This window comes from Pteronotus mesoamericanus, unplaced genomic scaffold (genome assembly GCF_021234165.1).
Source record: "Pteronotus mesoamericanus isolate MK-2021 breed Mesoamerican mustached bat unplaced genomic scaffold, CSHL_Meso_final contig_74, whole genome shotgun sequence".
NCBI lineage: Eukaryota > Metazoa > Chordata > Mammalia > Chiroptera > Mormoopidae > Pteronotus > Pteronotus mesoamericanus.
The window spans coordinates 38,290,954-38,363,042 of record NW_026555247.1 but is presented as its reverse complement, the minus strand read 5'-3'; the positions used below and the strand labels follow the sequence as shown (position 1 = coordinate 38,363,042).

General features: G+C 35.5%; 1 protein-coding gene across 1 annotated transcript; it reads left to right on the top strand.

The window, feature by feature from the left end:
• Positions 1-31,804: 31,804 nt before the first annotated feature.
• CDH19 (cadherin 19) lies at positions 31,805-62,751 on the top strand. Its single transcript, XM_054583887.1, has 11 exons — positions 31,805-32,072; positions 34,634-34,928; positions 40,646-40,765; positions 44,163-44,327; positions 46,113-46,294; positions 46,987-47,240; positions 51,296-51,423; positions 56,754-56,875; positions 58,352-58,469; positions 59,515-59,766; positions 62,261-62,751. Exons 1-11 carry the CDS (start codon positions 31,878-31,880, stop codon positions 62,749-62,751), a joined length of 2,322 nt encoding a protein of 773 aa, XP_054439862.1. The 5' UTR covers positions 31,805-31,877.
• The last annotated feature ends 9,338 nt before the right edge of the window (positions 62,752-72,089 follow it).

Sequence of the window (72,089 nt, the reverse complement as noted above, 5' to 3'; positions counted from 1 at the left end):
TTTATGGCCTATTCTCATCATGCTTCAGCAGAAAAGGTGTAGTGCCCCCGCTGACACCCTGGAGCTTGCGGGAAGTGCCCAGTCCACAGTAGCAGAGAGCCACGGCAAGAGAGGTGGGACTCCCGCTCTCCTGGTGGAGCCTTCAGGTGAGGACATAAGACAGACCAGGATGAGAACGCAATCTGATTACTCTTACTTGGTCCATGCTGCTCATACAAGTCAAATGGTGGTCAAGTAAATGACTTGATGTCACCAATATCTACCAAGATTAATACTTTAGATTTAATATTTATGCCTCTATACATTTTTGATAAGGCAAAACATTTCAAGGAAAACCTTTCTGCACACTCCAGGAATGGTCCTTGTGGTGGCCATGAGGGTCCCGCATGTGATGGCGTAGGAGACTGACAGTTCCCACGTGTCCCCCTCTGGAATCCTGACCTCCCACCCGAGGCTGCTCCCAGCCAGTGACTGATGGTGGCAGAGACACAGGACAGGCCTGTTTTTCTAAGACCCCCTTTACAGGCTATTCTCAGTCAATGACCCACATGGGAGATGCCATAACTTTACCAGAATGGCGCTGCAGTCTTAAGTCTCTCCTAACCGATCCCTCTTCATCCCCACCTCCCTTCATAGGCATTGGACTTGCATTGTGGTCTGACAGTCCTCCCTGGCTACTTCTGATTTCTCACCATGCTCAACCCCATGCACCTCCCCCTCCAGTAAACTATTGCACATTGCAGATCTAATCCCACCTTGCATCTGCTTCTTGGATGATGGAGACTGACCCATCATGTATACCCTCAGTGAGCATCTGAAAGGTGACACTTTTTTTGACTTTTAATTGGCTATAGTTGATTCCAAATAACGCTACCATAGATCTAAATGACTGGTTTATTCACCATAGAATACTTCAGCATACATGGTATGACTTAAGTGCATGTTAGTCTCTCCAATCAATGCTCCAAATTTTTTTTAGTTAAATTTTGGAATAGCATTTAGAAATTGATACTTCAGACATGCTTAGTGAGTGTCTAAAGCATTCTTAAAAAGATCCACGCTCCAGAAGTGGCCACCAGCAATGCTTTAGACGTCGCTATCAGAACCTGCATGAGAGCATTCATTCACGAGCATGGCGAAGTTGAAGTAAATGAGTGGCATTCAAGAAATTTGTTTTGTTAGCACTATATAGGTATATTGATCTTTGCAGTCAGTGCTATCTTAGAAATACCTCATGCTTATAAAGCTGTTTAGTCCCATCCACCACTAGCCATAGACTTAATGGAGGAATCTCCTTATTTCAATGGGGTATTCCCTGCTTTCTTCGTCACAATATAATTGAGATTTCTTGCATGTGAACCTTTCAAGTTACTATGTGGCTTTTACAGAGAAAAAGGGCCCTCTATGCAGATGAAACAGCAAATTCGAATGCCCGGAAGCAGCAGAGTGCCAGCCTTTGGGATGAACGGCAAGGGGAGGGTAGAGCTGGGTGGGCGGGTGAGCAAACAGGAGGCAGAGGACGAAGGGAAATAGTGTGTCTAAATGAATCATATGTCCCTCTGCAGAGACAGATTGCTGGAATTAGGCACTGGGAAGTTGTCTGATGGGAAGATAAAATGTGAAGTTTGAGAATAAGATCCCAAAATAGATAACATATATTGGCAATGACAAAGTCTAGGGTTTGGAAAATGGTTGGCATGAAGTGGTGAAGGCTCTTGGAGGGGAAGATATTGAAGTACTAAGATCATCTATTGTTAAGATCTAACAATTAAGAAATTGTTAAGAATTATGATGAGTTTTCTTGGAGAGAACTGTAAAACCTCATTGGAGAGAGCAGCAGTATACTCAGTTGAAATCTTCAAAATAAGAGAAAGTGGTCCAGGTTCTGGGGAAGTCTGTGTCAAGAAGAGTTGTGCATGGGGTATCCGAGGCTGTGGTCTGTCTCTACAGGACTCTCACTTCCAGGAGTGTGAGAAGGGAAAACAAGCTTGAAGGTCTGCTTGGGAGGCAGTATGCTCAGGGAGAGCTAAGTTTGATTAAAGCAAGAAAGTGAATAAAATACTTACAAATAATGTTTGGAGGAATTTTGCTAATGATTGACTATTCCAGGGAGGACAATGGATCGGTGCAGCTCTAAGGCAATGAAAGTAGGGTGATAGGATGATCGAGGTCCTTATGCTATAAATAGGGTTAGATTAGGTCATCTCACCCGATGACCCCTGGCAGATGGTGGAGCTAAGGCTGTCAGGATGGTGGAAAGGAAATAGAGGCACTGAGGTCCTTCCAGGTCATGCAGGTATCTAGAGCCATCTTCCCTCCTGACACTGGTGATGTGGAGGCTGAAGGGAGGGATGTTTCCTGGAACACAAGGTGCTCCACACTCTCTCCTCTGTCCTATTATGGGAGACAGAGTCTAGGATGAGAGGGGTCGTATCCATGTATCTCCTCTTTCTTCTCTCACTAAAGAACATTTATGAAAAAATACTCTCACAAAGTTTTAAAGCTGGTTAGTTTGAATTAATTTGCAGCACCATCTAATCTTTTATAGTAAAAGCAAGCAAAATATTTGCTTTTAGCCGAGGGAAAAGTGACAATTTGTAAGCGTGAGTAGGGTGTCTATAACAACTTTATTTATATTATGTATTTGAATATGCATGACAACCCTTTCCATTTTACATGTAACAAAAACAATGAGTTGCCCTTAGTTACATATCTTAAATGTGGAAAAGCCACAGTTGAAATCTATTCCAATGCTTTTCCATGCCCACATCTCAGATATTGGTTAACCTGCCACTGGTCAATTCTTTAGCTGTAGTTCCATATACTGAGTTAGTCTTTAAACAGACAAAAAGCTGGTTTCATGAGCTCCATAGGCATAAAAACATTCTGGAGACCCTTTAATGACTTCAGCTACCTGATGAGAAACAGGCCAAGTGTGAAAACTATCACCCTCTTTCTTTACCAACATGGCAGTGATAAATGACTTATATTTTTTTTAAAGAAGAAAACATCCTAAATAGAACTATTAAAAGGAGAAAATGATAGGAGGTCATAATGAGGTTCTCTGAAACACTTTAATATGTTTCCAACTTCCACTGAATTACCAAAAATGATTTCCATGAAGGGTTTGTTGCAGGAGGCACTATTGTGTTAACTATTAATTGGTGCCCTGAGGACAGAAAGGTCCTTCGGAAAGTTACCTTGGATAGAGCTGCCTTTGAAAGGTTTTTACACATTACCATGGGAAGTCTTGAATTCTAACTTTTAGAACTAAACTTAAATTTTTAAATTAAAACAATCTTTGTTGTACTTTGCAACATTTTTCCTTTAGACTCTAAAGCCCGATCCCACTCTGTGCATTTTTTTTTCCCCTGACATTATTTTGAGAAGCACTATAGAAATCTGACAAGATGAACTACTTCTAAAGCACAACTGTCCCTCAAAATCTCTCTTGGCTGCTTTCAGTGGCTGGCCTTTCACACGGGCTCCTTCAGTTCCCACTGGTCCCTGCAAACCATGGCACTCCAGCTGGGCCACATGGTGAGAACCCCAAGGACAACGTGCCCCTGGAAGGGAAATAATTCCTATGGAAAATGTACCCTGAATAAGTATTTAAAATAAAAATAATATAGAGGGCCTCTGACATTTTTAAGGTTAACTAACGTTTTGAATAATCAAAAAACAGGGGTGATTTGAAATGAATTCAGGAGTGCATTTCTTTATAGGTTTCTCTTATATGCTTCAGTAGCAGTGTAGATAATGCATCTAGAAGTAGCATAAGTACAGTTCATTTTGTGCTTTAAATGTAATGTTTCTCATGGTCACTTGGTGAAGCAGGACACACCAGGTTCCTAGATGGCTTCTGTCTTAGTTATCGTTATTTTAGGATGCATTACGCCAAAAGTGTGTGGCTTAGAATAATACCCATCTATCGGCTCGCATTTCAGTGGGTCAGAAATCCAGATATGATTTGACTGGGCATCCTGCTTTACAATCTCCTAAGGAAGCACACAATTCTCAAAGACAATATTTATTAGTAAGAATGTCCTTGATAAGTTAGTAGGCCACTGGGCTTGAAGAGATGGCCATCAATATGCAAGTCAATGCCTAAACATGGATATTGACTGCTGGTACAAAACATGTTTCTGATCCACACATCCATGCTTTCCCTGTAGTGGGAGAAACCCGTGGCTTTCATATGAGGGGAAAACATGCCATGGGTATAAAACAGAGCCTGTAACAGCAATGTATTTGGATTTTACACTGACTGACTTATTGATTAACTGATACTAAAATCCATTTCATTACTGTTTCTCATGAGTATCTCAACTGTGTCCTAGTAAATTCTATAACATGTATAAGCAGGTCAGGATTGCTGAGAGGAGTTAGTTTGATTCTATGAAAAGTCATAAAAATAATCCTCTGGTGTCTTGGATAAAAGTTTCCATTATTATTCCAATGGGGCTGATGAATCTGTGGGGGCAGCCACCCTAGCAGACAAAATTCACCCCCACTGGAAAACAAAGTATCGTGAGATTAACATACATATCTGTAAGAGTTTTCTCTGTGTGTGCTTTACAGGAGAATTTTATTCATTTATTGTTTCTTTTGATATTATTATGTCATTTTTTTTTTTGGTCTGTGAATAATACAAGAACTTAAAAATATAGCTTGAGGTAAATACAGAGTTCCTCTACATGTCCTCCATCAATCATAAAAACAAATAAACAGTTGATTCTATAAATTGTTAAATGAACATATCAGTTCAGAGGAAGCATGTTTTGGGCAGAGAAAATCATTATATATATTAATCTTTGCTATTGCTATATTGAAAAGTCTTATGTTAACCTATGGTCTCTTCTTTTTACATTTTAATTCAAAATATAGTTATAATATCTTGTCTTTGCTGTTGTGTTTGGTTCTCATGACATTTCTAAGCAATTCGTTTTTTAGACAATTCGTTTTTGTCTCAATCACTAATACAGGGAACCTTCTCCAATTTTAGAAATATGCCAGTGGAGGAGGGTACGGGGGGAGAAATGGTGATGGATGGAGGCCTGACTTGGGCTGATGAACACACCATACAGTGTGCAGATGATGTGGTATAGAATCATGCACCTGAAACCTGTGTAATTCTGTTCACCGGTGTCATCTCAATAAATTCAATAGAATAAAAAACAAAACAAAACATGCCAGTGTCTCAAAATTAAAAAAAAAAAAAGTCCTTTAAAAGAGAAAGAAAAATTGTGTAGGAAAGGCTAAGCAAAGATTAACAAATATTTCTCAGTTAATATTTGCCTTGGTTGGAAGTTAGCCAACCAAGGGGCAATAACCTGTTGGGTGTGACAGGAAGCATACCTTGCGGTCAGCTGGCTTTCAGGAGCTGATATGGTTATCGCTTTAGGTTTGAGGGCAAGGAGAGTGAGACTCTGGGAGGAGCGAGTTTCTAGGAATGTTTGGTGTCAAGACAAAGCAGTGGGCGAGAAACGAGCGATTGTGAACACTTGGCCAATGCTGTTTTATTATTTTAATGCAATCATTGCTTTTGGGGAAGGAAAATGTAAATGTTGTGAGTCGGGCTATCATTACTCTGACAATGTCACACAAGACCCACCTTAGCCACCTGTGTCGGCCTTTTAATCTCAGGCCTCAGAAAGGAGGCCGTGATCTGGAGTCTCTTTGGAAAGACATACTATCATCTGTATGCACTAATTTAATCTTTCAAAGCAACCACACATGAAGTGTTTTTTACAGGAAAGTGTTAAAAATAAGGAGCCATATTTTTATATTTGGGACAAGGGCTGGCATTGGAATTTGACAGCACAGTTCTCTACAGGGCCACATGGTCCACAGCCCAGGGCCTCAATTCACAGGACGTTAGCAGGAAAGCACCTCCACAATCCTTAACAAACAACCGAAGCTCTAACAATAGACACATAGAGGGAGCCTGTGCTTAAAGTAACAGAGTAATTTCAGATCCAAGTAAATGGTGCTTCTGTGGTATATTGTTATCCTTATTGATGGGATTATTCCACAATTTATGTATGTTCATGATAACTATATCCTGATGTCTCTTCCATCTGATAATTTAGTAAGGAGGGTCATTTGAAAGCAAACCTCCCATGTCTGTTCCATATACTTTTTCCCTCTCATACACAATCTAACAACCCTTTAGTCATCCTCTGCAGAATTTTTAAAAGTGATAGATGAAGATTGCAGGTAGAATCCTGAAGCTTGGATTCCAATTCTATCATTTTCTCTCTGGGCAACTTTGAGGAACTTACTTGGCCTCTCTTAGCTGCAGTCTACTCAACCCAAATGTGGGGAAAATATCTACCTAATAGGGCTATTGTGAGGGTTAATTAAAATAATTATATGGAAGAAATATATATATATATAAAATTATATAAAAAGAATACATTAGGGTAGTTGAGGTAAAATAAATATTAGTTTAAATTTTCTTCATATATGGCTTATATCATTTAGTATACAGAGATAGGAAGTTTCAAGTATCAGGCTTCTAGTAATTTAATCCAAGGTTAAATATTTGGGGAAAATCTCCTACAAATAATAATTATAAACTCTAAAATTAGACTATATGTAGAATATAAAGCTATAACATGTGTATGTCTACTTTTGTTATTGTTAAGACATAAGCAACCTAAAGTACATGTGTGTGTGCATGCATTGATTTAAAGCCTTAAAGCTCATTAATAAATTTAGCACAACATATTAGAAAATATTTTTTAAAACGATAATGAAAAAGATGCCCAAATATGTCAGAGTGGCTAAAGCAGAGTTTATAGGAAAATTTATACAGCTTAAATATTCAAACTAAAAAACAATGAAGGTATAAAATTAATCATGTAAGTAGCCCATTTAAGAAGCCCCCTCCAAAAATGGCAAAACAAACACAAAACAAGGAGCGAATGGTAAATATTAAGGATGAGAATGAAAATCAATTAAATAGAAACATTAGAGAAAAACAATGAAAACAAAAGCTGCTTTTTAAGATCAGTGAAGTTGCTAAACCTCTATAGTAAAAGAAAGTGAGAAAAAAGAGAGAGGGCAAACAATTCTTATTAATGTTGGGGAAGAAAAAGGATGTCTATAGAGATTCCATAGATAATAAGTAGGTAATAAGAGTCTATTATGAAAAACAGTATGCCAATAAAGTTGACAACTTAAACTTGATGGATTTTTCAGAGTACAAATATGGTTCAATCTGAATCAAAAAAGAGAAAATACAAATAATCTTATGTCTACTCACACAATTTAATTCTTAATTCAAAATTCACCCACAATAAAAACCCATTTTAACTATGTAGTCACCAAGCAACTGGTGACATTTATCAAATATTTAGAAATAAATACCACCATGCAAGACAAGCATTTTAAGACAACAGAGAAGAAATAACCAAATGTCAATGATTTACATGAGACCAGCATTACTCTGACAGCAAAACATGAAAAAAAAAGTCACAAGAAAATAAAACTACATGGCATTAATGTAGAAAAAAGTCTTAACAAAATATTACTAAGTCAAATCTCCCAGCATAAAAAATCTTAGTCTATAATGAGCAAGTAAGATTGTTCCATAGGCCTGCATGGGTAGTTTAACATTGGAAAGCCCATCACTATAAATCATCATATTAAAAGAATAAGGGAGGATAAACATTTGATAATTTCAATAAGTATAGGAAATGTAACTGATGAATTACACCATCCATTCATGGTGAAAACTCTCACTACACTATAAACTTAAACATTTTCAACATAATCATGAAAAGTGAATGTTTTCCCCTTAAACACTTAATATGATATGAATATCTGTTCTCAAAATGTGTATTCTACATTGTACTGAGTATCTGACCCAGTGCAATGAAGTATGAAAAGGAAAGAAAGTATTCAAAGATTTGAAAAGAGAAAGCAGAACTCTCTTAGAAATCAATCATTTACATAAGAAATTTTAAGAAATCTATGAAAAAGTAACTAATAAAAGCCTAATAAAAGAATTTAGCAAGGTTCCAAGTTACAATGTCAGAGCTATGTAACCATTATAAACAAATTTAACAAAGTGTAGTCAAGACCAAATTGCAAAACATTGCTGATGTAAATTATAAGGAAGTACAAGTAAATGGAGATGGTACCAAGTTCCCAGATTAGGAGATTCAATGGTGTTATATTTTTCAATTATTCCCATAATGATTATAAACTCAATGGCATCATTTCCCTAAAAACACCATTCCCTTTTCTCCCTGTCTCTTCTATTTCATTTTATTCTCTCTTCTTACCCAAACCATATTATCCCCAACTATTTCACTTCATTCCTTTTCCTTCTGTCACTCTTCTTACAACTGGCCAATCTAGAAACCTGTAGAAAAAACATTGTACTTCTCCCTTTTATGTTCCTGCAATTAGCACACCTTGAAGGGTCTAAATGGTATATATCTTGATGAGTCATTTTCATCTCTTTATCACTGTCTTAGCCCATGCCTTTAAGTTTCATCCATTTGTGTGAGAATTACTAAACTAGATTCATAATTGGATGTCCTGGCTTGCCTGTTAAATAGCAGTCCTTACTATTGCCGAAGTCACTTTCCTGAAATTCAGATTTAGTCAAATGATCTTTTCCCAAAGACATTAACGTATTCAGAACTAAATCAAATACCTCCATGTTCTCGTTCTGCTTATATTGTCATGCTTAATTCCTAACATTTTTCAACATCTGCCTTCAAATCCAATTATGCCAGTTTTCTAGGCATTCCATTATGATGTCATTCTGAGCAGTATTGCACATAGGCTACCTTTCTTGAGGTAAGTAGACCTGCTGGTTCATGGATCTCACCATGAGCACCATCAATCTTTGGGGACCCTCCCAACTGCCTCCACACTTCCATCTGCAAAGCATCAGGAGATTAAGCCGCCTGTGAAAGATCCTCCTGTGCTCCTGTTCTGCCCTGTGAAAAGTATGTCATAGCATTTATGAGGGTCTAAAAAATGCAGGGCTCTTTCACTAATAGATGCCTTGATTCTTGTAGAGAAAGAGCACAGTGGGATTTCTTTTATTTGTTTTTATCGACTTCTACCACAGTGCAGCACACAGAGTAATGCTCAACATTGCTTGAATAAATGAATGTTGTAAAGACGTTCACTGGCAGTCTAAATATAAGACAGCATGATAGACTGGAAACTGGATCATTTCTGGCATCAGATTGACAGAGACTTGAAATCTGGCTGCAAAACATCCTAACTGCATGACATTCACTGAGTTTCAGTTTCCTTATGCCTGGTATGGGAATGAAAATAATAGCAACCAACATATATCACAATGCCTGAAAACTCTGTATCACTCAGAAGGGCCACAGCATCCTTTCTTCTTGCTGCTGGAAGGGATGCCCAGGAGAATTAGCATTGTTTAGGTATGACTCCCTTTGCCATCAAAAACTGCACTAAAGACATGACTCCAAAAGATAAGTAGCCCCGACTGGGTAGCTCAGTTGGTTAGTGCATCACCCAAAAGTACCAACATTGCAGGGTGGATCCCGGGTCAATGAATTCATAAATGAGTGGAACAACAAATCAATGTTTCTCTCTTTCTCCCTTCCTCTCTCTTTCTAAAATTCAACAAAACAAAAGATAAGCAACTCTAGGACCATTGCTAATGCACACAGACTAATTTTAGCTATTTTACATTTTAACAGAAAAATATTGCCTCTTCTTCAATTTTATGGAAGAGTTTGAGAAACGTAGGTATTAAATCTTTGAATGTTTGGTAGAATTCACTAGTGAAGCTATCTGGCCCTGGATTTTTACTTTTGGGGAGGTTTTTCTTGGTTGTTTAAATTTTTCCTCTGTTGGTTGTAAGATTTTCCAGTTCTTCATGATTTAATTGAAGAAGGCTACATATGTTCAGGAACTTATTCATTTCTTCTAGGTTATTGAATTTGGTGGCATATAATTTTTCACAATATCCTTGTATGATTATTTGTATATCTGTGATGTCAGTGGTCACTTCTCTTTAATTTCTGATTTTGTTTGAGTCTTTTCACTTTTTCCCTTAGTGAGTCTAGCCAGAGGTTTGTTAATTTATTAACCTTTTCAAAGTACCAGCTCTTTGTTGCATTAGTTTTTTGTATAGTCTTTTTGCTCTTTATTTAATGCTGTGCTAATTTTTATTTCCTTTCTTCTGTTGACTTTGGGCCGCTTTTGTTCTTCTTCTAGTTCTTTAAGATGCCCAAAAATTCCTTGGGAAGGAGAGCAGAAGAGAACCGGTGAAGGAGGCAAGGACCTTAGTTGAACTGCTTGTACACTTGGCTTCTCTGCTGTAGAAGTGGTGGACACTGTAACACGACTAGCTTAAGTTACTTATCATAATTTTTATTTATTTCATTTTGTTTTGTTTTTAAAATATATTTTATTATATTATTACTCTTGTCCCAATGTTTCTCCCTTTGTCCCTTTCCACCCGGTATGGCCATTCCCTCCAGCAACCACGCTGAGGCACGTCACGATTAAAATGCCAAAGGTCAAAGATAAAGAGAGACTCTTAAAAGCAGCAAGAGAAAAGGAAATAGTTACCGACAAAGGAGTTCCCATAAGATTGTCAGATGATGTCTCAAAAGAAACTTTGCAGGCTAGACAGGGTTGGTAAGAAGTAGTCAAAGTCATGAAAAGCAAAGACCTGTAACCGAGGTTACTCTACCCAGCAGAGCTATCATTTAGAATGGAAGGGCCGATGAAGTGCTTCCCAGACAAGGTAAACCTAAAGGAGTTCCTCATCACCAAGGCTTTACTATATGAAATGTTAAAGGGAACTATATAAGAAAAAAAGAGGATCAAAACTATGAACATTAAAATGACAATAAATTCGCAAATATCGACAATCCAATCTAAAAAAAACAACAACGAACAAACTAAGAAAAAAGCAGAACAGGAACAGAATCATAGATATGGAGATCATTTGGAGGGTTACCAGTTGGGAGGGGGAAGGGGAAGGACGGGAAGGGGGGGGGAAGGTGAAGGGATTGAGAAGTACAAATTGGTAGGTACAAAGCAGACAGGGGATGTTAAGGACAGTATAGGGAATGAAGCAGCCAAAGAACTTGTATGCATGACCCTATTTTTTAAAGACGTTTCTTTTAGAAATTATGTTTTCTTCAGGAAAGAGGTAGTGTGGTATAGTGAATACAGCAGAGGCTTTGACATTTTTTAAAAAGCCTCTATTCAGGAATCACTCTGCTATTTGTCTTATGTTTACACAGATGTAAAGGGGGCCAGCAACGGCCTGAAAGAAATGTAAGGATTAAATACCATTATGCATGTATAACACATCGTAGGTCAGTCATGCCATACACACTATGAAATGGAGGAACCGAAGCTTTCCGTTTCTTCCACACACAGGCCCCTTTGCACCCGGCGCCGCGCTCTGGTTCATGAGCCCGCTTTGGCTCTTGACCATGCAATTACATGCCTCCAAAGGGCTGGCTATGTTTGCTTGCAAAATTATTGATGCCAGGCTTTCTTATTATTGAAAATAAGAATTTACACAATAGAACTAGTGATACGTGTCTGAAAGGACAAGCCATTTTTATTAAAATTAAGATGAATGTTTTAGAGATGCTTATTAAAATCAAGATGCTAAAATGCTGTTAAAGGGTGTGAATAAAAGCACTTTAGTTATAAAACATCATTAATGCCAAATAGTAAAAGTTTGCATCTGCACAAAAACCTGTACAGCTCTATTCGTAATTGTTAAAACTTGCAAGCGACCGAGATGTCCTTCGGGAGGAGAATACGTAAACTGCGTGCGTCCAGGCAATGGGATACTATTCAGGAATAAAAAGAAATGCACTGCCAAGCTATGAAAACACCTGGAGAAATCTGAAATCCATATTGCTAAGTGAAGAAAGCCACTGTGAAAGACTACTTCCTTATGATCACAACTATACAACATCCTAGAGAAGGCAAAGCTGTGGAGAGAGTAAGAAGATCAGTGGTTGCTGGGGATTAAGTGGGAGGGAGGGATGAACAGGGAGAGCACAGAGGAATTTTGGGGCCTCGCACCCATTCTGCATGGTTCTATAATGGTGGATACATGTCGTCTTGCATTTGTCCAAACCCAGAGAACGAGCAACACGGAGAGTGAAGCTAGTGTGAACTCTGAGCTTTGGGGGAGAGTGATTAATGAATCTTGTAGGTTCCTCGGTTATAATGAATATATATACCACTCTGGGGGGGGATTGGACGGTGGAGAGGCCGTGAGGTGTGGGGGCAGCGGCACAGGGGACCGAGTGGCACTTCATGCTCCATGTTGCTGTGACCTAAAAAGCAACTCTAAAACTGGGAATTGAAACTTATGCACTGATAGGCCTTTATGTTTCTTTAAATTTTCCATCACTCTTAAGACACAAATAGGAAAATCTAGACACATGATGAGTGCGTTTTATGAAAAAAATATTCAGAGATCCGTTCTGAGGACGATGTCTCTGAGAAGCTGCCTCGGCCCCTGCAATGTCACGTGTACAGGGGCCGGCAGGGGTGACGCCTGCCTCAGTGTGGTGGGGAGGGGGGTCAGATGGGTATAATAATTGATAGTTTTAACTTGAACATTTCACCTAAAATGTCGTACGTTGTGCTGGAGTGCGATATTTTTATGTTACAGAATTACGTGCTCATGATTTTGTAATAAAAAGGGGCTTTATTTGTACTGGACCCTGTATGTGAGTGTGTGTATATATATAGTACAATTACATATAATGTTATTAAATTAAACTACATGTATATATAAAATAAAATAAAATATTTAACCTATCTTTAAGAAGAACTAATGTTTTATTTGACCACATTAATTCATTGACCCACTGTCGGAAAATATAATGTAGAATAAAATAGTTTCTGCTGTGTGGGTTTTTGTATATTTATGTGTGCATTAATGCATATATTTATTGATCATATATAATTTAATTTTCAAGTAAACTATGCTATAAATATTAACTAAAAGTCACTATATTACATAAAACAAAACAGGGATTGGTCAACTTTTCCTGTAAATGACAAGATAGTAACTATTTTAGGTTTTTTAGGTCAAGAGTCTGTTGCAACAATTCAGCGTTGCCATAATAGTGTGAAAGCAGCCACAGACAATTTAGAGTATGCATAAACGAATGTGAATGGCTGAGTTCCAATACACCTTATTTCTATAAATAGAAGGCCAGGTGGATTTGGCACTTGGGCTTCTTAATTTTCAAGTCATTATGTAGAGAAAGATTGCCATTTAATTAATGTTCAAATATTACTAAATTTCAATGACTAGTTTTCATTAACTTAAATATATACATTTAAGTGGGATTTTTGTTTTTACAGGTACATGCAAAATTTTTAGAAAATACGGCAATGCTTTAGAGGTACGATTGTATTTCGGAACCCTTAGGCAATAGGCAGGACTTCAAGGTGTGTTGTTCGGCTCAGTCTGCAAACAGGCTGTTATGCCCGCCATTCTCCTGGGATCAGCTCCGATTCGATCACACGTGTTTCACATCTCATCACAAGTTCAGTGGAGGCTGACATTCCTCTTTTCCGAAATGATTCTATTGGATTTTCATTTTGTTTTCACTCCTTTGTGATGTTTAAAAATCATTTGTGCCTTTATTTTCAAGAGCCAGTTGGTCAGGGCCTTAGGTGTCTTTGTGTAACTCTAACCTCTGACACAATGTCTTGCGAACGGAAAGATGACAGATGTTAGATAGATGGACAGTCAGGGGTCAGGGGTGGTAATTCTGCTTTTCCTGAGTTGTACTTCTGAATTCTAGTATTTTTAAATTGTTTGTTTTTGTATTGCCAATTGCTAAAGTATGTCTTTGATAGAATGGACACTTTTGTTATGTATGTAGTTATTCATTGTCAGTTTCCTTTATCATGGGGATTGGGTTACATTTTAATCAAACAAAAGTCTTCCTAAAATGTAGAGCTCCAGAGAAGGTAGGCTCACAATAAGAAAACAAAACAGAAATAAAGGAGGAAATGGCTATAATTATGAGCAGATAAATTTTCATTATATCAAACCAATGCTGCTGCAACTAGAATTTAAAAGACAAATCTTCTAGGGCCATACAATATGTTGCCATATTCAATAGAATTTTTTTTTTTAAACTAGGGGCCACATTTTTCTGAGTCTGACAAAAAAGGACTTGCCATTGTTTGATGCATATGGATTAGCAAACATTTTGTTTATTGTTGTTCTTGTTCTCAGAATGCATTTTATTTTCTCCTATTTATCATTGTGATACATGATACTCTTAAAAACTAAAAAACAACAACAACTGTAAATTGGACTAATAGCAAAGAATGACATCTAATGATTATTCATAGAGAAAATTATTTTTATTTTCACTTTTTAGAAAACCAATTTTACACGTCTGTTGTGAATACTGTTGGTTAGCAACTAGAGTCAATAACCCCACCCTAATGTGGTGAAATCTACAGAAAACATATAACCCCAAACCATACATTCTTTAGAAAATGTAATCCTGTTTCACTGTAGTTTCTACAGTTCTGATTGTCCTTGTAGTGGAGTTGTAACAATCAGCATAGCACATGCTCATGCACACTTGCTCCCCTGTGCCCCTAAGATTAGCCATCAGGACATCACCTTGAACAGGAACTCTCAAGTTGGAAAAGGGTACTTGCCATCCAACGTGGGCCTGGATATTGTATCAAAGCAAGAAGCAACATCCCATAAAACATTACATTCTTCCATAAACACTAGAACATGGACGCCTCCTCAGGACATTATGTTAAGTGAAACAAACCAGTGACAAGGACAAATACTGAATGATTCTACTGCTATGAACAATGTAAAGTAGCTGAACTCATGGAAGCAGAGAGTAGAATGGGGGCTGACAGAGCTTGGGGGGCGGGGGAACAGGAGGTCATTCGATGGCTGTAAAGTTCTGCAAGATGGGTAAGTTCCAGAGATGCACCGTGCAGCATTGTGCCTATAGTTTACAATTCTGTATTTTGCATGTTAAAATTTTTGTTAAGAGGATAGATCTCATGCTGTATTCTTACCACAATTAAAAAAAAAAAAAGAAGCTTATAGGACAAAGCTTATTTCTATTTGGTATGCCATATGTTACAGTGGTAGCTAACATTTATTTAACAAATGGTAACTAGTAAAAATTTTGCATTCAAAAATGAAGCATGAATCAGAACATAATCTGTTCTATTTAGAACACAATCTATTTAGCGTTAGTTGTAATCCTTTCCCTACTGTCCTTCCCTTGTTACCATGAAAAAACAATTAGCATGCCTATAATCCCAATACTGCAGGACTCAAGTATATTTCTGAAATGTGATGCTGCCTCCTTTCACTAACTCCATATGTAAACCTTAACAATATTAAGTTATATGGACATTCATAGTTCTAGGCATTGTTCATATTTCTTAACCTCTCTCTGATTTCGATTGAATATTATTTTTAACTAAAAACAGCTTGAGAAAACAGCATAAGAATTAATATGTATTTTACAACAAATACTATGAATAACAGAATCAAATTATTAATTTCATACGATCAGTAGTATATCTAGGTAGTAAATAAACTCAGGAGGAGATGAGCATTACAATTTAAACATTGCCTTCCCTTCCTGGATTTTGCTTGATTCCTGAGCAGAAAGACTGAATTAAGAAGCAGCCAGGAGGCATAGACCCAGTGGAAAAGCTCGTCTCCTTTTAGTAACTTTTGTGCTTACTTTCAATTGATCATTTGTTTCATCAGCTAGTTCCCAAGCAGAGGGCATGTCCTTTCCACTTGCAGAATTCTCTTACATAAGTTGAATTCCCCCTTTATCACCTCAAGGCAAGAAGTACTTCATTTCTATTTTATTTTTGCTCATTGTTAGAAAAAGGAAAAAAAAATGATCAGTTCATCCTACTTGCTGGAGCTGCCTGCATTTTAAGCCCAGACTAGGGGCGGACACCAGAGCACCCTTACGGTATTTTGGACAAAGGGAGCAGTGTCCAAGGCTCTACTCAGAGAACCCAAAATAGCATCCAGTTAGCAGTGACAAAGCGAGTGTCGTGGTGCTTAAAGCTCAAGCCCAGAGCAATGTGACTCAGTCAGGTTTGATGAGAAGCCAGGGAAGCAAAAGAAGAACAATCTCTTCTACTATTCCTCGTGTGTTCAACACGAATTTTGAATTTCCATTTCTTCAGAACTTGTAGAACTTGAAGACACAGGTAAGAATGGGATCATCAGGCACGTATTGAACAATATAAATGTTTTTTTTTAATGAATATAGGGCCAAAAAGAATTTTGAAAAGCTCTTTGCTAGTATACACTTCACAGGAAAGAAAAAAAATGCTAAATATTTAAAACTCTGACATGCATATTGAACTTTTTCTAAGACAAATATGTGTTAGAGCAATTCGCAATCATTATCATTCAGACTGAGAAAATAAACATTGCTTATATCTAGAATATTTAAAACATTGTTTCTGGGAGGTATGTATCACTACTGTATCTTTTCCCTTCTCTAGAATTTTGGTTTTTAATTTATCATATATTTTCCTCTGTCTTATCAGATAATATTTACAGTAGAGTTGCCAACTTGGGAAATATGAGAACAAATATTTATTTATAGAGTAAATATTTCAATGTAATAAATTATTTATATTTAGGAAGTAATGTAAGTACGGAGCTTTCTCCGTATCTGGATAAAACTAAATGTTTCTCTGAAGAACAATCTACTATCACATTAGACATACAATCATTTAATTTTCTTCTCTTGCTATCATCAAACTTTCTATTTACGTTCAAAAATTCTAAAAACAAAAAGTTTAATTAAGAATGTTATATTAATAATACTAATAAAAGTAAACTACTGAGTGTATTATGAATATAAACATACATATTGAAACATGTATACCTATTAATTTGCAAATATTGTATTTATTACATATAATAAAAAGGGTAATTTATCAAATATGAAAGATAAAAAACTGTATATTAAGAAAGTGCAAAATTTGAAAGACATTTAACACTGTTTCTATTTTAACTTATTGAAAATGATTTTAATTCGGTTACTAATTTTAATAAAATATTTCAATGAAATTTTGCCAAAGAGATTTAGTAAATCTGTAACAAAGGGATTTAGTAAATCTAGAATATGAACAAGTAAACAATAAAAATGCCTAAATAGAATGGTAAATGTTTTCTTTAGAGAATATAAATTTATATTTTAGTCTATGAATTCATTTTTTGAATTTTTATATCTGTACAGGATATATTATTTATATAAAATACTTGCAAATTTAGTAATACATATATTTTGGGTATATTTGCAATATCAATTAATATAATAAAATAAGTTCATATAATATTATTTATTAAAATTCTAAATGTTTTATGACAAGGATGCAAATATACATGCTTATAATTTTTTGTTTGAAAAAGCTGAAGAAGATTAAGAATTATGAAATTTCAGTTATAAAATAAGTCACTGGGATGTATCGTAAAGTATATGGAATATAGTCAATAAAATCAGTGTAACTTACTAATGCAACATTGTACATCAACTATAGTTTAAACATATTTTTAAAATATTTAAATTTCAACGTGAATATCTCTGCTTACCACGCTTTTCAACCAATAAAAGTATTTTCAAAAAGGAATAAACATTACAAAATTAAGCCTATAATTATTCATTTTTAAGTAAATAACCAGGTTATGATATCTAGAAACCATCTGACATCTTATTCTTTATATGCCTTCTATACATTCCTAAGAATTGTTACTATTCTCTTGTAATAAGCCTATGTAATAATGTAGATTGGTACTGAATTTTTTGCCATTCATGCTCTTAAGCTGTATCCCAATATTATGTTACATTTCAGGTGTTATCGAGTATTTAACATGTTTTACAGTTTAAAGGGACACTCTGTTCTTGTCACATACCTTTGTTTAGGTTGGGTTTTATTGTCACCGACCTCATGTTTGAGAACCATGCTGATAAATATGAGGAAATGGAACATTTGCATTTTGTTGTCATGACACTTTCCTTTAATGTCGTGATCTTTGAAGACCTGTGTCTGCTGTGGAAGGTCAGATTGGGGACAAAACATAAAAATATGGGATTTAGTAACCCCATAACAATTTTCCTTTCTGGCAATGCTGCTGACAAGTCACAGATTTGAGAAATGAATTACTTTTACCAAAGTGACCAGAAAGAAATTTGATACTTAAAAAAAAAATCCACATTGTTGCAGAATTTGTCACCAAGTCACATCACCACTTATTTGAGAGAATCCAGCAAAATGTCCAAAACCTGCCTTTCCACAATTTACAACAAATCAATTTATTTTAGAAATGACGCATGCCCTCTGTAAGATTCTCATACGATTCCCTAAGAGAATTCCTACCTAACTTCAAGTACAGTTCTAGCTCTTGAACTGTAACACAGAAGTGTTGTCGTCAGAAATTTGTTGCATTCATTAGTCAATAAAAGACAATCACAATTCTTAAAGAATGTCATAATGTTAAGGCAAAACGTAATTTTCAGAGGCTGCGCTTTGGCATACCAAATCTGAGGAGAAAAAGCCCAGAGAAGCAAGCAACAGATGCATAGTTACCGGAGGGGAAGAGGGTGGCGGGGGGACTGAGTGGGAAAAGCGGGTCAGTTGTTGGTGACAGATGGGAACTAGGCCCCCAGGGGTGAGCGCACTGGAGCACACCTGCAACGTACAAAACGGTATAAACCAATGTGGCCTCCATAAAATAAAAATGTAAAATGTCACTAGGACAGTGGTTTGTCAACACACAGGTTTAGGACGTCCGCATTTTTATGTCCCTTCATTCTAGAACTCACATGATAAAGGATCAATGTAAATTTGCAGAATGGTATGTTAAAATGGAAATAATTTTGGCATATCAGTTCTGGCTTAAAATAATGTATGTAATTTTCTCTAAGCGTAAAATTTAGAAATGTCATTCCTATGAAAATGAGTAAGTTATACAAGTTATACATAAATCATAGGACAGAAGAATGCCACCAGTTTTCTGCTCCTAAGTTGAATTATAGCTGAATTGTTTTCAAGAGTTTGCCATCTATTTAAAAATCTCTAGTGGAGATTGTGACACCCTTTGATAAAAAGATAATACTACCAAAATTCAAAGCCAGACATGGACCCTAACGGGTACACTAAAAACAATAAAAAGAAAAGAATAGAGATGCATCTTTGGTTTGAATTTTAAAGGTATTATCACTGTTATTAAACAAATACTTCTTGATTGTGCTTGAAATTGCTCTTGATTCAGTAAAGCAAAATATAACCCTTTTCCCATAGTGACAGATGAAAAATAAAGGGGCTATAGTATCACTTTTCTGTTGGCTATGAACCCTCCTTTCAAATAAGGCATTGTTTTTTCTTTGCCTATTTATTTTCTCTCTTTTATCTAATGTCTGTAGAGTATGCCAGTCCTGTAAGCACATCAGGATTTGATTCCAAATGTCCTGTTTAGTAATAAATAAGCATATGCATTTACATACACACATACATGCAGGTACATATGTGTGTCTGTATATTTATCCAAGGACACATTTCAAATTTACATATTTACTCATTTGATAATTTACAACCACATGAAAATGCTATGTCATTTTATAAAATGTATATTTAATAAAGTCATATATAAGTGTAATGTATAAATATATAAATCTTAACTCTAAAACACAGAGCTCTTAACTCATATGTATAATTTGTATGAGATTGTGTGAAATTGTATCATAAAGATATCTTTGAGTTATTGCTTTGTAGAAAATAAAGAAACAAGGAATACATGTTCAAGCTATATATGTGTGAGTTAGTTATTATAATTCTTAGTAAGATATTAATTAGCAGACTTCTATATATAATGAAAAAAATGATGTTAGGGATGCCAGATTTAAAAAAAAAATTAGGTGAGAATTTATTTCATATAAAAATATCAGTCTACTACATGTTGATGTTTCTCTCCCCCTCTTTCTCTCGCCCTTGCCCTCTCTCTAAAATTAAATAAATTAAAAGTATTTAAAAATAATATTATTCCTTTCCACAGAATACATTAATTCTTCCTACCCACTGACAAATTTAAGTGGCTCATAGTCCATATAACCTAAAATTTTAAGATAAAAGAAAAATTTACTTACTCAATAATTCAGTCATTCATCAATATTATCCTGAAAGCTTCTACATTGAAGCCCTTAAAAAAAATAAAACAAAAACAAAAAACAAAAAACATGGCCCTGGCTGGTGTGGCTCAGTGGACTGAGCACCAGCCTGCGAACCAAAGCATCGCCGGTTCGATTTCCAGTCAGGGCACACACCTGGGTTGCAGGTCAGTTCCCAGTGCGGGTGGGGGGCAAGTGAGAGGCAACCACATATTGATGTTTCTCTCCCTCTCTTTCTCCCTCCCTTCCTGTCTCTAAAAATAAATACATAAAATCTTTAAAAAAAACCAACAACAAACAAACGTTTATTCTCTCTGGCATCAATTACAAAGGAATCAGAAAATTAAAAAAGATATTCTTACTTACTTTTTAAGTCCATTTTTATCTTATTAACTGTATTTATGATAGTTTTCCTTCCATAAATTTATATGTATTTTTAACACATCCTATTTCTTGGAGGTATATTTTTACTGTTTTCTAGATTTAAAAACATCTTTTATTTTCATGTACATTTTATTTGGAATTAAAGTGTTATACCCAAATTTTATCTTAGGACTATGTAGAGTAGGAATTTAATTACTATAAAAGCCTGCCATTCATGTTAAGGGGATTTAAATTTTTTCCTATGTCTTAAAATACTTTTTGAGACCATTAGACCCATACCTACTATCTTATGAGTGTGTGTCTGAGCTTCATCTATAGCTGCACATTTTTTATTTGCTTCCTTTTATCTTTATAATTACTCATAAAATAAAAATTGCATTTACTATAAAAAATTAGCATCTATTTTTCTTGTTTCCAACTATTAAATGCTGCTATTTTAGGTGCTAATTAACATCACACATGAGAAACAACTAACAAAATTATGTTCTGCTTGCCACCTCCTGTAAATGCCACCAAGGACAAATGTATGTTTCTCTCTCTATCTCTCTGTAACTCCAAAATAAAATGAAAATTGATACTTTAGCTAATTATCTAAGAAAGAAAAAAATATGCTATGCACCTTAAAGAAAAAAAAATTGAAATCAGTTACTTTCCAGAAGATTAAATGTTTATATCTAATTTTAACTTTAAGTGTTGTTCCTTATAACTCTGACTATAGAGAGTTCTTTTTAAGTTTTAATTTTTAATGGCATAATCAAAACTGATTTCAGTATTTCACCTATTGTGGGTGAGCCTGTGTGATATCCTGGTAATAAATGCGTAGGAAATGTAGGTGACTCTGAATGCACCAGAAAAATCATGAAATCACAGGAAAAATAAAACTCAGGATAAAAGACTTTAAGCATTTGCTTCAAAAACTGTGAAAGAAATGGCAGGAGAATTAAGTTAGTTCCTAATCTTGTGGAGATAATATCCTAGAAAAATCAGTACTGGGCTGAACTAGAGAAACCAAGACTTAACATAGACACAAGAAGGAATTAGCTGAATTCCACAGGCTGTGGAAATTTGTAGCCTTAATATCTTAACTTAGAAATAGTTTAACCTGATCTGCTGTTTGAAATAATGTTTTGAAATTAATATGCAAATGGACTTGTCCCTGTGCACATCCTATTTCTTCCCAATGCTGACCCTATTCAGCTTCTTATATTCTTTCAGGTTAGGCATTTTCATCTCCTCTGACAAGTCTTTATTCCAGCTGTTGCCTATAGCTGGCCTTGGGGACTTCCTTTCTCTCCTCAGTTTGTAGAAGCTCACTGTGATCTTTTTTCTTCTCTTCCTAAAAGGAGGTTAATAATGAGCATCTTATTGAATTACAAGGAAGACTAATAAGAGAACACAAGAAGTAGCTGTGAAGGTGCCAGGAAGATAGTTGGTGATTTTATTGGAGAGCTAGGCTAGGGAACCAAGTAACTGTCTAATGCCCAGCCAGCTCATACCACAAGTATTTAATGGGAGTCAGTGGGGGCACAGAACCCAGCCCACCACCATCACCCAGTGGCCCAAGCTTGACTGGGGCTCCCCCTTCTCTTAACTACAGCCCTTTGTTGCTGAAGAAGGGAGAGGTAAGACAAACACATTATTCACGGGCCTTTCCTAGCTTCAGTTCTGAACCGATAGACATCACATTTATGTATATTTCATGAGCAAAACGTGTCAGGTCATCCTGCCCAATTGAAAGAAGGATATTGGTAAGCAATACTATGGTGTGTCTTCCATAGGGACTACACATTTTAGTTCCTTTTTTATTTTTATTTCATATCCCAGTCACATCTATTTCTGCCTGCTAATTATCCAGAGTTTAGGGATCGTCTATGAAATCTTACTGCATTAAAGCTAAACCTAGAGCAATGGGTGGAAGAGAGGGCATGATGGTAAGAACCACAGCTCTCTGAGTCTGGAATCACCGCGCACCCACTTCGGAACTTTGCCTGTGATTTTTGCAGGTATCTTAACCTCAGCATTTCCAAGCCTGCCGTGGACACACCCTACCTGGGCCATCTTTCTTGAAATCCAGTTGCTCATCAAGTTTTGTGAATTCTGTTTCCAGTTATACATTTTTCTCCTACTCCCACTAGCCATTCTAGGGACCATGATTAGTCTGAGTGCTGAGAAGTATCAGCGTCTTCAGGATGGAAATAAACCATCCAGAGCAGTGGGGAGAGCCCAAAGGAGCAACCATTCCGATGTCCTGGAACCGCTGATGTGTTCAAGCACAGAGTAGAAGACTCAAATTCTTTCATTGATGGCTAATATTGTATTGGAACTAATGATTAAAATAAAAATAAACATAAATTAAATATACAGGTAGACATTGAGAAGGAAATGAGACAATAGGTAATATGGGCTCCTTAAGATATTTCAACTGAAACATCCAACGTTTCAATATGAAAGCAATAAACTATTTTCCATAAAACATCCCTATTTCTGTGCTTAAGTTGACAAGATTTTAAATTGGATCATGCCATACGGAATACTTTCTTTGAAATGAATATCAAGGTGGTGCCTGCAACTTATAAAAACAAGAAACAAAATACACTAGACTTCAAGGTATAGTCTACGCCCAGCCTCCCAACCATCCATGCAAGTCCTCTGTAAGGAATTTTAAAAATGCTTAAGTAGTAAATGGAGATTGTTAATAGGTGTTGTAAGGCCTTCATGTTTTCACTTTATTAATAACCCTTCAAATTAAAAGAAAGAAAGGAAAAGACTAACTACTGTCCCTGTAATAATTTTGCCACTTACGGCCCCATGAGCTACATTTTACTGTATATTTCTTACTGAGTTTCTTGCATATGACAACAATGTAAGAGGTTAGACATGCTTCTTTAAATTGAGGAAGGTAAAAGTTTTCTTTTTTTTAAGGGCCATTTTAGAAACCCTAATTTTAAGTTTTTTTTTTTCCTTAAATTTAAGCTTTGGAAGTTTCTGAACATGGCTAACTATGTCTTCTGAAATATTATTTTGGTCAGGCCTACTCAATGGTTTTCTAAAGATGGAGACATTATATTAATTGCCATCTACTTTTCTTTATGAGAAGCTGGTGTAGCTCAGCTTAGTTCAGCTTTCCACAAGACTTCTAGAATACATTATATTTTCATAAGTTTTCACAGATGGAATAATTATCTTTATGTAACCAAGAAGAGGTCATAGAAAAGACAATTTCTAATTAGATCCGGTTACAAATGGTATAAGTGCATAGATTATAATATTTTCATCCGTTAAGTCATAATTAGTCTTCTTTGAAAACATAATTGTTCTGAGTCACACTGGGATCATTTTCAGCCTATATATGCCCATGCAATATCACATATTGCTTCAAGCATGACAATTTTTATTTGTCATAGTCATTTAGCCCTGCTTGGGAAAAAAATATAATGATGTTCAAATCATTTGAAAATCCATGTAGAACACATGCATCAGGGATAATGTACCCTACCCTATTTTTGCAATAGTCATTTATAAAGTTTTACATGCATGTGCATTGTTTGCAGAAATAGCAGCAGCTGAATGTTTCAAAGTTTGGAAGAACAGAAGTGATCCGATTTTTACCACCCACGCATAGGAAGGTATTTTTCTAGTTAGTTTTAAACACAGAACACCTAGTAGGTGTCAGAGAGAATCCTGGAGGCATCTTCTCATTTAATCAAGATAACAAGCCTGTGGGGTAGGCACCGTTACTACCCTCACTTCTCCCAGGATGTCACTGAGGCATGCAGTGGGTGGGCCAATTGGCCACAGGAATGCAGCCAGAGGGTGGCAACAGTTCTAGCCCTTGTCACCGTACTGTGCAGATAATGCTCCTGAGCTCACATTTTCAGCTCAACATATTTGGGACAATAACCCCAGAGTCAATAAACAGTAATCCCTTGATCTTCACTATGGTGCTAAAAAGTTATATTTATGTGAAATAGTTTTATAATTTATTATAACATTATGTATGTATTAATCAGATAAATATTTAAACAGAAATATACGTGAGGGAAATTTAAATTCATGTCTAATTCTTCAGTTCAGAGATGATTTCTGTCTGCTTATGAGGTCATAACCCTCCACACCTTCTTCTCGACATTTGTCTTTTTTCCTTAAATGAGTGAAATCATTTTATATGTAGTTAATTTCTTATTTTTCACCTAAGAAAAATGTTACAACCATATTTTTGTTTAATTTTTATTATACTTTTTTAATTACATTTAGTCCCCTTATATCCCCCTCCCCCCAGCAATCACCACACTATTATCCATGTGCATGAGTCCTTTTTCCTTTTTGCTAAATCTCTTCACCCCCTAAGCACCCCCCACTAGCTGTCATCTGTTCTCCATTTATGAGTCCGTCTCAGTTTTGCTTGTTAGTTCAATTCATCCATTAGATTCCACATATGAGTGAAATCACGTGGTATTTGTCTTTCTCTGACTGGCTTATTTCACTTAGCATAATGTTCTCCAGGTCCATCCATACTGTTGTAAAGGGTAAAATTTTTTTTTGTTTTTTATGGACAAGTAAAATTCAGTTTTGTAAATGTCCCATAGTTGTTTTATCCACTCATCTATTGATGGGCACTTGGGCTGCTTCCATATCTTGGTGAGTGTAAATAATGCTGCAGTGAACATAGGGGTGCTTGTGTTCTTTTGAATTAGTGTTTTGGGATCCTTCGGATATATTCCCAGAAGTGGGATTACAAGGTCAAAAGACAGGTCCATTTTTAATTTTTTGAGGTCTCTCCATATAGCTTTCCACAATGGCTACAAACAAGTCTGCATTCCCACCAACAGTGCAAAGGTGGTCCCCTTTAAAGCGACTTCACAGCACTGCCTTCGGTGGCTGAATAACATTATGTGAACATGAATTTTGAAATGTATTTTTATTCACTTGTGTCCTTGTCAACTGTGAGACCAATTTTATGTATCTTCTCCAAATGAATAGATTTAAGATAGGGAATTTCCAGTGTTTTAAAATTATAAAACAAAAATAAAAATATAGATGAATATACATGGGTTGTGCTTCCTTAAATAAGGTAAGTCACATTAGAACAATGTTTTGGATATTAGAAATAAAGCATTGCTTTATTTGTCCTTGTTACTTATTTTTAGAAGAACATTAAGGGAAAAAGGTATTTCATAAAAGAAAATATTTTCCAGGTTTGACTGCAATCACATTGGAAAAGAAGTGTAAGAAATAGCCTATGGACATGTAATGACTAAATTAATATTAGATTACAAAATAGCAAAGACATAATTGAGTTTTATACAGATTAATTACATCCCCAACATATAATTAGAAATAGAGTCCAAATGGAGTTTTAGACAAATCTTCAGTACAGAGGCATACAAAGATTTAACCTTGAAATAATAAGGAGAAACCATGTTCTGGTAGTTAGAGAGAGGGGAGAAAGTGGGATGCAGATTTTTTTAAATGTGGTTTTGCCAGCGTGTATTTCCTCAACTGAACTCTGTCTCCTCTCATTCTAGAATATTTTGCATACTCGGGCTCAATTCTTGTCAGTGCTGAGCACTACACATGTGCTGTTCATGAAAGGACAGCCCCCCTTGCTGCTCAAAAACCAAGTTCACAATGGCCAGTCCAGGCCTGGAAGGGCGCCCCTGGTCCCTCTCTGAGGACGCCACACAGCGACGGGAGAAGGCTGTCCTGTCCCAGGAGGCTCGAGACATCCGTAGACAGGCATTCTGACTTTACGTGGCTTTATCTGTAGCACACAGCTTTTATTTCTGACAGTAAATGTGCAGGGTTTAGGGAGAGTTCATAAATGGGACACAGAATGATCTTTTATATTCTAGGTCTGGGAAAGAGAGCTGGCACATGGTTCATCATCATTTTGGGTGCGGAAGTGTGGCTTCCTTCTCACTTAGGCACGCAGGCTGTACCCACTCACGTTTCTTTCCGTGTTGCCTAATAGCGGTTCTGAGAAAGCCAGTTACAAATCCTTATGGGAAGAGTCACTCTATGAGGCTGCCAAGTTTCTTTTGATTTTGAAGAGATCGCAAATAGGATTAAGTTTCTATATTTATCCCACCCACATTTCCCCAGCTTCAGCTTTTCTCTTCCCCCTCACAACCACCAAATCCATCATTCTGAGTTATTCTTCCTTTTTTTAAAAAAAAAAAATTAGTCTCATGAATCTTGAGATTAACTGGGAAGGAGGTATCCTAAAAGGGGGTAACAGAAAACATTTTTTAATGTCTGATTTCAAGGCGTGCCCAAACACTATCATGCAAATTATAGATCTTTATTCAAATTCTAAAGGTGAACTGATAGTGACAGACATTATGCATGATGTTGGATATCTATGAATTTTCTTTCTTCCATTCAGCAAAGCATAGCACATATTGTTCACTCTATGCCCTTAAGATTAGGTTTCCTGTCCTACCTTTTCCTGTTAAATAACTACTTAGTATTGAGAAGGTCACTTAAAATTTCTAGATATAAATTCTTTCATATATGAATGTAATACAATAGATGAAATATATTTTTAATAATAAAGCTATATGATTCTACTTGGAAATAATATTAATGTTTATGAAAATAACATTATTTTACTGTTAGTAAAATTTCTATAATATATTAATATCAATGTCATTTTAATATTTTACATTGTATATTTTGAAGTATACTGCACTCTACATTTTATTTAATAAATGTAAGTAATTGTGCCTAGATTCTGGCAATGAGAGTAAATGTAAATATACTAACTTGAGAGAGTATTAGCATGATTTTCTTTTTTCCGTATTAGAATAATATGCTGGTTTTTATTTAAGTATTCATCTGATTGGAAAATATAACCAGAATTGCAGATGTAGGGCAAAAATGTCACTGCTTGTTTCTCTGGGGACCGTTGCAGAATACTAATTGATAGCGTTTTTCCTTATTATCCTGGACTCAGCCCTGAGTACTTCTCAGTCTGGCACTGTTGACAGCTGCCAACACTCTTCAGTCACAAGTGGACTATTATTTGAAATGTTTTCTCTTCTCCTGAAATAGAAGAGTATTTTTTCTGACCATTATAGAAAATTTAGAATGTGGAAAAGTATAAACAAGGCCACATTATTTCATCATTCAGACATTTTTATTGCTGCATTTCTTTTTTGTATTTTTTATACAGAAAAGTTCAAATGAAAGGATACACATACCTGTTTTATTATGATCTGGGATTATAAAATTATACTTGACTTGTAATTTTAAATTTAATTGTGAAATATTTCAATCACACACATAACCAGGAAAATATAATATATGGTAGAAAAGCCACCCAGATTTAATGAGTATTGCTGTTTGATGTATATACTCTAGATTGTTTTAGAGGGAGGTAAATGTGACAGATAATTCTAAACTTCAAACTTTGAACCACTTTCTCTCCCTACTGTCTTGGTAATTATCATGATAAATTTTGCATGTCGCTTTTCTTTACCTAGACTTATTTTACAAAATCTATTTATGGCCATGGTCTCATAAGGCATCGTCTTCTAATTTTTTGGAAGCACTTCTGTAATTGGTATCATATAGTACCCTAATTGGAACTTTCTTTTTTTAAATGTTTCCCCAATTAATGTGATTTATATTTGCCTCCCAAGTGGACAAACTTGAAAGCTTCATCAAGTATAAAGGAATAAAAACTATCTGTTAGTTTATAGGTTAAACATACTTCTCCTTCTGTGAAGCCATCATCTCAGTCAGGATAAAGGGGCTATTAGCCCTCGGTTCCCAAGGCTTCCATCTCCCCCACCCCGCACCCCGTCATCCTTCCTGTCCCCTCCTCTCCTCCGTCCTCTCTCAGCTACTAACCTGCTTTCTGTCACTGTGATAGGGGTATGTTTTCTGGAAGGATATGTGAATGAAAACATATATGAATTTTTTCCAAGCTTCTTTCACCAGCATCGTTACCCCGAGATATTATTGTGTGCATCGATTTGGACGTGTGCCGGCCCCCTGTCAGAGCAGCCCACTTCGATTACATGATGTCTTTGTTTCCCACATATTTTTGTTTGTGCCATCATCATTATGGGTTTTCCTTCTACATTGTCATATATTTTGCAACACATTGTTATTAATGCATAAACAGTAAAATTCTAAAATATTAATAAAACCAAAGAACCTTTTACATTTACTTATATATTGTATATTTCCATTTTTATTATATTATGTAGATCCACATGCCCTTAATTCTGAAAATATTTCTTATTATTTTCAGAGTTCAGTTATGCTGTTGACTAATTTTTCTACTTTTCTTTATATTGCCCTTGTTTTGAATGTCATATAATTATAGGTTAAAAGTTTTCCTCTCAGAACTTCATGTATATCATTCTATCAGTCCTGCATTATTTGTGATGAACATTTATTAGATTTAATTACTGTTTATTTTTCTGGTGAGGTTTTATTATTTACTATATATGTTTTATTTTAGTAATTTAAAAATAACATGCTAAATTTTTTTTGCATTTTTGTTGAGAGTCTTTTTGGGGTGTGATATTTTTCTGCAAATCTGAGAAACCATTGACCATTCTTATTTTTATACAATCTCTCTTTCTTCATTTTGGGATTCAAATTATATACCTATTATACCACTTGAGATTGTTCCTCAATTACTAAAATGTATTAAAATTATTTTTGCTATTATACTTTATCTCTGTACTTTGGTTTGAATAATTTCTATTAAACAGTCTTCAAAACCATATATTTTCTTCTGTAGTATTCAAGCTCTTGATAAAGCCATCCAGTGAATTTTGTTTTCCTTTCAGATATATTTTCAAATGTAGGGGTTTTTTTTTGGTGCTTTTTCACTTGTATTTCTCTGTTGTATTTCACCATGTGGTCACTAAAATAGTCAATTTAGTCAATAATCATCAATAATTGGTAAAACTTTTAAACAAAAGGTGGCTAGGAAACTCATAATAAATGAACCAATTGATGATACATGAATCTACTAATAATCTTGAAACAAGAACAACTTCAGCACTAAAAAAAAGTGAAAAAAAACTAGATATTTTATGCCTCCAGACATCACAAAATAAGAAGTACTGAGCATCACCTCTCAGTATTTTTGACAAATACTTAAAACTGCATCTAATGAAGCCTCTACTAATTTATAGGAAGTAAACAAACCTATTAAATCACACGATGAGATATAGTTAGCCAAATCCTTATTGTGGGAAACGCTACAGGATAAGTCACAGTGTTTGTCCTATTCAAAAATGAAAAATGAAATTGAATTTTACAGTGATAAAACCTATGGACTAAATGAAACAAAGGGAGCGTATCAATAAGCCACACTGAGTGCACATAGTTGAAACCTGAATCAGAGATGTTTAAATATTTTAATTTGAACAGTAGTTAAATATTTGATTGTATTAAAGACTTATTCTTAATTTTAATATTTAATTTTGATTTTTAAATGGATAAATACACCCAGATACACAGCATTTTTGCCAGAGTGTATGTATATGTCTCTGTGTAAGGAATGGTTAATATGCTATGATGTTTGAAATTTGTTTTAATATCAGAAAATGGATATGTACATAAATGAAATAAGATTGTTCTAGCTTTGATAATTTTGAAGTTGAGTAATAGTTTCTAGGTATTTATTACACCGTTTTCTCTACCCCTACATGCATGAAAATATCTTAATATAAAGTTGACAAAAATGTCATTTGCCCAACATTATAGGCTTATTTAATATTACTGTTAGTGATAATTTATTAAATTTATGCAAAATATTTTCCAATAAAGAAAACTGCATGTTACAAATGTTTTCATTATTCACAAGCTTTTAAATATACATATTTAACAATTTCTAAACAACAGATATTACTTGAATCCCAGTCAACATAAGGATGAAATTTAAGTTTCACCTCATCTGCATTTCTTTATGACCTTCATGAGATAAACTTATATCAAAGAATGCATTGGCTAGAAGGAACTCCAGGGAGACCACAGCATCTTCACCATGTGTTCTTTCTTAATTAGGTGCCTTTCAACTCTTCCTAACGAGAGCCAAAGCCCTAAGAAATCTCTCAGGGGTGGTACAGAAATACATGAACATTCAAAACAAGATCATATAGAACACTCCTAACAGAAATAGGAACTCTATGGTTTTTTGTTGTTGCTGGTGATTACAACATTAAATTCCATTGTAGATTTGACAAAATTATTCTTCTTCCTTCATGATTCCCAAACAAACAAATCCAATTTGATTATATGGAGGTGCAAAGTAGATGAGGAAAATGCGAAGCTTTTCATTTACATAAAAGGGTGCGAATGATAAGTCATTTCAGAAAGAGCTGGTATGATCTCCAGGTAACCTCCAGGTAAACAGAGAGTTTTAAATGGAAATTTTCATAGTTTGAGGGTTTTTTTTTGTTAATAGTATATAGTAGAACATACCTTTCATCTTTAGTCTTACATATTAAAAACATTCAGTCATATTTACCCAGACACGATAATTTTGTATTTACTTTCTAAAATCACATTATTTCTTTGTTAAGATAAAAGCAATTTAATTTCTTCTCTTTCATAGCACAAAATTTTAACTATCATGCACTGACTTTCTCTTCACAGTGTTTTACAACATTAGGATAAGTGATTATTAAATTCCCTGGGTTTTAAGGTGAATTGTCTTTTTGTTTAATACTACATAAACGATACTTTGGAAAATTGTAAAATTAAACATATTTCCATTGACAAAGAGGAGACATATCACATTTCCCTCCACTGGCCTGGACTTGACTATTGCTTTAATGGGGTAATTTTTGTTTGTTTGCTTGTTTTTAAACTGAGATAAAATAGAAGCAATAAACAGGTTTAAAAAAAAAAGTCTAGCTCGGTGTCAGCTATCAATCAAGGAGACTACCAGAGCAACTTCCCAACCTTCGGGCAGATCTGACTACAGCTTAAACTGGACAGTGCCAGTGAGCAGAAACGTGTAATTATTCTATTCAAGTTGTTGCTGAGCTACGAGATATAATTAACTAGCTTAATTGAATCATAAATTAAATGTGTATGTTTGTTCTGTTTTTATGGATGCAAAAATCATATCCTTTCTTTAGCAATTATGTGAGAAGTTATTTTTAAAATGCCAAATTGTCTTTTGTTTCTTGTTCCTTAGGACATGAAAGTTATCTAAGAGTTTACAAAGGTTATAGAGAAATTATTCTCTATCGCATTTTTGTTTGCAACATATTGTCTCTCCTGAAGAGCGTCAGCTGGAATCCAAGGAGCAGAATGAATCGTTGCTTATTGCTGCCGTTTATGCTGGGAATTCCTCTCCTATGGCCTTGCCTTACAGCCACCGAAAACTCTAAAACAGAGGAAGCCAAGCACCCAGGGGGGTCTCATCAGAGGGTGAGGAGTGACTGGGTGTGGAAACAGATTTTTGTACAAGAGGAAATGAACAGGACTAATCATTTCATTGACCAGGTACTGATTTTCTGAAAACAGTGCAGGAAGTAATGTTGTATAAACCCAAACAAATGAGTCAAGGTAGTTTCGGTATTTGAAGACTTTTACATTTTCTCCATAGAACCCTTAGAAAACTTGGAATACTGTCATAAGTAATAGTTTCAGATCTGTTAGCAACGAAGGCATCCGCAGAGGCTGGAGGAAGAGGAAAGCTCTGGCTTTCCAATTTCACTGCCTTGTCTCCCACGTAAAAGTGCAGCCAACCTCCATCATCGACATCTGGACATTTAATGGTGTTATTTTTGGTAATGGATCCCAGCAACTACACTGAGAACAATAATATTGCCAACGGTATTTAGCCTGACTTTCTATTATGCTAAGTAGGGGTTGATCTACCCCTCATTAATTTTTAATGAAGCAGATTAATACCAAGTCCTTTTACAGTTAAGTAGCTTCAAGAGCCTATGCTATTTTATTTTTTTGATGAGTGAAGTTGAAGTACAAAGAATAATTATTTTCACTTTCTTATAAGAATATAGTTTAAAGAATTTCCTTTATGAGAAAGAACAGTTCTTATTTATGTTTTTGGTTTTTATTATTCGTTGATTTTCTTTAAACAGAGGTAATTACAATATCCTGTCTTTTTCTGTAAAGCTCTTTCACTAGATGAATGGACTGAAGTAAGTTTAACCGCTAATTAACTGGCACTAAAATTTAATTGGGCCCAAAGGGTGAAGGACTCAAAATTCATTAACTCCTTTTTTCTAACCCTTTCAGGAGAGCTGCAGAGTTAGCCTGGTGTCCAGATACCATAGGAGCTTATCTAGTCCATCATCAGCACGGACATGCAACCAAAGGCTTAGCTTAGGATGTTAGGCAAATGGACCAATTTCAAACTGTGTGTGCCCGCAAGTAGTATTTTTCCTCCCTTTTTATGTTCCAAGATGACTGCCGGTACATCACAGGCGGAGAGCCATGAATGAGGGCCGTGATTAAGCTTCTGCTACTAGCTGAGGCTCTCTCACCGCGTGCACACTGGGCTCCGCGGGCTCCAAGTGCTCCGCACTCCCTGAAAGGGGCGGCGGGCTGATCGTCCCTGGCTGGTGAGCCTGGTCCGTGCAGCGCTGCAGGGCAGTGCGCCAGGGCCATCGGAACTGGACTCCTCCCTGGCTGGCTGTCGCATACTCTAGTTTTCATTTTCCTGCTCCCTACACACATCTCCCCTCCTTTTATTTCCTTTCACATGGCAATTGGTTTTGCCTATTTTTTTCATTCTGTAAACATAGTTATTAAAATAGTCAAACAGATATGTTTCCTCTAAAAAAACCTCATTAAAATAAAATGAGGCTGATGCGTCCAACAGAACTTATTTTTTGATCTACTTGTTTAAAACAATTACGTTTGGAAAGCACAATTAAGTAAAAAATTCAAGTCATGTTGATTTGCCAAACTGATGATAACTGCTTAATTGAGAAGATATTTTTTGAATGAAAATATAGGAATTTTATAATACTAGAATCCATGGGATTAAAATGTGTTTAACTTCTGCGTCTTGTGACATTAAGGGACAGGTGTTCAAAATTTTATTTTTTCCTTTTTCCTTTTAACTTAAATCTAGGTCTTTAAAAAGATTAAGCCCACTGACCAACGGAAATTACCTTCTAAATATACTTGAAATGCATGTATTTATTACTAAATTTGACTTATAATATTGAATCAAATTTTCAAACTACATCAAAATGATATTTGAAAATCATGGACTATGTTTTGCTTTCATTTGATATGTTTATTTGAGAGGACATTTGTTTTCCTTAATTTCTTATTAGGTCATGAGGCTTCTTTTTTATTCTATGATAATGAAAAATTATCAAATTAAAAGAGACAGAACTTTTTAATTATCTTATTAGTATTAGTAACAATTTGTTTCTTTTACTGCATGACAGTGATATTCAACACATTATTAAAATTATTAAAATTAGTTGTTTTAGATATCTGCAGGTATTCTCCCCAACCACATAGAAAAATTATTAATTAATTCAGAATAATACATTGCACCTTGAGCTATCAGAAAAGTGATGAATTTAATATTGTATTTCTTGATGAATGTTGTAAAATTTCAGAGAGGCTTTCACTTTGAAGAAAGGTGTATTCAAAAGTGATGAAACAAGAAAACCATAGATTCACAATAATTAGGAGCTTATAGCAGACCTTCCCTTTTAAAATAATGGAGAAATGCAAAAACCATACAACCATTCTTACCTATGTCATAATAACCTTTCTTTTTATATATAAAATTAAAAATTATATTAACAGTATTGAGTAATAAACAGATTCACTTTGCTTTTAAAAAGTAAAAGTAATGAGAGCATAGGCGAGAGATATTTTTGGGAATTCAGTAGAATACACCTGGTTATAGAATTTAATCTTAAAATTACACTATACCTTAATTAACATAATATAAGGATTGCATGGATTTGTTAACTTGGGGAATAATAAGGAGGCAAGAAAAATAAAATCATGACAATTTCATTGTCCCTTTTGACATGCCCAGAAACTAAATGATCTCTTTTCACTTGTAGCCAATATATAAGCAAGGCAATGAAAACAACAATTACCAGTACAAGCTTTTTGGAGATGGAGCTGGAAGTATTTTTGTTATTGATGAAAAAACAGGTGACTTGTTTGTGGTAGAGAAGCTTGACAGAGAGGAACGGGACCTCTACACTCTGAGAGCCCAGGTGATAGACACAGCTACTGGGAAGACTGTGGAGCCCGAGTCTGAGTTTTCCATCAGAGTTACGGATATCAACGACAATGAACCAAAATTCCTGGAGGAGCCTTATGAGGCCATTGTACCAGAGATGTCTCCAGAAGGTATTACATCTTAATTTACATCAAACATGTATTAACAAGGAAACCAGATTTAAGATTTTGAGCATAGGCTTTGGAAGTGAATTATTTGAAAATTCTACATTTGTACTTCCTTCTATAAGCATATTAAGTTAAATATTTGAAAAATGAAACTACAAAACTTTTATGAACACTGATAAATTATTCATCTTGTTAAAATGTGTTCTGTCTTCAAAGCAATACGGAAAAGTTTAAACATGTTTATTTGAGTGATCTATAAAATTCTTTAGCTTCTTCACTTACTAGTTCTTCAGTATAAAACTTTATTTTCCAAGATAATATATACTTTTATATCCTAAAAGGAAAAAATGGTCATCCTTACAGATATGTAGAGAAAAATGGAAATCAATATAAAAAACAAAAATTCTCTGTGTACCAAAATCATGAAACATGAAGACTAAACATGTGTCTTCACTAAAGACTAAACAAATTGAATGAATATCTCTGTGAAACTGTATACACTTCCAAGTTCCTTTTTAAATCCAAGGGTACTTTTATAAATATTTTAAATACAATACATGCAGAATATTTTTTCATGAGACATAAGAAATGACTACCTTGGGAATCAGAAATGTCTTCACAATATGGGGGAAATTATAGTGGTTATGCAAAATTGGTCCACTCACTCATTGAGTCAGAACATTTTGATAACACAATATGTAATAAAATTTAACTTATACAATTCACTAACATGTGAGTAGCTTAAATGTGATCCAATTATAGTCATTTAAAATTTCGTTTCCATGCTCAAAACCTGTTTTACCCGAACCTGAATGTTTGATTCATAAGCCGGTGAGGGTACAAACTTCCTGTTATAAGATGATTAGAGTCTAGGGACATAATACATAGTACGGTACTGTTAACAGTACAGTGTCATATACTTGGGAGTTGCTAAATGAGTAGATCCTAACCGTTTTCACAATGAAAACAAAATTGTAATTATGTGAGGTGTTGGAGATGTTAACTAACCTTTTTGTGATCATCATTCCCTCATATATGTGTGTATCAATCATCATGTATCTTAAATTTATTTAATGTTACATGTTAATTATATCTCAAAGAAGCTGAAAAAAACTTCACTCTAAAAATATTTATCATCAACATGGTATAAAATATGTCATAAGGTTGAGCCATTATAAAAAGGAAGTTGAATTAAATTTGTGTAAAATTTATATAGATTTCAATTTTTTTCATGAATTATAATAAGGAATAACATGTAGCAGAAATTTTTCATAAATATAAAAATCTTTGTTTCTTAAAATATGTCAGATATGATAATTAGATCCTATGGAACTTATGCATTTGGATACATGACTCGAAAGTGATGTAGACTATGATGGATTGATCTTTATGTTCTTTTTTAATATATTATTATTTGTTTATAAAATACAGACCAATTTACTTGACTTAAATTCTCTCATATTATTAAAGTTACAAGTGTCAAAACTGCAACCCAAGAATAATAAGAATGGCCTATTTTCCAGGTGATTATGGGCAGAAGACAAAATTATTTAAAGATTACTTTGCAAATTTATGCTGACAAGAGGGAAATTCCATTTGTTTCTTGAGCTTCATCTGGAGGTTCTAGGTTGTGACGTAACTGCATCTCAAATATAAACATAGTAAGGATGGGCAAATCAATACTTGTAAATAATTAATAATCCTTATATTAATAAAGTAAGTTCTCAGAGTCAAGGAGGGAACAGGTGCATGGATTAAACCATCGTTCCCCTCATGTGTTAGCTTTCTGAAAATTACTATATCATCTCATATCTTATATCTGTTTTTGTTGTTACCATAACCACAGATTTAGGCTATACATCGAAAGAGTATTGTTTACTTTGAATTTGAATTTGACCATTATACAAGTCCACATCCTCTTAATAAATGTGTTGCAGATTAATCAAAGTGGACTCATACTAAAACTGCAAGTAAGAATAGCTTTTCTGTTAGACAATTTATATCTTCATTTGAAGAAATGCCTGATAATATTTTTAGCATTGAATTTAAAACAAAAATACTACATACAAAAATAAATGAGTCATTTTGAAATCTACAGTTCAAGTCTTGGCATTCAAGCACAATATTAAATTCTAGCATGCTGTTTATATAGTATTCTGTAATAAATGCAAACTTTATATACATAATGTTTTTGCCACAGGTTGCTGGCTTCTCTATTGCTTACATGATATTTAAACTAGTCTATATATCAAAATTTATCACTCTTTTGCATTTTTATGTTTGGATGCCTCCCATAATAATGAGAAGATAAAGCATTCTCTGTGAAATATGAGACACTGTCATCTTATACAGTTTTGCTACTAATATTAAACAACATTTTGGTGAGAATCATTCAGTCCTCTGTAATTCTTCTGGTTTGTACTGAAATCCATGTAAATCAACATTGGCAGAGTTGCACTATTCTTACATCAGATTTTACTCTCGATGGGTAAATAGGTCTGAAGTGTTGAGAATATAATTGATGCTATCAATAATGCTTGCAACCTTCAAAAATTTTATGTACTTTTATAAGTTTTAGCGCTTATTAACATTAACACAGGAAGCATAATTTGTCACTCCTCATACATAATAAATTCTTTGTATTAACATACCATTACTTCATTATAATTTTCTATCTATGTCATAACAATGAAAAAGTATGTCAGCAAATGAAGATTCTAAATGGGAGTACTAAACTATGATTTTTCTCTCAAGCACTTGGTACGAGTTTACTTCTTATGTGACCAATACAGCATGTCTGATAAAGTAGGCAAAGTCAAATATCACCTTAAATTTATTTTCATAGAGTTATTTTGCAAAATAAAATAAGCTCTAAAGATTCAATAGCTAGCTAAGAAGATAAAACTGATTTTAAATTTGCATTTTTGAAAAAGTCTCTTAAGGGCAATATTGGCAGACAACATCAACTATCATTGTGATAATAGAACCCGGGATTATGCTATTGAATATTATATTTGTATTATTCTGAGAGAACAATATTTTTTGCAGTTAAACTTCTGTTCACTAAACAGAATAGATAAACATTGATTTAAGAAAATTTTGGGGCAGCAAATGCAACTGTTTGCTCTTACAAACTATTTGACTAAGATAACGTGACTCCACTCAGAAGGCTTTTAGCACTTTCTGGTTTGCATTCCTCTCTAATTCAACTTCAAGGATGCAGCTAATTTAAATTTTTAAGAGTTGCCGTGAACTTCCCAACTCCAACTACAAGATGGTGTCTGCAAGACGGTATGGTAGGAGATAAGGGTGAGGCAGTTCAATACCCACATACCCCACTCTCCCGTGCACACGGTCCTGGGGGTCATTTAGTATGGTCACAGGCATTCTAAAGTGGGGTTATCTCATGTCCAGTTTTAACCAGGACAGCTCTGCTTAATCCTATTTTATTTCTGGAATTTTTCTAGAAACATTTGTCCCTGATTATTTATTTTAATTTTTTTCACCATTTTAAATCAATATTGGGGTAATATTGGTTAATAACATTACATAGGTTTCAAACATATGACTCTGCAATACATCAAATGTATATTGTTTTGGGTGTGAACCTCAGGTGGTAAACACGCAATCATGTTTTATTTTTTTAATAATATTATTAGTAGGTGCATTACAATAAACTAGAGTGAATTTGGTACATATTTACTTTTTACTTGTAGCTTCTTCCGTGGAGTATAAGAAATAACATGCTAGAAAATAAAAAGTCTTAATACTAAGAATTTCTTTTGGTCAATAGCTAACCATACCATGCTTTTGACTATCATTCCTGGAGCTGCATACAAGTAGCCTAGTTCTAGAAACTAGGGTTGGGAAATCCCTGTGGAGAGAAATTAAATGGAGACAGTGAGAACTTGTAGGAGAAGTAAACGATGTGTCCACAGAAGAGTAGTTAAAAGAACATCTTGCCCAATACAAACTGCGTAAACTGATAGTCCCTAAGAAAGCTTTTGTTGGAATAGCTTCACAATAACTTCAAGGATCGATCGATCTATCTATCTATTTATCTATCTATCTAGATATAATTTTAATATTACATTCCGAAAGTTTAAGGCGTACAATGTGCTGATTTGATATATTTATATACTACAATACGCTTGCCACAGAAGCATTGGCTAGCATCTCTGTCACATCACATAGTCATTATTTCTTTTTGTAGTGAGACCTTTAAGATCTCATCTCTCAGCAACTTTGAAGTTTATAATACAATATATTTGATGATAATCACTCTATTGTGCATTAGCTCTTTAGAACTTACCTTCTAGATGCAACCCTTTGATCAGTAACTCCTCAGTCCCCCCATCCCCAGCCCCTGATAACCAGCCATCTACCCTCTGTTTTTATGTGTTTAGCTTTTTTAGATTCCACATATGATATCATGCAGTATCTCCTTTCTCTGTCTGATCTTACTTATCATAGTGTTCTTAAGGTCCATCAGTGTTGTTACAAGTAGCAGGGCTATATTTTAAAATGTTTGAAATGAATGTGTGTACATTTGAGTAGTTTTGCCTTATAAAACAAGTATTAAAAAACTAACATAAAAATATTAAACAAAACAGCAGCCCTGGCTGGTGTGGCTCAGTGGGTTGAGTGCTGGCCTGCAGACCAAAGTGTTGTTGGTTTGGTTTCCAGTCAGGGCACACGCGTGGTTGTAGGCCATGTCCCCAGTAGGGGGCGCACAAGGGGCAATCACACAACGTTTCCCTCTTTCTCCCTCCCTTCCCCTCTCTTAAAAGTAAATAAATAACATCTTTTAAAAAAAGCCAGCAAACATTACATACATAAGGTCCATGATAAAGTTTCAACAATTTTATCACTGAAGAATGCAAGGACTTGCTATTAGAGTTTCTAGGTTGTAATGAAAAAAGTCATGGTGCTAGTTGTCAAGAAAATCACATAGGCCACTTGATTTTATGCTGTTGTGTTACCATTCTTACTGACGTGGCACATGATGTATCAATAAATGCAAATTTTCAGGGAGATCCATAATGCTAGACTCCATAGTAATAATGAAAAAGCTTAATACTTTTAAAGAAATTTAATTTGAGCATTAATTTTAAATGTACAAGTACTTATTTTTCTATATTTTATTGATTGCTACTAGATTTTAATGCCAGTGTTTATCAGTATCTGATAGATTTTGCTTTGTACTTAAAAAAAGTTTATAAGCAAGGAGGTAGTTTATAGAAGGGAATTAAGCGGGCAAAATAGTTATTCCTCTCCTCAACTTGATACTACTTCAAATTCATTTAAATGATCTTTATTAATATTCTATCAACATTCTCCAATTTTTTGAGTTATTTATCACAACATAATTTTGAAGGAAAGTGTTTCCAATTTTTTAATTTCTCTACTAACCACACACCTTTGAAAAATCTGAATTACACATTGTAATGGATTGGTCAATGGTTACATTAAATTATGTCATAGATTTAATTAAAATTCTACAGTGTATATGGGAATTAGAGCCATTTTGTATGAGGATATATTCTCTTGTGTCTGCAGAAATGTATTACATAGTTTTGAAACTCAAACAAAGAGGTATGCTAGTATTTGACTGTATATCATCATCGTACTTGCTAAAGAAAGAATGCTCTACAGAACTGAATTGATTGTTCGGGCATACCAGGGTCTGAATTTCTTGCAACTGTTTACTCTCTCTTCAGAGACGTCTGTCATCCAGGTGACAGCAAGTGACGCTGACGATCCTTCCACTGACCATAATGCTCATCTCGTGTACAGCTTACTGCAAGGCCAACCATATTTCTCCATTGAAGCAAAAACAGGTATTTATGAATGAAGCAAAGTGCAATTCTATGTAATTCTCAGTAGGCAAACATAAGAGCAAAAATATTCAGCTTACAAACATGTGTAACATACCTATTGTTATGCAAATAAATAAATAGGTTGTATTTTAAACACAATCATTTTTCGTCTTCTAGCTAATCTTTCTGAGGTTGAAAGATTGGATTTTACACATCCATACCACAAATGGTCTGTGTAGGGGAATAAGACATGTGTAAGGATTCTTGCTAATCAATTAGAAAATGACAGATAACCCAATTAAAAACACAGGGAAAAGAACTTACAAGCAATTGACAAAAAGCCTACAAGCATATTAGAAATGCTCACCACATTAATCATCATGGAAATACTAACTAAAACCACAAAGAGACACACCTGCAAACCAAACCAAAATGACTAACATCACACAGGACTTGGCAGCTACATATAGGAACTGATATGAGGCATTCACTTGCAAAAAAAAGTCTTGTTGCATTTTATCTATTTTTTATTTAGATTTATACTTGAATTTCTAAAATTGCTTTTCCAATTTTCATTGATTAATTGAATATTTTATAAAGTGAATAGGACATGTTTCTTGTCTTTTAAATATATCAGTTGAATACATAAGAATTACATGACACTATTTCATTTTACAGATTTTTTTATTCTTTCAAATACATTTGTCAAATACATTTGGACGTGATTGTCACGTCCAAAGCAACGGTTAAGCCCATATGAATCCTACCTTTAAGAGCTTATGGTTTTTAGAAATGGAAAGAGAAAAGTCATAAAAGTATGTAACTAACCTCCAAGAATGTGGCAGGTGTCAAAAGAAGGAAACTGTTATGCTTATTAATAAGAGGCAAATTATTTTTCCATCTTGGTGACATGAAAAGCTTACAAGAATTAGAGCATTTTGTTGGACCTTGAAACATTTCTTATTAATTCATTTAATTAACAGATAATAAATATCTCAGCCTTTATCAACCAGCTTTCTTGGGAGAGATTCTGAAAAATAGAATTTGAGTAACTATATTTTTAATTCTACCGAGGATGGTACCTAGCTTCTAATATTCTGGATGCACAAAACAAAAGCTATTTTAATACATGTGATGGATTCCTTAAGACATTATGTTTTAATTCCCTCACACATTCTTGGTTGAGAAGAGTTGAATATGTAATAGGCATTGTACAACATACTGAATTTAGAACATTATAACCTAAAAAAGATAATAGCAAAAACAAACAACATGCACTTCTCTCCTAGAACTTACAAATGTATATTAAACATGTGAATATTCATGACTACATATACTCAGTTTGTGAATATTATTAAGTGAAAAAAACCCTATCCAATAAGACAAAAAAAGTGAAGACTAACTGATACTGTGTGGTCATGACAGAACCCACTGAAACCAGGATGCAGAGCAGAGCCTGTGGCCTAGGACCAAAGAGAGGAAGGGCGTCCAGGTCACGGGAAGAATGTAGGAGCCATTGCCAAGATGGGAGCAGGGCGAAGCTCTTAGGTTCAAGGCCAGTGTGGAAGAGCACAGAGGAGGAGAGGAGGAAGTGAGGTATCAGAACAAGAGACATGTGCTGGGTCATACTGGAGCTTCTTGACCGTTCTGAAGCACTGTCTTTTTTCCCCAGCCATTGCTGTTTTTAAAAAATGTACTGAACAAGTTAGCTAAAGCTATGAATGGCACTAATGGAGGTGAGGTGGAGTGGGCAGCAAGAAAAATGAGAGCCCCCTAAAAATTAACTTGTGAGTTTTGGGGTATATATAAGGAGATTGGGGAATATACAGGGTCCGGCAGCAGTAACACCATGGAGTGTGGTTGGTACGGTATGTGAGTGTCTTGCATAAGATGGATACAAATTTGGAGTTTTCACCTAAAGTGCCATAAGTTGTGCTTGAGTGTGATATTTTTATGTTACGGAATTACATGCTTATGATATTGTAATAAAAAAGGGGCATTATTTTGTGCTGGACCCTGTATATCCTTTGTTCAGTCTGAAGGTAAGAAGAAAAGTTAAAAATAAAGTGGACAAAGGTCATGGAAGCCCCCACACACAGGGATAAAAGGTCTCTATGTTCCTCTCACTCCTTCTCTGGTCTCTACATCTTTGGATATATCATATATGTCAGAAGCTCTAATACTACTTTCCTTTGCTAATATGAAACAATTCTCTCTTGAGTCATGCACAGGGAGATACTAGCAGCATCTGTTTATTATATTTGAGAGTCTTCATAGCGATTCACATAATAGATTATAATTGCAAAATACTCTTTCCACAATTAAAACCCTGTCACAATGTGGTCTATTTTATTATTAAAAAAAAAAAAAACTGAGACCACACTTTTTTTTTAATGAACTCTTTTTCTCCAGACATATTTGAGGTTTGGTCATTATCTTTCCCATGTTTTTGTTAGGTGTTCCCAAATTCTTTAGGACTTTGTTCCCCTTGTAACCACTGAAATCTTTCCAAGGTTTCATTCAGTGACAATTTTTTCACTCACTGATTTTCTAGAAAGTGGCCATTCATTACCATATTTATCATGGTTCATCTTGAATTTAAATATCAGTATATAGATTCATCTTTATGGGTAGATTATGGATAATTATTTTTTGACAGTTAACTCAAAATTTGTTTTGCAAACTCACTGCAAAGCACACTTCACTCGATAGTTCAACCATGATTAATATCATAACAGGTTAAATTCTGAAATAAAAATACCAAATAAATGGTACAGAATATGATTTTACCTAGTTTATCTTCTGGAAAGCATCTGTATCAGACATACATTTTGAAATAATTTTCTATTTAAAGTTGTGTTAGGCAGAGCCGATAATGAGATTGCAATAATATAGTCAACCATCCTTTGAAAAGTCGAACCATGCTACATATCATAATTATGTGTCAAAAACCATCCTTTCTTTATACATCAAGACTCAAAATAGACATCACAGGTGCACAATATTTTTTTACATAAATTTGATATTGTAATTTACACATTTACCCAGAATAACTTATCTTATTTCAAGTTAAGAAGAAAAGGTAACTGTAGCACAATAATATTTTACTCGAGAAGACAGCAGAAAATAGTTGACGTAAAAATAAGACAGTTTTCTTTTCTACCTGTGGGTTATCATAAAATGGGATTTTATTGAGGGTCTACTCATGTCCTTAATGTTGTGATGACACATTGAAATCTAGGCAGAATTGTTTCATTTATTAGTATTATTACTTTTTCTCTGGAGCAGTGTCTAGCACATTCATAGTGGTTTGAAATGTGTCGGAAGTATGATTATATGGTTGAATTCTTAAGAAATTCCTAGGAAGATGCCATGGTTCATAATGAAATATTAACTGGAGTTTATCACATTTTTAAAGGCGTTGTAAGAATATCTTCTAAAATGGATAGAGAGCTGCAAGATGAGTATTGGGTAATTATCCAAGCCAAAGACAGGATCGGCCTGCCGGGAGCACTCTCTGGAACGACGAGTGTATTAATTAAACTTTCTGATGTTAATGACAATAAACCTATGTTTCAAACAAGTAAGTAGAGAGCATCTTGAATTTTCATTACAAGCTCCTTGTAAGTATGTTGAGTACATGCAGATGTTACTTTGCATTCCAAAAGCACTGCGACAGCACTAAAATTACATAAAATAAATGTAATTGTTCTAACTGTGATTATTTTCATTAGTGTGAAAAGTCAAATGCAAATGAAAGAGTAATATGTTCTTTTTCAATTGCTTCTATAACCAATCGCCACCAACTTCACTTCTTAACACTAATCAATTACCTCAAGACATCTGGTATGGGCGTCAGCAAGTCAAGTCAGGTGAAGCGTGGAGTGCCTGTAGGGCTGCCTTCCTTTTTCTGGGCTCGAGGGCAGGACCCCTTTTCTTGGATATGGGAGTTGGCAGAATTCAGTTCTTTGTGTTTGTAGGATTAAGGTCTTCGTTTCCTTGATGGCTGTCAACTGGGTGCCATGCTTAGCTCCTTGAGGACTCTTTCTGGTTTTTGTGCAGGGCCACACCTGTCAGAGGCAGCAAAGGGTGTCATATCCTTTTCTCTCTGCCCACGCTGACCCACAGTTTTACCTCTTCTTCTGTTTTAAGGACACATGTGATTACGTTGAGTTCTTCTGTTTTAAGGACGCATGTAATTACATTGAGTTCACTTGGATAAACCAAGACTATCTCCGCATTCAAGGTCAGCAGATTAGCGACCTTAATGCCACCTAAAACCTTAATTCCCTGTTGCATGTTTTCTGGGACATTAAGACAAATACTTTTGGGGGTCATTCTTTGACCTGTTACCAGTAATGATCTAAAAGTCTTACAAGATAATCTGTGCAGTGGTTTGCCTTATGCTTGTCAGGAAAGCAAGAATCCCTTTAAAGAAAATTATATTACTTTTTTTTAATTCTAAGAAGTTTCATTCTTTAGAATAGTAAAATATATATTTCCTACATTTTAGCATTAATTAAAGCAATAAATGACTGGTTAGTCTTTATCAGTTTTAGGCAAGATACTTTTGAAAAATATGGAAAAGAGCTATTTCTATTTATTATCTATGTGTTTCTAGTATAATTATCATGAATATTATTGTGTCTAAAATAATAAAATCATTTAATTTAAACATAGTTATTCTACTACATCCATCTACCAAATTTTATGGACCCAACTTCCTTTTTCACTTCTGCTATAACTAATGGAATCCAGGCTCAAAAATCTCAAAATCAAAGTACTGTACTTAGAACTCAACTATTGCTTGAAGTCTCTCCCATCTTTAACTCATTCTTACATTTTTTGGTTTCTTTAGGTATTAGAATGCTTGAGTGAAATTGAAAAACTCTTTTAATCAAATTTAATATTAGATGGCTGAAGGGCAGAATAAAAAATATATTCATGAATATTGAGAAGGTATTTACATAAATAGAAACTTGGAATGTATATGTACTAGTAATAGGACTTACTAAGATATATTTAAGAGACTACTAGCTGCTCAAATAGATTTTTAAGGAAATGTTCAGATTGTAAAAATAAAGAAAATATATACACATACATATTTGGTTGGGTGTCATACTGCAAAGCAAAAGGTCACTGGTTCAATTCCTAGTTAAGGCACATGCCTGGGTTGTGGGTTCATTCCCCAATCTATCAGCACTTCTCTCCCTCTTTCTCCTTCTCTTTCTCTCCCTCTAAAATAAGTAAAATATTTTAAAAAAGAAAAAAGGAAAGGTGGGCATGGGTCCATAAATAAAGGGTGCTATAATTGGGAGATTCCTATGTTTATTATTTATACAAAGTATCTTGAATTTTGTCTTTGAAGGTTTATTCCGAATGAATGTCTCTGAATCTACACCCACTGGTACTTCTATAGGAAAAATCATGGCCTATGATAATGACATAGGAGATAATGCAAAAATGGAGTATATGATTGAAGATGATTCACAAACATTCGATATCATTACTAATCATGGGACCCAAGAAGGAATAGTTATATTAAAAAAGGTAGATATATTAAAATTATTTGCTTTGCAGAATAATGCAAAATCAAATCAGACATACATACAATTATTTTGTATGTATGTATCCAGTTAGCTTTGCTTCATTAAGTAATTGAAATAAGAACCTGTGACTTATTTATGGTTTAGGGAGACAAGGAATTTAGAGATGTGATTTCAGTATTACAGAGCTTCTTGAATTATATGTAGAATATTTTTTAAAAGTGTGTTTTAAATAGAGGACAAACTTTTTGAAAAGATCTTAAATAACAAGAAATTAATTCTTAATTCCATAAGATATTTATGCCCAGAAAAGTATAATCTTAAACCTAAATTTTAAAAAGTGTAGTTATTATCTCAAAGCATTTTGTAATAGATATAAATAATAAAATACAAATAGGGATTTACTGTGCAACTGCTTAATGCTAGTATCAGAGGAATCCAAGCAGATAAAAAGTAAAACCAATATGCAGATCATAGATTAGAGAAATGTACACCTGAAACCTATGTAATCTTATTAACCAATGTCACTGCAATAAATTTAATGAAAAGGAAAAAAATAACACAGAACAACCTAAGTAACAAAAAACTAAAACCTAACTGAAACTGAAGTAATGCAGCAACAAAACCTGTCTTTCTCTAAGTAATGCCTTGGGTTACTGAAGCCATTTCTTCTGTATACCCTGTATTTCTTTGTAGAAAGTGGATTTTGAGCAGCGGAACCACTATCGTATTACAGCAAAAGTTAAAAACCCCAATGTTGATGAGCACCTCATGAAATACCACGATGAACCTTCCACCACAGTCATTATGGTCCAGGTGGGAGACGAAGACGAACCCCCAGTCTTCCGCCTCCCCCATTATGTATTTGAAATCTTTGAAGAGAACGCGCAGGGATCATTGGTGGGCATGGTCTCTGCCACAGATCCAGATCAGAAGCAGTCTCCTATCCGGTAGGTGTGCAAGGCCAGCTTTGCAGTAATTAATGCGTGGACACAGACTGGCTTAGATATGGGATGTTATGAGAACGTAACAAGGATATGCCCACATTTCTCTATATGGTACTTAGAGCCTCATTATTGGTTAGAAAACAATGAAATAAGTGACTGCTAATACGCAAGAAATAAGCAATCACCATCTAAAATTGGATGCAACCAACTCTATAAGTTTGGGTAAGAAAGTGAGGATAAGGAAATCCTTGATTACGTGCAGAGATGAAACAAAGATGCCCCAACTGTGCTTCTACTTTAATAGCATTTAATTAAAATAATATTGAAACAGTGAGAAACGTTTGCTTAGCTTTGGCCAGGTGGCTTAGTTGGTTGGAGCGTCATCCCGCACACCAAAAGACTGTGAGTTTCATTTCAACTCAGGGCACGTGCCTGAGCTGTGGGTTCTTGCCCCATGGGGGCACTTAGGGAAGCCAGTCTGATCGATGTCCCTCTCTTACGTCACTGTTTCTTTCTTACTGTCTCTCTCTCTCTAGCTCTCTCGTTCTCTCCTTTACTCTCCTTTAAAATCAATAAACGTATTTGCAGGTGAGGATTAAAATAAGATTGAGAAAGCTTTTTATAGGATACCATGTAAAAGAGTAAAAATGAGGTAAGTCTAATCAGTGAGAAATAAATTTCTGTGTTACAGTTAAACAGTATTTGTCAAACACTATTCTGCTGTATTCGTGTGTTCTATTTTCTTCTTTTTCAATATTTGAACAGTAGGTTTGGTTAGACATAAAAACAAAGTCTGCTGCATGTTCCCTTAATCATCTATTTACCACCATGTACTTATGGTGACGCTGGCCCTAATGTGCACTTTGTAGGAGCTACAGATACAAAGAAGGGTCTTCTTTAAATCTTTGAGACAAAGGGATGCTCCCACTTTTCTGCTGTAATTGCTAATCACAAAAGCTGATTCCTAATATGCAGATATACTTGTGATTTAGTTATAATAATTTAGTTATAGTAATAGTAAACTTATATAACCATAAACTTATAGTAATTTATAGTTATAGCAGTTACTCTTATATAGTAATACATATAGTCATATTTTATATATAACATATACACTTATATTTTTATATATAACTAAGCAATATACACGTCTTTATATATAACCACTATAACCCAGTAAATCAATTGTTTAGATTTTTAAAGTAGTATACCTATTAACTTGTTTTTCTTCTTAGATTACTATAAAATACCTAATATTTTTTATTCATATACTTTAAAGATTCCATTTGTTTTTAGTGAGAGGGGAGGGAGAAAGAGAGAGAGAGAGAAATATTGAGGTGAGAAAGAAACATTGGTTGGTTTTCTCTCACATGCACCCCAACCTGGGACTGTACCTGCAACCCAGGCCATGTGCCCTGACCGGGAATCGAACCTGCGACTTCTCGCATTGCAGAGTGATGCCCAACCAACTAAGCCACACCAGTTAAGGCTACCTAATATTTTTAAAATGCTTTAATGATTATGCTGTTCATTGTACAATTGTTTATGATAATGAAGTATTGAAAACAATTTAGATGTTGACTCTTAATGATGTAAATAAGGCAACAAATGACAAATGATTTACAACAAAGCCTATGAACATTGATTTAAAAAAGGCATGATTTTAAAAGCTAATATAAAATTATTAGAGTTGTGTATTTACTACAAATAAAAATGTTAGGGGTATATGAGGCAAGTAAGTGAGACACCCCCAAGTATTAACAGAGGTCACACGTTTTATATTATCACTTCTTATAATTACTTACCTTATTTTCTACCCAAAATATTTTTTACTAATAATTTTCATATTTATGCTGAAATTAATTACTTTTAAAAATAGTTTGGGAGCACTTATCAACAAAAATATATTTCAGTGCCTTTTCTGGACATATTTTTCATTTAGAAGTATCTTTTAAATGAAATTGCTTTTCAGTTTTTTTTCATGTAATATAGCAAATGTACAAAACATATCAAGAAAACAAAATTAAAATTTATATATATTTGGCTTTTATGTGCCTCAGTTTCTTCTGAGAAGTGCGAATAGAACCTGTGTAGTTGCACAAGCATTAAGAAGAAAACGTAAAGGCCTCTGGAGATTGAAGCATGGAAGAATCTTTTGTTCGTATAATTTTGGCAAGGGCTGTGAGCAAGGAGAAAAAGTTGCAGTAACCTTTTATTCATTTGGCTTTTTTAAAATTTGGTTTATTGGCGTGACATTGGTTAATAAGGTTATTTTGGTTTCACGTGCACAACTCTATGATACATGATGTGCATAGCACGTCGTGTGCCCAGCACCCACAGTCTCCTCTCCTTCCTTCACCGTTTATCCTGCACCCCCTCACCCTTCGCCACGCCCCATCCCTCTTCTCTCTGGTAACCACCAAAATGGTGTTTGTGTCTATGAGGTTTATTTTGTTCATTTGTTTTTCTTGTTTGTTCATTTGTTTCTTTCAGTTCTATAACCCACATACGAGTGAAATCATATGGTTCTTAACTTTTTCTGTCTGATTTGTTTCGCTTAACATGATATTCTCAAGATCCACTCATGTTGCAGCAAATGACAATATTTCATCTTTTCTAATGGCTGCGTAGTTTTTTCATTGTATATATTTTTAAAGAAATGAAGAGTCCATAAAGGGAAATTTGAAGTGAACCAAATATTAATCTTTTAAGCATCAAAAGTTTACATTTTAAGCGTTTCAGCTGAGGCCCTTTAAAATGCATTTCAGACATGTTTCCTATCCTACATGTATTTATTGAGTATTACTTAACTCAAGATCATGTTACTGTTAACGCAAGATCATAACTTTTTGAAACTTTTACTTGGACATAATCTCTAACTTTTGATTGGTTTTATTTTTGACTGGGGTATTATAGAAACTAGATATTCTAGATATTTAGTATACAATGTGAACTGGTAAAAGGCTGTTTCATTTGTCAACAAATATCTTAAGTAGAAAATGTGACCACTTGTGGGTATGTAAGTAAATCACTTATAAAGGCTTAAAAGTGAGTGAAGTTCAAACTTAATTCGTCTAAAGCTAAATTCTATGTAATTTCTATTTTAATTCTCCCTAGAACACCAAGCTACAAATTAGTGATATTTTTAGAGAGCTGTCAATTGGAGATTAAAATAGTCCCATCTTTTGCTATCTAATTATGGCAAACCTCACTGAGGGCTCATCAAAGCCTTCCGGAATATTCCTGCCATGGGAAGCCATCGCCTCGCCCTCGTTACTACTCTTCGCTCACTTTTATCACCCATCATTTTCAGGCGGACAAGACACGCAGAGCACTCCAAAGGCTTCTTTCGTTGTGGGGTTGAAGATCATTTTCCAGACTTTTCAATATACAAAACAGAGTTTCATCTCGTATTTTTGTTTATAAATTATATATTATATAAATTATACTTATATAAATTATTGTATTATTTCCATACCAACAACAGTGATCCTACCTTTCCCTTTATATGCAAAATTTATTAACTATTGTCATATTGTTTTCTTTCAGCAAACAAAAATGGACACTTTCTCATAGGCTGGCTATCAAGTAATTAGAATATGATACGCAGATTTAACAAGCAACTCTGTGGTGTTGGAATGAGATTCAGAGCAGTCTAATTGTGTTTTATGTTGCTTCATATTAAGAAGAACATTTCACATGCATTCATTTTTATCCCCATTTATTTGAATTTCTTTTTATTTTGAAAATGACATTTTGCTATTTCTTTTTAAACAAGTTACTCACTTATTAACATTCTCTCCGGGAATGAATATGAGTTTAGATTGAGCAAACATCAGTTTAAATCTGTTGCCATTTTAGTTTCTTTTTTTCCTATCTTCATTGAATTGAAATACAAATATATATGTATATCTTCCTGAAAATTGTTCAGAATTTAATTACCTGTGTGGAGCATGCATTTAATAATTTGTCTTTGTCTTATTGCCTTAAAAGGGTGTTATGTATCACTGTTACACAGAGAAAAAAGTAAAATTAAGGGACACTCTTTTTTGGCTCAGGTATTCTCTAAACATCACCGGAAGCAACGCATTCTGTATCGATGACAATGGCACCATCTTCACTGTCCACCCTCTTGATCGAGAGATGAGTGCTTGGCACAACCTGAGCATTAAAGCCACAGAAAAATGTAAGTGCTCATTTGGGAACCACAGGTCAGTTCACCATAATGCCTGAATGTAGGGACAAAAACTACCTTAAAACATTATTGGGATTAGAGTTAAATGACATTTTATATGTCAATTCATACATGAGTATTTATTTCATTATTTTAAATGAACAATGTCTGCTCATTGCTATTGTGCTTATAAATTGCTTCACCATGTAAATTTCAGTGGTAATATAAATAAACCACCTGAATAGTAGGAAACAGAGCATCACCAAAAAAGCGTCATAAAAAAACACCTGCTGCATGCAGTAAATACCTGGAAGCATGAAATAGAACAGTTATGTGGATCGTAGGAACGAGATGTTGCCTTGTAACTTTTATCAGAAAATGAAGTTCATGTGCTTAGTCTCTTTCCTGGGAAACTTCCCAAATTAAGCAACAAGCTATTTATCAGCATGTCAGCTAAGTGAGTAAAACCATAATTTTAAAATAAAGCTGTGAAGATATCAATGTATGTAGGTTTTAAGTAGTCATGCCAAAAGTTTAATTTGAACATAATTTTAATCAGAATTTTCAGAGAAAAAGAATAAAAACTTTAAATGAATTTTGTACTAATTTTTTTTAAGTTATTTGTACCTGGAATTCTTTTTCCAGTTTACTTATTTAAACAAAAAGTCGCCTATGGTTATATTTTATATGTTTAAATTATTAAAAGATGCACCTTAAATTTGGAATCGTTATATCATGAAATCTCCAGAAACACTTTTTATATTTTAATGTTGTATTTATCTGTTATCCTAAATATAACATAATAGAGAAAAGTCTCAAAATAATTCTTTTTTTTTAAAGAAAGATTTTATTTATTTGTTTTTAGAGAGAGTGGGAGGGAGGGAGAAAGAGGGAGAGAAACATCAATGTGTGGTTATCTCTCGAGCACCCCCTACTGGAGACCTGGCCCACAACCCAGGCCTGTGCCCCGACTGGGAACCGAACTCAGTGACCCTTTGGTTCTCTGGCCGGCGCTCAATCCACTAAGCCACACCAGCCAAGGTTCAAAATAATTCTTAATGACATGTATTTTCTAAAAGCTGTGGGTTTTTGCTTTTGTTTTTATATGTATTAAACCTTGCAATTTTTAATTTTTAAATAAATTAAAACTGCATTTTCTATCACAATTGTAATTGTTGTTAATTGGCAAAGATGGTTGTAAACAAAATTTCATCCCAACCCAGAAGCCCTCTCTACTATAGTGAAAAAGAAACAGTTTTATCATTGAAAAGAATTACAACAGAATGTGATGTGCGTTCAAGGAAACCTGCTAAGAGACTGCCAAGACAGAAAGACTGCTCACCCTTTTAAATACCCCGGCAGACACAGCCCATTGCAGGCATGTCCTCAAGAGAAGCAATTACTAGCCTTCAGTAGGAGGAAGTCACATCACTTGTCCCACATAGTTCCTTTTAAATGCACTAGGTAGTTGGAGTGACCCTCTGAGTGTGTTAATTGACTTTCTCCAAATGAAAACTGAACTTTTCATTCCTTCATGACAAAAAGTAATTTTTCAAGTTGGGTCAAGGCCTTTGCTAAAGTTTGGCTCCTGGCCTGTCACAGGAACTGGAAGGAAGGTGTGCTTCCTCCTTGATGATTTCATTTCAAAGAGTTGACTCCCAGTACTTGAGAAAGGCAGACCTGGGGTAGAAAGTTGGCAGGGGGACTTTTAAATTTTAAAAGGCTTACATACATAGCAAGCGTTCTCAGAGGAAGGAAAGACAGTCTTTTCCCTTACTTTCAACAGAGACAATTGTCTCCTTAAAAAAAGTCTTTACATTAAAAATTACAATTGTAAATATAATGCTTTTACAGGAGCAAAAGAGCCTATTGATTACAAATGAAAACATTAAGAGAAACAAAGGAACCTCCCTCTCTCTACTGTTTAATTGTTTGTACATTTTCCACATGTTTAAATAAAAGAGAAATATTTAAAATAATGTTATACAAATACAGACTATATTATGCTACATATTGTTTTTTATAATTTCACAAAATATGTATATTACTTCTGGTTAGTAGATAAAATAATATTTGACATTTATTACTTCTTTATACGCTAAGAAATATTCTACATGCTTTATATGTATTAATTTATTTAATCTTTTTAACAGTTCTGGAAGTAGATACCAACATTATTTCCATTTTACAGAGAATCAACTGAAACAAACAGTAGCTAACTAATTGTCTCAAAATGAGAATTACGGTTAAAATTCACTTTTAAAACTCATGATATTAATACATTTGTTACATTGACTCATTTATTTTTAATAAACACAGAGAATTTCATAGGATGGCTGTAATTTGTTTTGCCAATTTCCATTTGATATAGTCGGGTTATTTCCAGTTACTTGAGTGTGATGCCAACAATTCTGGAATAAACACATTGAATCTTACACTCCTATTTACTGGTGCTGAGGCAGGATAGTAAGAATCTAGGAAAATCCCTTGGCAAGTCAAATAGGGAAACTAAGACAGATAATTAAGTAGCCAAACAAATTATAACCAAATAATAAATTACAACCTCTTATCTTCCCTAACCAAGGACACTTAGCAGCAAATGGTTTACACAGTCCAGAGTGTGCTGGGGCACACCTGCCTCGGTTCCAGTTCCTCTTCCGCGACATGCTCTGAAAGGTGAAACTGACCAGAGAATGACCCTGACCTCTGTATATGCTCACTTTGATAAATGAGCATATTGAAGGGCACAAATGAAAAGCTAATGAATAATATATCAAGATCCTTCCCTGAACCCTCCCATAAAATTCCCACCTTTAAAAGACAGATAAACCTGGCTGGTGGGGCTCAGTGGATTGAATGTCAGCCTGCGACCCAAAGGGAAGCAGGTTCAGTTCCCAGTCGGGACACCCAGGAATGCCTGGGTTGTGGGCCAGGTACCCAGCAGGGGGTATGTGAGAGGCAACCGCTCACTGATGTTTCTCTTCCTTTCTTTCTCCCTCCCTTCCCCTCTCTCTAAAAGTAAATAAATAAAATATTTAAAAAATAAAAAAATAAATAGAACACAGAAAAAAATTCCTAAGACAAAGGGCCCAGTGCCCGTTTTCTCTTTTTCTCTCTTGAACAGGCCCATACCTTCCCCCTCTTCTTACCTCAGGCATGTACCTTCACTTTCTTTCTCCTAAGCTCTAAAGGTTCCCAGGAGACTAGCAACCAGGGGAGCAGTGGGCAGCAGCAGCTCATCTTGTTTCCCAGGGCCCATATTTTGCCTCTGTAACTTGTTTCCTGAGTCCATGCAGCCCCGCTGGCTCACTCCTTCTACCTCTGTGACTTTCTTTTTAAAGGGCCAAGGCGGCTGAACCTGGGGTTGACTCCCCATCACGTTTCCAAAAGGCCAAGGGAGCTGCACCAGGCTCACTCATGCTGCTATGGTGTTGCTTCTTCTATCTTAAGCCCTTCCTTTGTCTCACTGTCCCCAGCTTTAGGAAAGGTATTCTCAAAATCACCTGAGCTTGTACCGTGAAATCTTTCCTGTGTGAAGTCAAGAACTAATATATTTCCAACCCGGCAGGGACAGACCACAGGTTTCCCACACTAAATACTGGGTCAAAGATATGCGTCATTTAACTTCCACTGTCTATTACCGGGTCAGGTTCTAGAATAGGTTTCCATCCCCGTTATTTCTCAGCACTCCACCAACCCTGGGTTTTTTGTTGTTTTTTTTTCACATATTTTAACACAAATTCCATGGACCAAATCATCATTCTTCAACCTTCTGGTGAGCAAGATCTTTTGTGAGTAGTGTGATAGAGCAGCATCTCTCAACTGTGGGAGAGTTTGCCTTCTAGGACATTTGGCAATGTCACAGGACAGTTGTGCGTATTGCAATCAGTGTGGGGATTGCTACTGGCCCCAGCTTAGTAGAGAGACCAGAAAACACTGCTAAGCATCCTACAGTGCACAGATAACCCCTCCAAATAAAAAAGTGTCCAGTCTGAAGTATCAATAGTTGTGGAGGATGGTGAAGGCTGGCATCAAAAGCCAGGTTAAGCACTTGGCAAGGCGATGCTTGACCGCTTCCATCTGCAAGGCAGAGCAAGCTGGCAGCTGATGGCAGCCCGAGCCTGCGGGGGCTGGGAAGGAAATAGTTAACCGCAAGGTTCAGCTGAATGCGACTGCAGCCTTGGCAGAAGAAAGTTTTATCATTTCGGCAGCCTGGGAAACGAACAATCTTCACCTGCAGCTGCAGGACAGGACGTCCTTGAGCTTCATGGAACCAACCCCCATAAAATGAACACAGAGACCTAGTTCAGGGTCATTGTCTCTCCATCCGAGGACAATGTTCCCCCTGGCCCCCACTTTTCCTTAAACTGTCTTGTGTGTGTCTTTGTGTTGTGTTGTCTCTTTCTCAGTCTCCCGTCGCCCCCCACTCAGGGACCCCCACTCTGCAGGGGTTGCGGCAAATAATGACAAAGTTAATAAACCCTGGTTTGAATCACTTGAATTTTCTCATCTCTGTGAATTTGTGGTTTGTGAATATTTACACTGATTTTTCTGTTTTATATCATTGATTAGGATTTGAAAATGATAATATTTCATCTTGTAATGCAAACACTTACCCAGCACACTGTTGTCTGGTTTTTTGATTTATCTTTTTTACACTGCTTTTCACCGTTTCAAAGAGGTATTTCCTTGCATCTTCCCATTCTTTCATGGCTTCTGTATTTCTATTTCTTGACTCAAGAAAACCCTCCCAATTCAATGTATATATACAATTTTACTTAGATATGATTTTAATTATCTTATTTTACCATGTATTTAGGCAATTAATTACATGTCCTTTTTTTGTTTGTTTGTTTTAAAATACAACACGGAATGATGTTGCCACTAAGAGCGCTGGCCACTGGCTTCTTAACTGCCTTTTCCACTTCAGCTGTGACCTTGGCCGAGCCATTTAACTGTAACTTATGAAATCAAATGGTGGCTCAATATTCTTAACAGTAAAGCTGGGGAGGATAATAAAACATATATTCATCAGGATTAGATTAATTAATACAAATATGTTAATAATGTCCTGGATTTTCCTGGGTTTACTACATTTTCTCATAAGCTCCTACATGGATAGCAGGTACAAGGCACTTCACAAATATTGGTTGAGTTGAATGCATTGGGTACATTCTGTTCTAGCCTGTATTATTGATAAATATATAAATTATATAGAGAGCCTGCCCTCAGATTGCTTTTATTCAAATGAAATTATACCACATAACCTCTTTTGCAAATTTTGTAAATTTTTCCCCTAATGAAAGTATTAACATTATTTATTTTTATTCTGTGCATTGCAGACAATGCTGAACAGATTTCTTCAGTTCCTGTGTATGTACAAGTTCTTAATATTAACGATCATGCTCCTGAGTTCTCTGACAACTATAAGACTTATGTTTGTGAAAATGCAGGCTCTGGTCAGGTAAGACTCTAAACAATTACCGACATATTAAGTACATGCTTTTATGTTGTGCGCTCTGAATAAGTTAAATTCCTTTTGAAAAAAATAACGCATCACACATCACACCTTGACAGTGTTTCTATGCAATGTTCTTTTATATAATCTTTATTATATTTTTTCCATTATCATTCAGTCCCCTTATAACCCCCACCCCCAGCACTCACCACACTGTGGTCCATGTCCATGAGTCCTTTTCCCATTTGCTCAGTCCCTCCGCCCCCTAACCAGCCTCCCACTCGCTTCCCTCCACCCCGAACAGTCACCACACTGTTAGTACACACAGACGTCTGACAGCTCGTGCAGAATCTCCTAAGAAGGGCATGAGCCCTGTGTTAAGAACCTGTGATGTATGACACTACTTGTAACTACTGTTAATATTAACAAAATTACTTTTAACAAAGGCCAGTTCTGCCCATTTACTCACTTAATAGAGTTTTAAATTTACTAATTCTTATAAGATAGGAACTGTAGACTAAAAGTTGTATCACTTTTTTTGAATGACTCATAGCAAAAAAAAAAATAAGGACAAAATTAAACTACATACACTCAATAAACTACATAAACTGCATAAACTCAAACACAACATGTTATTAAACATAGGTTGACCATATAATATGTAAATTATAATTAAAAGCAATTTCTGAAAGTATTAAAAGGTAATAACTAAAAATAATGTGTGTAGGAGTGTGAATGTGTTGTTAACTTGTATATTCAACTTACTTTAAGTTCCAGAATTCATCACAATCTCACTACATGGTCTGGACAGCATATCTCTTCTTTTTTGACAATAATGAACAACTCGACTGACACATTCATGTCTTGAAAGAAAATAATTAATTGAGAACTGATTTGCTCATAGCTGCATTACTTCACTTTTTTATGATCTAAGATAATGGGATTATTTGATGTGGAACACTTTTCGTATCTTCTTTATGGGTCAAAGGAAATCATGTACATTGCTCCTTCACTTTAAGTGCATTGTTTTCTTAAAACAATTTTAAAAACTCATTACTTTAGCATATACTGTAGTAATACAATAAACTTCACCACAGTTATGTGTGCAGTATAAGTAGGGACTATGTGGTTGCAGCAAATCATAATGGTCGACATTCAGATAGCGAAGGGAGAAGGAGAGAAGGGATAAGGCGGGAAGGAGAGGAGGGAGTCTTTGAGAATGTCTAACAAACTTAGCTTATGGGAACCATCTGGCCCATCAACAAAAACTGTATTTATTATGTAATGTCAAAACTTGCCCCCTTTTGAACAGGGCAAATAAAGAACCTGAGAAAATATGTTAATATCTCCATCAATTTGATAGTTATCCTCTTCAATATCCATAAATATTTTTATAAAGCCATTTTAATAAAAAGCTAATAAGAACAACAGTGATCTTTTTCCTGAATGGAAAAAAAAAAACAACCTTTTTTTTTTCTTTAGATAATTCAGACCATCAGTGCAGTGGATAGAGATAAATCCATAGAAGATCACCATTTTTCCTTTAATTTATCTGTGGACAACAGAGATGACTCTATATTTACACTCATAGATAACCAAGGTAATTACATTCACTCATGATGGCTTTTGATCCACTCTCCTAGCATGGTGGTTGATTTTAAGTGAACTTATAGCATTGTTTTTTATACTGTTATAGCAACATAGCAATGTTGAGATATAGAACAAGAAGTGGAAATGAAAATGGGGAACAAAACCCTAAGTCAAGTTCTGAAAATACTACCCCCATTTCCTGCTGGATTTCTTGAAATAAGAAGTACTTTTTCAAGTTGTCAGTGGCTATAAGTCCTTGGAAAGTCGGAACGACTCTGTAAATATCATTTTAGTTCTGACACAATGGTCCTCTCATGTTATCATGTAACTCAAACTTCAGTCTATGTCTGGGGAGGAAATGATGCATCCTTAACTTCTAGTCTTGTTAGCTTCATTCATTCAAAGATAATTGGTGTTAATAATTACGGCTGTAACTATATGAAATTGATTTAATATTATTATTTTTCCTTCAAAATAAAATGATTATATCAACCCAAGGACAACATGTTCTAAAGAATTTCATATGGAGAGACAGAATTTCTTTTCCTTTCATATAGAAGTGATTAACTGTGTCTATTAATACAAAATAAAGTCCTGAGGCAAAATAAAGACATTGAAACAAAGAAAGTAATTGATTTGGTTTAATGTTTGTGGTTACAAATAATCTATATATTGGAAAAACATAAATTCTTTCACCTTTTATACCTGTCTAGTAACTAGACTCAAAAGGCTCTATGGACTTCAAGAGCAAGATGGAGAACTGGTTTTAAAAAGATGATGCGAGAAAAGCCATAACTAGGCATTTTTTTCAAAAGACTTTCATCTGTTTGTATTTCATAGTTTGTCTTCTAAGTTTGCATGATTGCTACAGGAAATGTCTGGGGGGTTGGAAGTACCAAAAACAAGAGCAAAAAAGGAAGACAGTACTGAGGCATAAGAAATTAAACTGAAACTGTTATTTCAATGATCTCTGTACGATTGCCTCTAGTACATGTGCCTGGTATGAATTTCTTATATGTTGTTGAAAAAATTATGCGCATGGATTTTTGTTTTAGATAACACAGCTGTAATTTTGACTAATAGAACTGGTTTTAGCCTTGAAGAAGAGCCTGTCTTCTACATACCCATCTTAATTGCTGACAATGGACTCCCGTCACTTACAAGCACTAACATCCTGACTGTCCACGTCTGCGACTGTGATGACAGTGGCAGCGCACAGACCTGCAGTGACAAAGGCCTTATGTTCTCCATGGGATTCAGGACAGAAATCATAATTGCTCTCCTGATATGCGTAGTGATAGTATTTGGTGAGTAGTGCTGAACTGAACATGTCTTCATTTATTGAAAATAACATGATAAATGTGGAAAATAGATCATTTCATTATGGCAGTACAGTGTGGCTTTGTGTGTGTGTGTGTGTGTCTTTAATTCCTCTTCTGAATGTTCAATATTACAATTCTTATATCAAGTGGAGTAAATTTAAAAATAGTGACTAAGCACTTCAAACTGAAAATCAACAATTCTTGAATTCTATGAGTATGTAAAAACGTGTGTGAACATTTGTTTAGGGATGTTTTTAACACAAACGCATTGCAAGAGATGTAGTTATATTAAAATTAGTAGTAATAATGGTGAGCTTCTGTTGAGTGCTTATTACACTCCAGGAGAGTGTCTTAAGTGCTTTTCATACATATCGCAATTTGGTCCTCAAAATAAACTTATAAAATAATAACTATTACCACCAGTGTTGAGTAGATGATGAGAGTAAAGCTCAAAGAATTATGTGCTTCACAAAGGGTCACACAGCTAATAAATGATGTTTTGAGACTCCATAACCATAATATATCGCTATTCAACCCTATACTTCAACTCACTAGCACCAATGGAGCATTAAAAAGAGAGTAAATGTTAGTACGGAGAAATGTAAAAGAGAGAGTTTTACTTAGTCCAAGTGCTAAACACAAAAGAAATCACAGTCAAGTAACTTTATTATTTTTTGTTAGTTGTTGTTATTGTTTTCACAAGAAGATGAATTATACTCATTTTACTGATGAGGCACCCCCAAATCTTTTATGTTGCCAAGCTTTCAAAACAATAAACGATTGATCTAGCATAAGCTTTTACCTTTCTTTAACCTATCAGTATCTATAATTTAGATACTAGATACTCTTGCTGACCCTCCTTACTATATAGTAAAACCAACACAACCTTACAAGTGTTGAAAGCAATGGTATCAGCCACCGTCTCTGCAATCCCGAATTCACAGCTCAAACTCAAGTGTGATCTGTTCCAGGACGTGCTTTGCCTTCGCCCCCCTCATCTTTCTCCAGCCTTCAAAGCCATGCACTCCTCTTTTGCCCTCCGACATTCCTTTATGCCTAGCTTCAGTGTTTCCAGTTATTTTTAACGATCTTTGATCATAAAAATGAATTTAGAGCTACATAGTTAAACATCAGAATCAAGAAGCAGTTGAAATAGTGTAGTGTTTGAGGGATGGCAAGTACTGAATTACTATACTCAACCTAGGTCCTGATACCCTACAGGTAAGCCCCACAGCCAAAGGTGTGCGTCATATTTAGAGGGAGGGAAGCCGGGTCATCCAATGGCAGTTCCCTCAGAAAGCTTTATGAGTGCTCTCCAGTTCATAGATATAGAAATGATTTGTTAGACCTCTTTGTATTTCAACCATTTATCTCAGATGAGTTTTAAAGTGTAATGCCTGAATTTAAACATGACGACCTTCTTTGATTCAAGAGCAGCATTTCAATATTTTAAATGTAAGGTTTATATAAAATATTGCCTAACATACTTGTCTTTGTGATAATATTAATGACATCTATTCAGTTTTGGTTTCAGTCCTATCTGTGAAATTCAGAATGGCCACATATGACCCAAGGCTGAGTAAGAATTTGCTGGCAATGCTACACACACACACACACACACACACACACACACACACCCCTTTTAAAACAAAAATAAAATGCTCTGTTCAGAAATTGTTCCATTGTTACATGATATAAAACTTACCATATAGACAAATATTGATTAGTGACATACTAGTGTCATGATTAAAAGACTTGATAGTTTGTAATTTCCAAAATTAATGTGGTCGCAGAGAGTGGAGATTCTGAAACAATGATCTGGTTTTGCGTGACAGCTCTCTGTCTTCTTGCTATGGGATTCTGAGCGTGAGATTTACCATCTCTGGGCTTCAGTTTCCCATCTTTCATAGGGAATAATGAAAATAGGCGGGTCTCATAACAAATCAATGAATAGACTTAAAGCTTTTATAAAAATGCCTGCTGCCTATTTTGTAATCAGTAAATATTAACTTGGAATATAATTATGCTGCAGAATTTCCCTCACTGGGGACTATCAGACTGGTCCATTTTGTTCGACTTCTATTAACCTGGATCTTTGCTAAATGGACAAATGCATATGGATTGAAAAATGTTCCCATATTCTGCTTTGTTCTATTTCCAATACATAAGAAAAAATAAAGTTTTAGGTTTTTAATTGATCATCATCAAACACCTTTCATTGTATTTCTGTGATGTTTTTCTACTCTAAGTCACCAGCCAGGAAGTTTGTTATGTTTCCTATGTCATTCTTCAAGCCCCTTTTGTAAATTTTCAACAGCAACTATATTTTGGTCTTAAAAATCACAAAATCTAAGCTTATGCCTTTAGCTTATAACAAAAGCAAATATTATAAAGGTTATTATGAAGAATATATCATGCTGTATATTATATTGTATTAATATTATATTTTATTAATATTTTGGTTTATTTTCTTTTTCAGGGCTTATTCTTTTGATCCTTGGTCTGAAACAACGAAGAAAACAGACTCTATTTCCTGAGAAAGGTGAAGAGTTCAGAGAGAATATCTTCAGATATGATGATGAAGGGGGAGGAGAAGATGACACAGAAGCCTTTGACATTGGACAGCTGCGGAGCGGCGCGATCCTGAGGGAGCACAGGGCTCGGAAGACCACCGCCGGGGAGCTCCGGAGCCTGTACCGGCACTCTCTGCAGGTTGGCCCAGACAATGCCATCATGAGGGAATTCATTCAGGAAAAGCTCCAGGAAGCTAACACTGACCCCTGCGCCCCTCCTTTTGACTCCCTCCAGACCTATGCTTTTGAGGGGACAGGGTCATTAGCTGGATCCCTGAGCTCTTTAGGATCAGCAGCCTCTGATCAGGACGACAATTATGATTACCTTCATGAACTGGGGCCTCGCTTTAAAAGATTAGCGTGCATGTTTGGTTCTGCTACGCAGTCAAATAATTAGGGCTGGGGTGGGGAGGGTTGGAGGGCTGGGTGAAGAAGGGAAAGGGATTAGGCAAAAAAAAAAATCAGACACAGACAACACTATGGTGATTGCAAGAAGGAAAGCGATGGAGGAGGCCAAAGCGGGGAAAAACGGTGGCAGAAGGAGCCTTGACTTTGGGTGGTGAGCACACCATGCCGTTTGCAGATGCTTTATTATAGTTGTACAGTTGAAACCTGTATGGTTTTATTCATCAATGTCACCCCGATAAGTTCAATTAAAACTAAAAGGTTAAAAAATGTTGATGTGCTTTTGGGCAAACTGGTATTCTCTTGGTAAGGAGTTGTATGTTACAGTTCTTTGGGGGGAAAAAGACCTGATTTATAGTGTTTTCTGATTTCCCTGAAATAAATACCCATGGTTATTTCCAGCCAGGCCTGTGTTATCAAGGCGCCTGCAGCACAGCGCTGACCTGTTCTCCTAGTAGGGTTTTCAGCGCTCTCCGATGCAAGTTCTCAACGCTTTTGAATGATCAGTGTGGGAAAGGCACCGGACCTAGAGCATTTTAGCAGTATTTCATTTATGCGTTTATTAAATCTTACCAAATGAGAGTAAAGTATATATGTATGTTAAGTTCTTGATACTGTACACAGATAAAAATAAAACACCTAGGAGAGTATGGGTAATCATATAAAAGTTAAAAAAACTGTTTCACTTACATAAATAACAAGTTATTACTAGGATTCTATGATTTATTCTAGTTTTATATTTTTAAATCTTTGTCAAGAGCACACTTTAAAACTGATTTCCAGTTTAGACAGCTAATTGGTATATGTTAATTAAATATAGATATAATATAAATGTGTATTATTTTTGATATTATGGCTTTGTATAAAAAGGAGGGATAAATATGTTTAGGAGTTTTTCATGAATTGGGTTCATGTGTAACCAGAATACATCTTTATCATGTCATAACACAATTACAACATATTTATTCATCATTAAATTTAAACATTATGAAAATGGGGGAAAGTGTGAAAAAAATTAAGTGAAATTTTGTTGCTAGTAGAAGGACAGAAATGAATGAAAGGAGAGATGGATTCAAATGTGAATAAATATTCATTCTAAGTACTATGATCAACTGCTCTGAATCCTACCACACACAGGAAAAAACATGATAAAATTCTCAGCATTTTCTTCAGAAATTAAACTATAGCTTATTCTTCAGTGTCTTTTTTTTTTAAGACCTATTTATTTTTAGACAGAGGGGATGGAGAGGAGAAAGAGAGGGAGAGAAACATCAATATGTGGTTACCTCGTGCTTGCCACCTGCTGGGGAGGTGGTCTGCAACCCAGGCATGTGCCTTGACTGGGAATCAAACCTGTGGCCCTTTGATTTGCAGGCCGGCACTCAATCCACTGGGCCACACCAGCTAGGGCAAGTCAGTGTCTTTTTTTATTGTGGAATATGGAATTGGGTGCAATAGTTACTTTTACTGGAACACTGTGAAGAATCAATGCTAAACTGCTGGGCATAAAGCTTTATGGTAATATTAGATAAGGTAAAACACTTTAATTTTAATCTGCTCTCTAAGAATGGCCCTTATTAGTCTATTTAAATCAAGGTGGAATTAGAAATGCATAGTTTAAATAGAAAGAAAGTAGTGAATATAATTGTTAGGTAGTGGCTAGGAATGAGCAGCCCTGCCCAGTGCAGCCTAATACAGGACTTAAAGCTGAAAGCTGGAAACACACCAGAGCCCGGCCTCACCTGTTGACCCAGCAGTCCTGAGCTCGGTCCGCCAGGATCGCCAGGCTCTCCCAACGTCCCGTGGGAGGGGGACCCTTGGAGCTTTGTGTTATCATCTCAACCAGCTGGAAAAGGAAGGCTTTGAAGCTGTGCATTCATCCCAAGACCTGGAGCGGGGAGGAGGAAGGGGAACCTAGGAACTGACTACAGTATGTAACCCCTGAACCCCAATAATCAGGGCACTCATACAGCTCTGGGCTTAAGACTATATAATAAACTTACTAACAACTTTATTCCCTCTCTCCATGGGGCATTCAGGCTACCTGGGTGCCTGCCTGCAGTTTCTTGCTCAAGTGTATTTTTATAAATAATCTTGCTAACTCATTTGCACTATGTGAGCTTTCTCTAGCCTGAATTTTCTTGCGAGCAAGGCAAGAACTGAGGAGCAGAAGCCCCCAACTCCAGCCTCAAAGGTAACACAATAAAAAAATTGGTTTACATGTTCATTTTCTATCAGTAACGTGTGAAACTTGAGCGGAGCCACGTTGGCCATACATGTTTAAATCAAATGTTTTTGAGTAATTTTGAACTAAAGATACAGTCATTGAATGGCTACAATATTTTTTCTTTCTACTTTGAAATGTCAATATCCACACCATGTAATAAAAGAGAGTTTTTTCATCGATATTAATCAAGTACCATTATGTCGTTGACACAGATATCATCACTTTACAAAAGCCATAGAAAATTAGACTTGAAATACAACAATTTAGGATGGCATTAAAAGTACATGAGAGTAAGTAGATATCATTATTTCTTTAGGGGAAATTAAGAATATTAAACAGAAGAAAATTTTGAAAGAGTAAAAACCTGCAAATAAAATAGTTTTTGAGTTCAGATGACATTTATACTTCTATGTTAACATAAAAATTGAAAAAGTATAGTTAGATACATTTTTATAAATTAGCTCTTGCAGGATTTTCCCCAGTATTTAAAAAAATAATGCAATATAATTATGGTTGAAGAACTGGAAATTATAATAAACAACCGGTGAAGCAATCTATGGGAAATAGATTAGAAAAAAAAAAAGAAGGTGTAATAGAGATGCAGAAGGTTCTGTCATAGATGAAGCCCTTATAAACCACGTTCCAGTGTGGAGGAACACCTCATAAAAACACACAATGATCCAACGTGTGCATCAACCAGGTTTTATGTTTGTGTCCAGTGGCCTTAAGCAGCTATGTTAAGTTCTGGTTTGGTTAATGATAGAATTGTCAATCATAGGATACATAGAAGAGAACACCTGGTTGCATAGCTATCTTCTAGTCTAAAAAGTGTCCTTTGAAACTGCTTCAAAAAATGCTATCTCACTGTGTTAGAGAAGCGGTAACATCCTATAAATTGACCTTGGCAGTATTTGAATACCTATTTTAACCTTTTCCTAGTCATGGCTGTTGCAAGAAGACAGCTGAATCCTAAGCTGAAGACATGGCATTAGGATCTCATCCATTCCCATTTTAATAGAGGCTCCATCAATGCAAGTATTTATGAAAATAGCAGTGCTTCAGATTAAGACCCAAAGAGCTTCAATACCTCCCTTCGTTAACTCACAGCGTTAGACATAATCTTAAATTGCTAATGGTTGAAATGGGAAAATACTCAGTCCTTTATAAGAATCAAAAAATGCCTTAATAATAGATGTTCACTCAGTGCAGGAGCCTGAGGCTCACAGAGTGAGTTTGAATTAGTTCACTTTTACCTGAATAACTGGGCGCACTTTGTGTAACTGCCTAACTTTCTGGACCAGAGCCTGGAGTCTGGAAGATAAGGCCCAGAGTCCTGCTTTCACGTGAGTGCTGTGAAGAGTCGGTCAGACAAGCAGCAGGGACCCTTCGGGGCACACGGGCGAGCTCCGCGCCCACCAGCACCGAGGCCAGGCTGACACTGTTCTGCCTGAGAGAGTGGGTCCCTTCCCCGCTCCCACTCATTGAGCCCCGCGGCTTCACGGCACATGTGGAATTCAAACCAGGGTCCTGACCCGGCATGTAAAGTCATGCATTATCCTTTCTCTGCTTACACCTGCAGTCTCTTAACTCTTCCAGTCTCAGCTTCGAGGTTGTTCCAGGCCTCGAAATGATTCCTGCAAACACTAGTAGGAATCTTGCACAGAAGCTAGGAGCTGAGAGGGAGCTTACATCAATCATCTAAGGAAGATGTAACGTGGGCTGCAAGACACCAGGGACCAGAAAGGCTCGAACTCGCTCCCAGTATCCCGTGGAAGTGGCCCAGGATAGAGTGCCCGCTGTTGGACAGTGGGATGGCTGTCACCGCCCGGGACTCCGCAGTAGAACGATGGTAGCACCAGCGGGGTTTGTCGGCCCCCTTGCCCCTCCTTCCATCCCCACCCAGACACCAGAGGTCCCGAGGCAGCCAAGAAAGTAGGAGCGGGTGAGAGGCGGGGCCTTACATTGGATGTGAGTTTAAAGGCTTCTGGTGCAGAGGGGGTCTAAGGGGACTCAATACTAATGGGAAAATATACAATTAAAAAAGTAAAGACAAAAAATAAAATGGATTTTTAAAAAACTATTTGGCAATGACCAGAAGTTATGCAGACTGTCTGAAATTTGGCTAATGTGGGCATCAGAAAGAGCGATGCAAATGTGCTCTGTCTGAATAAAATAAAACGTTTTCATGATGTTTCCTTCAATTGAAGGAAACTGAATAAAATAAAACATTTTCATGATGTTTCCTTCAAGTTACAAACTAATCAATAAACTGAATATATTAGCATATCGAATCAATTTGGCATTTTGCAGAGTTCAAATACATAATTTAAAATTCTATTTTCTAATACAAACCATAAGCAAAATACAAAAGAAGTACATATAATTTATAGTGTTTTTCCAACATTTGAGAGCCTATTAAAATAGTATATACAGCTTTATTTCATGTCATCCTTTGTGCTTATTCATTTCAATATTTAAAATGTGATATGTTCTATTAAGTTCTGCGGGGTTAAGTGATTTGTCTCAGCTACAAATAAGGCTGGGCAAGGAAGCAGCCATATATTCACAACTATGTACAGGTAAAAATCTGCTGACTGTTTTGTCTCGCAAAGGGAGAGGGATGATGCATGGGGTTCATGTGTTTCCATTCGTGACCTCACAAGCATGCTAGTGAGAGTAAGTCGTCTGTGAAGCACATTGTAAATTATCTTCCAGTTGTGAACAAGTCTTTGGTAGGTCAACTTTAGTACACTATTGAAAACTTTCTTTCTTGGTGGCTTCAATTATACAAGGGGAATATCAAGATTATATAACTCATTGCACTATTATAGGAACTGTAATGATACAAATAAAGAATGAACTTTGCCTACTGTAGGGCAAACAATAATTTTACCTCTTATTATTGTTAGCATAGTAATTGTTCTTATATTAAGTTTTTCTTTAGGAATGTTCATAGACTGGTCTCCTTACTCTAGAATTAATGTAGACAAGAAGTAAATATATTAACTCAGACCATTAACCACCCTGCTGTTACTTACTGCCTCCCCCCTTTAATCCTTCCAGGTTGATACTGCATTATTACCAAAGGAAAATATTCACTGGTCACATTATATACTATGTATGAGAGATTCTGATTGAGTCTCTCCTGTATGATATTTATTTTAGGAAAAAATCCGTCTAAGATAAGTAGTAACTAAATTTTATGGCAACTAGCTATTTTTAAGAAAAGAATTATCAAAAACAGAAAAGATTGGTTTTGCTTACTTTGTAATGAACGAAGAAATGAAATTATTTCTATGCTCTATTGGAACTACGTGGAAGAAATAAAACATGCTAGTATCTCCAAGAGAAAGCTTTCAAACCTGTTCTTAATATCTAACATCTGATACTTATGGTTCTGACATTATATAAAGAATTTAAAATTAAATTACAAAGCAGACTGTTCTCGTCACCTCTGAAAATACAGAATGAAAGATGCACCCTTGGCTTCTATCTACGTTTCCTGTTTTTTCTGTTTTGAAAAACAAAAATTAAGGACACATCGCCATATGTTCTCTGATGAGTAAGTTTTTATCATCTTTCTTTCTTTATTCATCTTAGAGCTCAGGCAAGTTCTAGGCAATTGTCCAGCTCACCCAGACACCTCAGTTCTCAGACACTTCTTGCTGATCCACACGACCTCCATCTTAGGCTGCAAGCCAGCCTCCTCTGCAGAGCTAATTACTTAGTTTTAACTCTCTTTAAAACTTAACACATACCTATATGTGACATAGTCAATTTTCAAAGAGAAAATTTCACCCAGTAATTGGAAAAATGGTTTTAGTTTTATTAATTTTATAATTAAAATGAAAAGTTGATAAATCATACACGGGTTGACAAAAGCAGGTTTGCAGTTTTTTGTATGGAAAATAATGCAATAAGTAATATTAGTACAAGAATAAACTCTGTGTTTCGTGTACTCACAACTATAAATCTGCTTTAACCCCACCCTGCATTGTACATTTATTCATAGTAACTTCTTACCATCATAAGACATTGTTAAAATAATTTGTCCCAATAACAGAGTTGTAAGTGCAGAAATTTCTCTCTTTATAAAATGTTATCTATAGTCATGTTACTGTATTTTTTTTTACAGTAACATAAATACCTGAAAAGGAAGTTCTTGCTAAAGAACATGCTAGGAAAAATTTGGAATACCAAAAATTCTATTTTTTACTCTTATGTTCACCTGTCCTCAATAAGTCAATACTAAACATTGGAGATTTGATCAACCAGTAGCGGCTACTGAGAGCATCTCTCATTTGAGCACTGGGTAACAGACCCCGAATAGAAGGCACCATGAAGTACCTGTGCCCTAGCCTGAAAAATAATGGCGAGGAACCCTTAGCGGTGAAGGGAGAGACAGCGGCCGGAGGTGGGCTGGTGCTCAGGGGAGACTGGGGCTCAGCCCCCTTCCGGAGGAGCCCCTGCCTCGGAAGGGGCTCCACTGACTTGCGCTACTGGCCAAAAGAGAGGAAACCAATAATGATGAGAGGATTTGTGTTCTTTCAAAGTTTTCTGAGCCAACCAAACAAAGCTGTTTCCGTCCATCTCTCCAGCTCTTTGTTTTGTTTTGTTTTGTTTTGTTTTCTTCTGTTTTAAACAGGGATATTTCCAGGTCTCCTTCTAAGTGTTTTTTTTTAAGTGTTTTCCCACTTGATCCTCTATTATATGGGAAGGTACTAATGTTATTCCCAGGATATTAATAAAGGAAGTGAGACAAAGAGAAACTGAGCGATTTGCCTGAAGTCACACACCTGAGCAGCGGTAATAATGCCAAGCCCCGCAAGCCAGTTCAGAATTCCTGGCCTTACCTGCTATACCGTGTATCCCCTCATTTACATCACCTCCTTAGTTTATTAACACAGGGGCTTAAATTATATTTGGTTGCTAGTAATTTTTTGTTCCTGTTGATGCTCTCGCTGCATATAAATTATATATACATATAGACAAGATAAAGAGTTGGTTAGTATTTCTCTTGCAAAGCATATTTATCCCTTTTGTATTATTATTACTTAGAGTTTCTATCAAAATTAAATGCCAAAGATTTTTCTTTCCCATTACTATTACATATAATATCGCTACTGGAAATGACACACTAAAAACATGTGGGCACAGAAGAAACATTGATTATTCAAGCACATTTATTCTTGTTACATTAGGCAATGCTCACAAACTCAGTATATTAATTTACTTAATATGTCCTCTTTTCTTCTCCATAGAAAAATCACCCACAAAGAACATATAAAGAAATACTTTTGTGTGGTTATTTTTATCTCTATTCGAGGACATGGTTTTCATTGTTTTTAGAGAGAGAGGAAGGGAGAGAGAAACATGGATTGGTTGCCTCCTCTATGGGCCTGGACCAGAGATCACACCTGCAACCTAGGTATGTGCCCTGACATGTATTCAAACAGGCAACCTTTTTGTTATAGAACAACCATCCAACCGAGTCACACCAAACAGAGCCATGCTATTTTTTAAAAAAATATTGCTGTGAAGAGCAAATAAATGAAGAACAAAAGGAAGAAGGAAGATTAATGCACGAGTATGGAAAAAAACCACTACATTCACATTGGCAACTACCATCTGTCTATGTTGCTTCTGGTACCTCCTCGTCATTCTTCCTTTGCTCTTCCCTCTATTTGGGCATTTTCACTGTTATCTATCACTTACACTAGAACATACTTTTTAAATTTTTTCCATAACTGAATCACCAACTAGAGACAGGGATTAGCTGCTTTTAAGCAATGACCTCTGAGATTCACAGAGACAGAGAACTGAGACTCATGCAATTGGTGAATGATCTGATGCACTTGGGTGAAACACAGTTTAAATCAACAAACAGACATGGCATGGCGCTCTGACTCATTTTCCCCTAGTGATCCATGCCCCAGGGGCAAGAGTGAAATGACAAGCAGAAAGTGTTCCTTTAACTCTCCCTTTCTGACATGAGACTGCATGGTCTCTATCACATCAAAGAGTCATATTCAGTGAGTAAAGGGAACCTCAACTGACCATTCGATGACCCCAAATACCATGATAACGAGCACTATCCCTACCGAGCCCCACTTCAAGCTGACTGATTGCTCTAGCACGTGTCCAATTCGCTCAGGATGAAAACGAAGGAGAAGCTCTATTTTGTTCACAATATGGTCATGTTACAAAATGAACATGCTGAGAAGCAGATCAGTCACCCCATTTTTTGCCCATCTGAATTGTAACTGACTTTATTTTTGACCTCCCAACATATATATCAAACCTAGTATTGATTTTTAGGGTGATCAAAGTAGAATGACAGAAGCCAATTATATTGGAAGTTTTCATTTGAAAATCCTTATTTAAGAATGTCTTCTGCTCAAATTGATGGCAAAAAACAACATACACATATTTATAGTGATAAACCTGGGAAGTGTGAAACAAGAAAGAGAGAAAATATCAGGAGCTACACCTCTAAATAATTTTTTAAAGAGCAAATGTGCTTGAGTGACCATATTCTCTTTCTATTCTACTTGGTGAAGAGCAACTGATCTAACATATTCCCTCTGATGACCCTTCCCCTTCTTTCCCTTATTGTGTATTAAGGACCCAGGGACAAAGCCAGAGAGAGGTAGGGTTGAGGGTGGGAAGTGGGGAGGTGGGGCGGGGGAGAGTGGGGGGGATGGAGACAACTGTACTTGAATAACAATAAAATATGAATAAAAATAAAATAAAATATTCCCTCTGTAATCCTTTTAGAGAAATTATTAAAACATAGCAAGAATAGATTAATATGGCATCCTTACCATATTCCTAACCCAGTCATTTAAATTCCTGTTGCTCTTTCTGAAATAAAACTGGACTCCCGTCTGGCAAAGGCAAGGTCAAGTATCAAGTTGATGATCTGCCCCAGCAAAGGGTGTATTGTATTCACTTTACTTAGATGGAAGAGCATGGGTCCTTCTGTATTTTCTGCCAAGGCAAATATTAACTATTACCAGCTCAGAAGAGACTATAGTTGACTACGTATAAGGAAGAAGTGAAACTGACCGAGAATTTTATATTGCACTAAAATCCTAAATTTC

Excerpts from the sequence above, each read along its gene's own strand:
- CDH19 (XM_054583887.1), top strand. The coding sequence starts at position 31,878 with ATGAATCGTTGCTTATTGCTGCCGTTTATGCTGGGAATTCCTCTCCTA. Across the intron at positions 40,766-44,162 it reads CTCCATTGAAGCAAAAACAG|GCGTTGTAAGAATATCTTCT; the intron begins GTATTTATGAAT and ends ACATTTTTAAAG. Across the intron at positions 46,295-46,986 it reads GAATAGTTATATTAAAAAAG|AAAGTGGATTTTGAGCAGCG; the intron begins GTAGATATATTA and ends ATTTCTTTGTAG.